The 72,089-nt window shown below is 40.6% G+C and overlaps 4 protein-coding genes across 5 annotated transcripts in view; 3 read left to right on the top strand and 1 right to left on the bottom strand.

The window, feature by feature from the left end:
• slc34a1b (solute carrier family 34 member 1b) overlaps nt 1-678 on the top strand; it is a 9,972-nt gene extending 9,294 nt beyond the window's left edge. The window contains exon 12 of the mRNA XM_070913024.1: nt 88-678. Coding sequence (XP_070769125.1) covers nt 88-678 — 591 coding nt within the window. The remainder of the gene's footprint in view (nt 1-87) is intronic.
• Nucleotides 679-33,827: 33,149 nt separating this feature from the next.
• adra2db (adrenergic, alpha-2D-, receptor b) lies at nt 33,828-35,292 on the bottom strand. The gene has a single exon (XM_070913289.1). The coding sequence runs from the start codon at nt 35,290-35,292 to the stop codon at nt 34,021-34,023; it is 1,272 nt and encodes a 423-aa protein (XP_070769390.1). The 3' UTR covers nt 33,828-34,020.
• Nucleotides 35,293-47,389: 12,097 nt separating this feature from the next.
• Nucleotides 47,390-55,248, top strand: simc1 (SUMO interacting motifs containing 1). Its single transcript, XM_070913800.1, has 12 exons — nt 47,390-47,677; nt 49,104-49,257; nt 49,870-50,043; nt 50,302-50,441; nt 50,560-50,807; nt 50,944-51,013; nt 51,393-51,553; nt 52,166-52,258; nt 52,430-52,561; nt 53,223-53,379; nt 53,530-53,614; nt 54,920-55,248. Exons 1-12 carry the CDS (start codon nt 47,522-47,524, stop codon nt 55,129-55,131), a joined length of 1,782 nt encoding a protein of 593 aa, XP_070769901.1. The 5' UTR covers nt 47,390-47,521; the 3' UTR covers nt 55,132-55,248.
• Nucleotides 55,249-55,662: 414 nt separating this feature from the next.
• cnot6a (CCR4-NOT transcription complex, subunit 6a) lies at nt 55,663-68,802 on the top strand. 2 transcript variants are annotated; one of them, XM_070913216.1, is made up of 12 exons: nt 55,663-55,719; nt 56,825-56,946; nt 57,659-57,845; nt 57,977-58,062; nt 58,160-58,264; nt 58,468-58,536; nt 59,035-59,192; nt 59,820-59,974; nt 62,049-62,203; nt 62,471-62,704; nt 63,533-63,735; nt 63,864-68,802. In XM_070913216.1, exons 2-12 carry the CDS (start codon nt 56,835-56,837, stop codon nt 64,077-64,079), a joined length of 1,680 nt encoding a protein of 559 aa, XP_070769317.1. In that variant the 5' UTR covers nt 55,663-55,719; nt 56,825-56,834; the 3' UTR covers nt 64,080-68,802. The 2 variants fall into 2 exon arrangements, with proteins under 2 accessions (XP_070769317.1, XP_070769318.1); XM_070913217.1 differs by lacking the exon at nt 55,663-55,719 and having other exon boundaries at nt 56,814-56,946.
• The last annotated feature ends 3,287 nt before the right edge of the window (nt 68,803-72,089 follow it).

The following is a 72,089-nucleotide window of genomic DNA, read 5'->3' as shown; positions in this document are numbered from 1 at the left end:
CACACACAGCTGTAAACTCGATGAAAACCGCAGCACACATTTGCATAAATCTGGCTCTGTATCTCTTTATCTTCTCTTTGCACGTAGATTGCTCTGTGTCACCTCTTCTTCAACGTCTTTGGCATTCTGCTGTGGTATCCTCTTCCCTTCATGCGTCTGCCGATAACGATGGCTCGTGTGCTGGGCGAGCGCACTGCCAAGTATCGCTGGTTTGCAGTCTTGTACCTTCTCCTGTGCTTCTTGCTCCTGCCCTTGCTGGTGCTTGGCCTCTCGCTGGCAGGCTGGCAGGTGATGGCTGGCGTTGGGGCTCCTTTCCTGGGTGTGACCATCTTCATTGCCTTGGTAAATGTGATGCAGGCCCGCAGCCCCAGTCAACTGCCCACTAAGCTCCAGACTTGGGACTTCTTGCCCCAGTGGATGCGCTCTCTCAAACCGCTCGACCGCTTGATCACCAAGGCAACCGTCTGCTGCAGCTTCACATGCGAGGAGGGGAAGCGAGAAGAAGAGGAGCGCATCTCCACACAGACGACTTCTGTTGACCTGAAGAAAGAGTCCACCCAGAGGAAGGCAGAGCTGGCTTATGACAACCCAGTCCTGGACTACCTGGATGAGAGCAGACCAGGTGTACGGGTTCTTAAATTAAAAGGGTTAGAGAGGTGCAACAGCACTCCACTGTAGTCAACCTGATAACTGAGAGTTATTTTGTACTCCATTTTGTCAATATTGTGGGAAGATTGATAAAAGCCATTTTATAATGCACCCATTTCTGATTATTGATTGACTGATAATTAGAGATAGCCTCCCGAAGCCAGCCTAAATATTAAGAGCTCAGTATGAGATTTTTAACCTGGAAAACGTCAACTGAGAGTCGACTGAACTCTGCAGCTGGAAGCCAGAACCAAACAGCCATCTATGGGCTGTGATTCCCATGTTGATGCAACATGCCATCTCTCAAAACTCATGATGAAGATGACAAAACAATCTCACCTCAAGGTCCATTAAATAGTTGGTCTGGAGCTTTTCATCATATTACATGATCTTGATTAGCAGAGAGTTTGTCCAGTTGTCTTGGAACTGTTGTCTTTCCATTTTTACTGAGGACTTCTAATCCATCAACTTAAACTGTCAACTAGACAAACTCCATCTGTTGATGAAGCCCATATGATATGATCAAAAGCCCCATGAACTAAACTGACCTTTTTTTCAACTGTTCTGGTCAAAAATGAACTTGATGAATATGTAACACAACTCATAAAATGAAGCATGATTCTGTAAGTGCATTAAAGGTACCCTGAGGAGTTTTTTACCACTTTACTATTGAGCATCTTTTTTTTTCTTTCTTTTTTTTTACAAGTGGGTCCCCATATTTGTTTCAATGCATAAGGATGCACATGCATGCATGAGCATGCGGGCAGCGCGATTCACATCTCGTCTTTGGTTTCACGCTATTCTACTGATTGACATTTGGTGGCGGTAACACGCCAACAAAGACAGTGAAGAAGAAGACGGCCAGCTAGCAAGCAAGATTTAAAATTGGCTTGATGTTTTGTGAAGAACAAGATGCACTTTTAGGCACATTTAGGGCACAAGGAAACACACAATGCATTTTGGTGAGAAACACTGAAAGTAAACATAACTTTTTCTTGTTTGTGTACAAGAGAACTCCATGGGGTAGCTTTAACTAGCCAACAATATTTCCTGCATATATATCCACACACAAGTTTGAATCGATCATTTAGAAGAAATTTGACAATATTTCCAGAACAGCCACCATGTTCTCTAGTGTGAACATCTTCTGCAAAGGCAATAATCACAGTTAATGCATGTCCAGTCAGGAATATAAAGGGTTAGAGTGAGTATAAAACTAATCATTATAAGCTCTTAAATGTCCCAGGATTCAGCAGTCCTGGGTGCAAAGTTCATCCACTTAATGTGGTCCGTTAGTGTCAAGAACAGATAGAAAGAAAATGAGACCAGCTCCGTTGTTATCCCAAAGTCTAATGATAAAACAATCTCATTACCAAGTTGATGAATGTTTGATCATTATGTTAAAATATATTAAAACACTTGTTATATAAGTGTAAGTGGGCGACTGAATATACGCAGACGCTACAAAGGATTCAAAGAATCATCACATGAGCCTCTTGATGTTTTCTACAAAGGAGTGTATGAATGTGTTGTAGCTTGTGTGTGTGCGTGCTGTATTGTTTGTGTGTGTATGCTTGTCTAAGTGGGAGACTATGCACACTCGGGAGGTGTTGCTGAACGTGTGAATATGTGCTGTGTTTTCTCTGCTGCACTGTAACAATTGATGCGTTTAAGAAATGTTGACTCTGTGAAGTCTGTTGATTTAGTGAGAGAAAGAAGTCAGACTCACTGTTCACTTTTATGGTGACAGACAAACGACAGACACTTTGAAGAGCGCTTTGTAAACAGGACGAAAGTACACGAAATAAATAAGTACTCTGTTTGTCTCTGCTGATAAAATTACAGCTTGGCGTTCATTCTTGTGTGTCTTACTTGAAAGAGCTTTTCCGTAGGAGGACGTGTCTGCTTTGTCCTCTCACCGTGCTCCTCTGATCCTACCATGCTCTTTAACATTTCATTGTTTTAAATGAGATGCATCTCCACCACCAGACATGGCAGTCTGGACAGAGTTTGCATCATCCTGCCGAGTCACCTCAGAGGCATTCGAGAGCAGCAGACTCTCACTCCTGCACACACTCACAAAAACTCACCCATTCTCTGAGTGAGAGCTGATGTGAGTGCTGATTATCTGCGGTGTGGGATTGAGCACAGGGAACTGCAGTTCAGCAGATCAGTGCTGGAGTCCAGCAGGGTCGGGTCGCGGTCCTGCCAAGCCCTCATGTCCGGGGATTCTCTGATGCTGTGATATTTCTTGTTGTTTTATTACCAGATAAAAAGTAACACATTTGATTAACACAACGACCTGTTTTCTTCACTTATCTAGAATCTGCAAACAATTTTATTTCTCAGACTGATTTATTTTTTTCTCCTGTGATTATTATTATTATTGTGATTCCCACTTCCTAGTCTACACTCATTTACAGTACATCCCTCTCCAGGTGGCATTAGGTTATACAGTATGTATGTGTTGGTGTTTATGTTTTTACAGAACGAGTAAGTATATCCTGTACTCCCTTCAGAGACTAAAAAGTCAGTTCTTTCTGCCATTGAAGCAAGACTTGCTTCATGTAGGTCTGAGGTCACAACACATTCTTCAATCGCTAATTTTCCTTTTCAACCCCCAAGCGCCTCAGATTTTGCTTCCAAAGCATTTTGCTTCGCTACCCAGGCGCTGATGCAGCAATAATCTACCAACAGCTACTGTATTTCTTGCTGTGTTAGATGTTGTCCGAGTATTTCTCAAAGGGATTATAATACACTTACTCAAAATGATGGTCGAGAGATATCATTTCTGAGAGTGGTAAAGTGTTAAAGCATGTCGGCGATCACTGAAATGAAAATGTACAATATTGTCCTGAAACCAAACACACATACAAAGGTGTGTGGAGGGTCCAGCAATAATTACAAATAACTTCAATTGGAAAGCTTTTCATAGCGTTAGTCATTATATTACTGAATGTCTAATAGCACTTACTGATTAAGAAGTTCACCTCAGCTATCAGTACAAAGCAAATGAGGCCAGCAACCACACCACATATAAGCTGAATTTAGGTTGTTAAAGAAGTGTTTCCTTCCATATCAGTTTCAGAATCAGAATCAGAAATACTTTATTGATCCCCCAATTTATATATTGTATTGTGTAAATTATATCCCCCCTTTTCTTAAAAAAGGTGGTCAAATGCAGTAACAATTTACTTTTAAACAGGTTTTCACTCGGCAGCCATGACCTATGTATCCCTAAAGAATAGTAACAAATTGCAGATTAATTTATTACACTAAGCAACATCATAACTGAATAAACAATAGGTGTTCGATATGTCCACAACACTCAGCCAGATGTGAAATGACTTCATACATTAGTACTCGCTACCTGATCCACTCAGTAAGAGGGACAGATTCATGCAGGTTCCACAAACACAGGCTGTGATGTCGAATTCAAAAACAAAATCACTCATGCATAGATTTACTAATGCTTTTAGGACAAGAAGAGTTACCTGTTTGTTGTTTCTAAAATGTTAAACACCATAACAGAACTGAAAAGGATCCATTATTATTGAGACTATGTCAAAACAAACGGTTCTTTCATGGCTGCTGGCTGTTGTTAAGTCAGCACTGTGTGGGCCTGTTGGGACTACATGTTTACCCAAACCTGCAGCAGGTGCTGCACTCATACGTAAGTTTACACATCTTATCCAAATGTACTGTTTTATTTTGCCATGAGTCCAGTTTGCTGCTAATGACATGTAACATCCACGTAATGCACGTTTTGTTTTATGTGTTTGATGTATTCTTCTAATGACTACGGTATGGCTGCTCTTGATGAAATCGTTTGGATGCATTTGAATGAGATCCTTTGCTCTCAGTGCAGTGACCTGCATGCCTGCAAATACGATCACAGGATCAGACCTCGATGGCAGAGCAAGGCAAAAAGTATTGAAGTATGGTGTAGTGCAGTATCTCAAACCCCTTTGTGCTTTAAGAGGGGGCATTAGAGAGCGTGTCAGCCACAGCTGCTTGTTGAACAATAATAGAGGTGAAGACTCAAGCATTTCTCAGTGCAGTCCAGCTCACCTCCCTCAGCAACAACAACTGCAAATAATGTTAAATGTTAGAAAAATTAAACTCACACACAGGGGCCAAATTATCACAGAAATTGTCCTTTGCCATTTGGTTTAAAGTGTTAAATAACTGCATTATTATAAAAGCTACTTTTTTGGCTGCACAACTGGCATGCAGACACAAAAGTGGGGAAAGTTAACCTGGGACAATATAGATGGTTCCGGTATTCAACACAAAAAGTGATTATTGAAAATGAAAAATATTCACCAAGTTTGAAAAGTTCTCATCACTTAAATCGTTTCACAAAGTATTTTTAAAATATTTTGAAACTTTCTTTCATATGGAAAAAAAAGATTGGTGTCAGAATGCATGCGACCGCTTTTCAGAAAATTTATCTAAATCAATCAGCCTTCAGTTCTCCTCTTTATCTGTGCTGCACTCACATAATTACCTCCTTAGCAGCACAAACACATTCTTATTAAATGCAGCTGAAATAGACAGAGAGAGAGAGAGAGAGAGAGAGAGAGACTAACAAAACAGATGGAGCTCTTCCTCTTCCTGCAGGGCAAGGTGGGTGGCTGATTTGAAATATGCACGTCAATGGTCTCTGTGTTGCTGCTGTTATTGTGTGCCGGCTGTTAGTGAAGGTTGTTTTCACAGTGTGTTAGGTATTACTGAATGCCGGCTAATGCAGTCGTACTTCGCTTCGGTTACTTAGCGTACACTGAATGTGTAATTTATTCTTGTTTAAACAGGAAGTTGAGCAACATTATTATCCTTATTTACAGCCATTTGTGACCATTATTTTAAACTATGCAGCATCATGTTAATGCCTACAATAAGTTTGTCACTATGATGAAACACGTGATTACATAAACACCAAGTGAAGAATACAATAACAACTGTGTGTGTGTGTGTGTGTGTGTGTGTGTGTATGCACAGTGGGAATTGTGCTAACCTCTGGGCCATATGCAATTTGTGCTGTGTTGGGAAATAATTCAAGCTTCGTGTTGACAATAAATCTTGCATAATGTGTTGATACATTGCATTAATTCCAATATCTGTGTGGTCAGGGCCTCTATGACCAGTGTTCATACATGCCAATACTGTGCAAACATGATGTAACAATGCAGCAAAAAAACAGGGAGCGACATTTTGTGTCAGTTTGTGAACAGCCACAATGAAACAGTGGACACATTTTCCTATTTGCATAATATGTGACAAAGAGAATTTGTAAAATTCAGAATGAGACGAGTGAAATATGCAATAAAACGTTTGTGAGAAAACAGCCTTTGATGTACCAGGAATCTGAAGTCTACATAACACATTAGCTTCTACTTTTAAAGGTACTGTAAAGCAGCATGTTGCTTGGTCATCGTGACATGCAGAACATAAACAGCAGGACTGGAGGGAAAAGCAGAAAACAACAAAAGACCAAACAAGTGCAAACACGTGACTTCGATCTTCTTTGATGGCCAGCAGTCAAACCTGATGCTTTTTATCTGTACATTTGACTTGATAAAGTGACAAAGACACACACATCTGCTCAACATTTATACTTACTTACTTTTTACATTTTTAATCAAGCTTCTCACTTCCCACTTACACAGAGTTTTATCCTGTAAACTTTTGACACATTTGGTCACCTAAAAATCAAATATGCCAGTGTAGATAATGTCAATGCCATTTTGTATATTCCCTGCATTTGCCCAAATCATTAATCTAAACTAATCTAATTTCATCTGATCTAGTATCATTTTGTAATCAAATGTTTGCTTGATTTTTAAATTAACGATGCGTTCAAAAGCAGACACATTTAATGAAGATACAGTAAGAAGTAAGAAAAGACATACATCAGACAAAACAACTTAAAATCCACATACTGTATATAGAATCTGAGATGAGGTGATGGTTTCAGTTTTGCAAATTCAAGATGTGCCGTGAACTCGACGACCCAGCGCTCACGAGATGGTGGAGTGGTGGCTCGCCAGCTGAAAGTGATTAACTCTCTAATTAAAAGTGAAGCGAACTCAAGCTTCTGCCAGATAATATTAAATCTGTCCCTCCAAATACTCCTCGTAATTTGCTCAGTGTTGAAGATGATCAAGGATGGCTGGATCGCGATGGAGCACATTTAAATTTCATAAAACCTCTCTGGGATTTTGATTTTGAACAGTACTACACGACTATCAGACAAAACATCTGAAACACCACTTGAAACATTTCAAGTGTCTAAATCAGAATAACAAAGGAAACTACTCGGGCGAGTCATTTTAAATGGAAATGTTTCCAATCTTAAACATTATCCATAGACACTATGAACCAAAACACACTTATGCCTCAAATGTTTAATTCCTCCATTCATTTATTAAATGTTATAGCTTCAGAAAGTAAGGGTTGGGTTGATTTATAACAAGACTTGATAATTAAGAAGATTTCATGACATTTAGCTATTGTTTACAGGGTTTACAACCGATTACCTTAACTTGTATTCAACCTCAATAAACCTTTTAACTGAGGAAGACAATGTTTGAGGTTATGGTAGTTTTATTGGTGAGAAATAGAGTAAGCAGTCAAAAATCAAAGTGCTGTCTTGAAAGTAAATGTCAAATTAAAGTGATCTCTAATGGGACATTAATGGGATTAATCAAGTAGTAATTGATGTGAACGTGAGTCTATTTTAGGGATTTGTGGTTTGTGGAGATGTTGTTGTTGCTGGGCTAAACAGTTTGTGTCTGTCAGGAACATCACTGTGGCATCTCAACTCTGCTGACACTGATGAGGTCTTCAGAAAAAATTCAGAAAGTCAGTGGTCAGCCTCCTGTGTTGTTTTAGCTATAAATCAGATATACAGAAGGTGGTTGTGTACTGTATCTGAGCCAGAACATTTTAGCATAAGAACCAGCAGTCATGTAGCCACAGCGGGTCGAGGGGACATAAACTTTATTGTTTTGTCTTTGGACCAACAGCAGTGGCTGGCTTAGCCAGTATGATACAGAGTTAGCTAACCAAACAGAACTGATCCAACAGACCAGTGCCACAGTGAGGTGGGGTGTTTATTTTTGTTGGATTTTATTTACCAAAGCTGGCTGGAAAGTATCTTTAAAGATAAACAGAGTTCAACCACTGCCAACAGTCTGAAAAGAAGTGCATGAATGTCAAAGCCTCAGAAATATCACACAATAACCATCGTTTATTTTCAAAAATCACAAAGATACTAAAATCACTGATGATTCAAAATCATGTTTATATCAGCCATTAAATGTGTGACGCAGTTAAATGTTTTCTCGAACCATTGGTCAACCAGATGTCTGCATTGTTTTATAAAACAGTGTTGACTTGCTGTTATCAGAACGTAAAGATAGCAGAGTTGTTTGTTGGAGTATTACTCCATAACAGGCTTTGTTATAGCCGTGACCTTTTCACTGAGACTCAGTTCAACAGTTGGTGCACGGCAGCCTGCTGGTGATAGCTCGGTAGCTCTTGTCTTCTCTTCTCTTCACTTTTTGTCTGAATGTTTGTTCAGTTCTCCAAAAGAAATGACTCTTGAAAATGCCTATGATATAAGAACGGGCGTTGTCTGCAACAGGAACATGAATCTTGGCAAAACTATGATCTTCACAGTAGATCTTGCCAGCATGTGATAACAAAAGCATCAGCAAGTGCCAGGTCTTTTTAAGCTTTTTAAGGGACCACTGTAAAATGACTAGCATAACTCTTTGTTATCTTGAAGTTGATGTAATGTAGTGTGTTTTTCAGCAGTGAGTCAGAATAAGTCCAGTCACCAGGTTCCTGTAACCTCATGAAGTCCTCAGCTGTGTTTGAACTGGACCTTCATTTGGTGTCGTGACCGGGAGTCATGGATGAGTTTGCCTCAGCTCATTTGTTTTTGTGGATAGCCCTCTAATCACATGCACATGCACACAATCAAGCATACCAAAACATGGAAACACCCACACACACACACACACACACACACACAACACAGGCCAAATGATCCATCACGTTACTGAAAGGGAAGCAGGACATTGTGTTTGTTTATCCTCAGGATCTGAAACAGAAATAAATGGCCGCTTCATCACAGTCGTCCCTTACGCACACAACCAATCCATTCATTTTACCGAACAACACCAAACACACACATTGATACAAAGGTTTGCCCAACAGTTATAGTCACATTTCAGGAACAGCAGTAAATCATTAGTGCTGCATGTTTAATTCCACCAGAACATTAAGAAAACATTTTTCAAAGTCGGTGGTTGATTTGAATGATGCTTTGCGTGTATCAGTGCTCTCGGTAACTGCAAAGTAATAACTACAAGCTAATGTTGAGAGTTAAACTGGGTGATGAAAAGTTTCAGCCGGTGGTATAATTTTCCAAAGATACATCATATTTATTCAGTTTAGATTTAGAATTTTAACAAAGTCAGGTTTAGGATTATTAGTTATTTGTTGATGGAATATGCTTCCCTTTAGACATAATATTTATAATTGTAACATCTAATTTCACTGTTGAGCTGATGATGTGCAGATATACATTCACGCAGTAAAGCTGTGGGCCAGACAGCTGAACAATGAGCTGAAACGCGCTTTAAAGCTCTATGAGGCCGTGGGGAGCTTCAGATTCAGGTGGTAATTCACTGCAATTGTCATTTGATAAATGATTATAAAACTATCCATTATAGCCTCTTTGAAGAAATAGTTTGATAATTTGGGAAATACACTAATTTGCTTTCTTGTTGAGAGTTAGATAAGAAAATCAATACCACTCTCTTGTTTGTGCTGTAAATATAAGGCTATAGCCAGCACTCGGTTAGCTTAGCTTAGCATAAAGGCTGAAAACTACCACTCAGTTTTTATGCGAATTAAACAAAGAGATGTAACGTGTTAAATAGTGAGCTTTAGAGGTGCCGGTTGATACCTTTGGCCACAGCCAAGCTAGTTTCCCTTTGTTTCCAGTCTTTATGCTAAGCTAAGCTAGCAGCTGCTGGCAGTAGCTTCATACAGTATTAAACAAACAAACAAGATGTTCTCACCTAACTCTCTGCAAGAAAGTGAATGAGCATATTTCCCAAAATATTAAACTTTTTCTTTAAAGTCATTAAGTCTGAACCTTTGTGAAATATTAGCCTGTGTAATAATAGCATACAAAAATTGTTTTTTTAAGCAAGTTTACAGATTTGTAACGCTGTGTTTACATGTCTCAGCTCAGCTTTCAATCAAGTACAATTCAGCAGCTACTGACCCGCAGCAAGTATTGTTTCCCACGTTTTGTACAGAGACTTTATATGGCCTGGAACCACTTTGTATTAGTGAACTCCCTGCTGTCCTCTTTGGCCTCTCAGGTCTTTTAGTTTCTGGCTGTTTACAGTTTAGGTTACAAAACAAAACTCTACTGTGAAACTATAGGGGTGCCTCTGCTCTGGAAAAGTTTCCCCTTTAATATTACATAGATCTGCTGGCATTGTGTCTGTTTTTAAATCTTGCTGATGGGATTTGCTTTCCTGACCAATTAATAGATTGTAAATTAGTGCTTCGTCATACCACTGGACTCTGAATACTTTTTTTGTATCACCTCAATGTCTATGATCTCTCCTCTGCCTTGCTGTGGTCTTGTATTCATAATCTTGCTGTTTGCATTAATTTGAATGTGTCCTTTTTATTTTATTGTTACACTGGGGTTTTTATGGGATGCTATACCTTGTCATTAAGATGTCTTCCCTATGAAAACTATACTGTTTGACAATACAATCCTTACCAATGCCCACCTTCCATTTACTGCATGGTCATAGCACTACTGCTGTGCTGTTGATATAGAAAGGCCTAAAAAAGTCTCTGGGTCTCTTTATTTTCCTGCTTTGCTCTGTAGTTGATATGTACAATTTTACAAAAATATTATGTGTTGCATCAAAAACTAGAAGAATCCTGCATGATATTGCACTATATTGCCCCATTTTACTACATTTGGAGAATTATAATCATACTCCATTTGAATGACCATGTGTTGAGAAGTAATGGAATTATTATTGACAATTTAAGGGCTCTTTGGTCTTTAACGCTCATGGCTTTCTGCTGGCTTAAGTGTTGTTTTTTTCCCGCGGTGTGTGAAGTGCTGTTATGTCATCCAGTGTCTGTCAGCGGCTCTGCAAGGAGACCTCTCTTCGTTCAAATGGATCAGAGGTTAGACCACATGTTTTTGATCTTTAAAAGTCAAGTGGCTGTGTCTGCTCGTCTCACTCACTTCATCAAGATGGAGAGAAAACTCTGGCGAGCTTTCCAAATGGCGCAGGAGTTCGCGTTAGTTTCCTCATCACATACAGCCATGAGACGAGGGTAACATAGAATATGTAAATGCAAAATAATGACACAGACAGATAATTAATTCATTTTAAGGCATAATTTAATTTGTGTATCTCAAAACAATGACACATTGAGAAAATCCATGTCAATCAAGCCCAGTTTGTGATGACGCCTCCATTGAAATACAAATGAAGCCTGCAGACAGGTCGCTCCACACACATATACAAACAGACAGATGGAGACAGAGATGTGACTTCTCTTCAGTCCAAGCATGTTGCTTTTTTTGGGTCCCTCTCTCCCGCTTGTTGACAGTTTGTTGGCGGCTCTGGCTAGACGAGGAATCTTATTAATTTTGCCAAAGAAGAAGAGCGACCCAGATGTCAGGGGGAAGTTGTCCACTGGGACCCCGTTGTGGTGTGAAATGCCTTAATTGCAATTATCATCTATTGATGGAAATTATTTAAAAATATATGTTATACAAGACAGTTTCAAATTAATTTTCTAAACATTTTAATTCATTCAGGCATATTGGGATTGCAAAGAGGCAACTGAGGACACTGAGGTGTATGTCCTCAGTAAATATTCTGGGAATTTGGGGATTTCAACGACCTGGGCGGAGTTTACATTCTTAAAAACTCAGTGGGTGTTTTATTGGCTGATTCCAGTATTTTTGATAAATAACGTTTTATTCCTGGCAGTGCACAGAAGGCAGCCTTGAGACCTTCATTTTAACAGACTTAACAGGTAACTGAATGATTAAATATGAAAAATCCAAAGGCTAAGAAAAAAGGGTGAGGGACGCATTTGGGAAAATTTGACCTTTTCTAAAATTTAGCTGAAGATCAGAAACCAGACAGTAACTAAAAATAGATACAAACAATGGTCATAAAAAGTAAATTAAACAAGAAAAAATAGTGTTCAGAACAGACTGAGCATCACAGATAAACCTATTGGTAAGAGCATGCCAAGGGTTTTTCAGTCATTTCAAGTACAAGCTCGACTACTGGGGATAGATAAAGGCACCATCATTAACATCCTCCAACCTCAATCACATCACACAACACTAAAAGTCTTATCAAGATGTTGCTTTTGCTTCATTCATGTGTGCAGCCAGTGAGCCAGAGAGAAGAAACTTGTGAGGTGAACGTGAGGACCAACGATGAAGAAGCCTGAAAATGTCAGCGTATGCCGTGGGTGGGAAACTTTCACTGGAATTAATGGGCTGCCCTCTTGGTGCTCATAATATATATATGGAGGAAAGGAGTGGTGGTGGTGGTGGTAGTGGATGGGGGCTTAGGGGTCAGAGGTTGCCATGACAATCCCAACAGGAGTCATTTCCAGTTTGCAGTCAGCACTGTGATTATGTGTGAAACTCCACAACAGACACTGACTAAGAGCAGCCTCGCTGGTACATGCATATACACTCAGTGAATAACTGTGATCGCTTTCACATGTACTCATGATGACATTCCATGAAAACTCTCTCCACTCCCCTCTTATGCTGTCCTCACTCTTCTCCCCCCCGCCCTTTCTGGGCTGAAGTAGGTGCACAATGAGCTGAATTAATCCATTTTAATTGACAGGTTCCTGTTGCACTGTGGCCTGACTATGTGCAATGAGTAATACATGAGGGACCTACCTGGTTTGGTTTCCAATGAGGAATGACACTGTCAGGCGCTAACAGCGTGTGTGTTTGAGTTTGTGCACACATGCAGATGACAGGTTGCATGTCCGAGTCTGTTTATGGACTCATTTGGCTTTGATTGTGCGCTTCAGTGGGCAGAAGTCATTAACAACATCACATGCGGAAACAAGTCGCTTTGTTTCTGGAAATGGTTTCCAAATCACGCTCATGATCACTGGGAAACAAAGCTCAGATAGCAGATAAGGTTTAAGTAAGGCATTCGTGTGATGTCAAACAGCAAGTGAATGACAGAGCAAAGTTTCCTGAAAAGGGGAATGAAAAAAAAGATATTAAGATAAGGAGGAGTAGAATGAGAACGAAGACACTATTTAAAGGATTTAAATTGATGTAGGCAACAGAAATTGGAACACTTGAGTGGCTTTTTCTCTTATAACGATGTAAGAAGAAACTGGTATTGTGGTGCAGATTCATGTAAAAATGAATTCTCTGTTGAGGGATTAGATCTCACATCGCACACCGCTGGGTTGGGCCTTAGAGTAAAGGCAGAGATAAAGAGGAGGATTTGCATAAACCACAAGCATAAAAGATTCATGCGATAAAGACAGGCTGATCGGCAGAAAGGAGTTGCAGAAGCAGCCTGGCTTTCTCTTTTCATGTGTCATTTTGTATTTTTTTTCCGTGATCGATTTTGTTTTTATTTGCAGGTTTGGAGATAAGCGGCCTCCAGGTTTCATGATTCACTGTTGAAACAGGCGATGACGGGGGCTCTGCTTCACGGCTCTTTACCTGCCTGTATACCCACTGATGACACTCAACACCCCACTTAAGCCGCCAGTTGCTCTGCATGCTGATATGACAACAACAGAGACTCTGTGGTTCTCAAACATCATAAACAGCGTCTTGGTTGGAAAATAAGCTGAGGTTTATTGGGCTGCGTGCTGTGAGCTCGCAGCGGGCTGCTGATCGAGACATGAGATATGTGGAATAGCAGAAAGTAGAGACCAGAGGTGCACTACAGGGAAAGAGAAAAGCTTTAAAGAAGAGAGGTAGAGTAGTAGATGGTTGGGAGATTTTAAGGATACACACAATACACTCATCTACTTCAACAAAAATGAGTTTTCCTTCAGAGGTAAGAACACCGATTGCGATGGGGACTTTTTTATTGTGTGTGTTTTCATTCAATACGTCAAAGGATTTGTGCAGCAATACATTCAAAAACAAACAGAAAATCAAGGGAACTGAGTAGAGAGCTTGTGTCAAGGTTTTTGAGGTGGATTTATTTAGCCACAGCTGTTATGGTTCATCACACATGGCCATTTTAGATCTATCTAATCAAACTATGAAATCAGCAGACACATATAATGGATCAAATCACAGTTCTTTGCATCAAGTTTGGATTTATTACATGACTGTCTCGAGCTGCAATCGTACGTGCACATACCTCGGCTGGGATCTTCAGAGTCAGAGGGCGTACACAGTGTTCTCTCTCAGAATGTGGCACAGTCATGTTTATGTAAACCTTTCGTGTGTTGGAGGCCACAGCTACACAAACACGGGAGACTGAGACACCTGAAGGCTACAGGCATGCATAGACTTTATGAGAAATTCCATTTTGTTGTTGTGACATTTTGTGCCTTGTAGTCGGTAAAGCTGCTTGTTTATGTTCTGGAGTAGCATGAAAGAATATAAGTGAAACAAATTGGGAAGAAGCAAAATTATAAATTCACTCTTTTGGTTTAAGTTTCTTGTTGTTGACTTTTAGAACAATGGGAAGCTGTTGAACCATTTTGACCTAAACTGGTGCAGTATTTTTAAGTGGAGTGGGTGAATTATTGGCGGGAGGTACGTCAGCCTTTTTTCATTCCTGGGATTGTGCTCTGAGAGGTTAAATAAGGAAACAAACAGAAGCACAGATGACAAAGATTAGCAGGGCTGAATGTCAAGGAGAAAGTTCTTACCCAGGGAATACTCTAATAATCTCTTTTTCAGATATTACTGACGATCAGGAAAGGTTGTTGTTTAAAACTACACTAATCGATATTTCTATATGAGCAATGCGTCAAATGAATGTGTAATGTGGCAGTAGTTGTTAGTAGTGACAAATTACTACACAATCCTGCAGTTGCCCTCAGCTCAACAGTGTTTTAGTGACTTTCGGATCGTTGTTTTTGTTTTGGCAAAGTCTCTCTCGCTCTCATGAGCGTCATCTACAGACACAACAGCCAGACGTTTTCAGCAAAATGCTGCAATACTAATACTACATATATACAATACTAATACTAATGTCATTCTGTGTCTGCTGGGTGTTTAAATATGCAACTGTTTGCCTGTTTGCCTTTTGCCATATCAACTTTATAAGGAGATAATATGTCAATGTTTGTTCACACATGTATGTAGTTATTTAATTTATTCAAAAAGTCTCATCAGTCTGATCTGATATCTGGGTCTTAACTGACTACACCCAGAATGTACTTATACACTCAACAGCAACCACTGGAGGTCGGTGAAAACAAGATTTTCAGCTTGCGTTGGGTTACTTGTAGCACTAGAACAACAGCAACAACTCATGAGTCTGTTGCAGAAAGCCTTCGTCTCGCTTCGTCCAAATGAGCGTCGAGGTCAAACTGACATCTTCCTCAGCAAAACCATTTTTTGAAAGATGAGAACTTCAATGAGGTGATACAACTTTTGCTGCCATGGCTTCATCTTAGTGATGAAGTGATTAGAGAGTCTTGTGACATTTGTCAAGAAAGACATACGATTTCAAGACAAAAAAGTAGGACCTCGTTCATCAAATACTAACATCTGACTGATAAATAAATGTCATCTCATCAGCCTCAGTAATTTAGCTAGTTACACTAGTAACTAGCTACTGTACACTAGTACACTACTAGTACACTACTGTGATAGTGGGCGACTCATGTTTGGGTTTCTGTTATAAGAATTAACACAGAGGAGTAGCGTGTTTACTGTACAGCAAAATGGCAATGTGTTATTCCCAGAAAACACATCCATTTTCAGAGGGACTCAGCACTGTCAACCTTATTGTTTGACAATGTTATGTTTATATAAGAACTGACTTCTGTGATGAGTTATTTATGCAGAGCTGCAGGATTGATTCAACCTTTGTTGCATACCAATTGCATAAGAAATTACACTTGTGAGTTAAAATGACACCAGAAATCCAAAACACAGTATATGGCTTTATGCTGCCAACTGAGAAAATGAGATTATTCTCCTTTATTGTCAGTGTCACATGGGACTTCAAGAAATGATATCTCATTAGGAAAAAGAACAGCAGTGGCTTAACACCTGACTCCCAATGTGTCACTGAATATGACACAGGTATACACACTCACACACTCACACACACACACGCACACACACACACACACACACACACACACACACACACACACACACACACACACACACACACACACACACACATCCTGCTTGTTTTGTTCTCCTCCTCCTCCTCCTCTCTGTCAACCAGCTCTCCCAGGAGCAGCAGTCAACAGCATTTCAGCATGTCTGCCCCTGTAGGAGGTGCACCGTGGCCTCCGCTTCATTGTGATGTGATCATTTAGACCTTTTATTTGCTTCATAGGAAAAGGGACCAAGCTTTGGTAGCCAGGCCTCCTCCACTGGGGGCTAAAGATTATATTACACCTTTCTCTCTTCCAGATACACACAATACACACCCAAGGGGAAGACACCTGTTTCAGTGAAAGATATAAGGTAAGATAAACAAAATGTCTAGTTCCATTGTACATGCACTGACAGCTACAGTGGAGGAATAATGAGCTCCAAGTTGAAATGTAAAAGTGAGGGTTTTTTCTTGCGCTTGAAATGGTGTTTGAAAAATGTTAACACCAGACTAACAAGTACAAAGTATTACATCCTCAACAGTGGAGGAGGTATTTGTCTCTGCTTTTGAAAGTGCTACTTGATCTCATACATCCGGTAATTTAAGTAGTAAGTCACATTCATATCTTCAAACACGCAGAGACATTTGCAGCACAGTGTCTCAGTGGTTTGGCACTTGTCACCTTACAGCAAAACTGTTCTGGGTTCAGTTTGCGTGTTCTCCCCATGTTTGCGACAACCTACTGTACGCTACCTGCCCAGCACCAAACAACAGGCATAAAAGTTAATACCTAGCTGGTGCATTTCCAAGCTATAGAGACAGAGTTGGTGGAGACCAAACAGAGCTAAAAGAAGAATGAATGTTGGACTTTTGTCAGGTGCCCAGAAACACGACTCCAAATGAGTACTAATGTTGCTCTGTTTCAACTGGATGTGGAAATACGTTTGCCAACACTTTCGCCATATTAACTTATCATATTTACTGTTGTGTCAAAGCTTGTTGATCTGTCCCCAAGTGGCCAAAAATACATTGAATGCAGATTTAAAGATTAACTTGGTGTTGGGTGTGGTCAGAGGTGCAACTGACTTGAAACTTTCAATCAGAGTGAAATCAGTGAATTGCTGCTTTTCAGCCTGGTGTTAACTTCAAACTGGCATGAGCCATGAGATTATCTCATTCTGGGTAATTTGGAAAAAAGAAGCAGAATTTCCCAGAAACTCAACTGTCCCTTTAATCATGGATTGACCTGCTACATGGCCCTGGGGCCCCTATTATGCTCCCATTTCTCCCACATTCTGTGCAATGTGTACAACTTTCTACACTGAAATACTACCTGGTCTGCTGACAGACAGTCATTTAGAGTTAACAATACATAAACACAAGAGTCTTAGAACTCGATTTTGACACAGGGACCCTCCTCGATAGAGGGCCTCAACAATCTGTAAAAGCTGGACTGTTATTATGTCAGTTGCTATTGTGTTTTAATGGTACATATTCCCAAACAAAATGTCAATTAAATTAGTACAAACTAGTTGACGAGCAGTAAGCCTGGAGCTTTCTGGGCACCCTGGAGCTCCGGTTAACCTCATCTTACATTTTTCCCGTAACACATTACACAGCAGACATAACCAGTCGTCCCATCTGAAGTGTATGAACTGCACGCACCAGACACTGGACGGCAGCCCAGAGGATGCTGCAGCATTAGCATGTCCATGTGGGAGTGCTGTCAGGATGAGGAGGAGGCCTGCGCCCTGATCTAAGCCCCTCTCTGCTCCGCCAGCTGCTTTGCCTCTCTGCTCACTTCCACTTCTGTCACCAAAAAGCAGAGTGAGAGCTGATGTACACGTCTCACTGTGAGAATGAGATGCAAAACGATGTAATTGTTTATGTACAGTAGCCTGCATGGTTGATTGTGTCTGTGTCTATACACCGTAGCTTCATCCTTGTCCATGCAGCTTGTTTGGTATCTGTTCCATCCAGTTGTATAATTTGAGAATGGCGCAACATTTCACAGTAAAAACACTTTCCTCTGAAGAACCCTTTTCTCCAATGACTAGTTAAATCCAAAGTCAAGATATGTTTTACAATCTGTACATTATATAGCCCAATACCCTCTATCCTTATCATCTTATCCCTTGAGTCAGATAAGGAAATGTCTGTATTTATCTATTACTGCATAATATGTGAAAATAGAGATTCTATATTGTGGTGTCTTGATTTTTTCTGGAGGGCAATAAGAGGGATAAATTGAATCTTTTCTAAATAAGGCCTTAATAGAAAAACTATTGCTGAGGCCACTTGTGGAGAGGCAGACTACACTGAGGAGTGCCCAGGAGCGCTACCACTAATTCACCTTGTGTGCAACACAGCAATCCTCACAGCAAAAATGGTGAAATATACATGTGTGTCCCAGGTGCTTTTACTCACATGCATAAATACCTCACCATGAGTGCCTATCACACAATATGGCATTCTGCTTCACTGAAAGAAAGAACTAAATACAAAAAAGAATCAAACAAACAACCCAGTTGGTTCTGACAGTAAATTCAGAAAGAAATCACTCAAAACAAAAAGGTAGAACAAAACAAACCAAAAGCATGACAAAATAGTGGTGAGACAAAAACAGCAGCAGGTAAACCTACAAGAAGGGAGAGCAGAAATGAACTGGATTCACCATGCTGCATACTAAAGTTAAAACATTTACGTCATGGCCCTACTCACCACCTCTGGCATGGAGCATTAACACAGGACAACAATGAGGTTCTAACACACAATAGCTAAGCCAACACGTCAGGTGGGGCTAAAAACAGAAGGCTGTCAAATAGATAGGCAGCAGAACAAGCGTTGTGCGTATCTCGGCACAAACAATGCGTTTCCCCGATAAAACAGCTCTAATTTTCACACTTCCAAGAGTCTCAACTGTACCATTTTTTTAAAGCGTCACGACAGTGCCGAAGTGTGTCAGACCCTCCTGTTTTGTCAGGATCTCACAAGTGAAGTCTATGATATTATGTTGAGTTTAAAAATGTGACCTTTAGTTAATGTGCTCTCACTCTATTCCACCATCAGCCTGCTAATAGGAACGTGCAGGCTTTCCCCTCCCCACACCTGTTCCCCCTCCGCAGAGCTTGGTTCCCAGAAGCAGCAGAGACGCAGCTTTCTCATTTAGCTAGCAGTCGGCACGGCACGGCAAACCACCAGCCACAACAGAGACAGGAACCGACAGGGCCAACAGGTACTTTAAATAATCTGGTCCGGATTAGGGGAGGAGTCGGGCCAAGGGCTGCGTTCAACACCACACATGATGCTCAGTCATTTGTAATAGGAAACCACATTGCCATTAAGTGGCTTCACTGCATTGAGTTGCTGACACTGACTTGCTTATACTATTGCACAGTAATTTTGTGAATATGGAGAAAATGGTGGGCGTTTAGATTTAGATTATTGTGGAGAAACTGAGGAGGAATGTTTATAAGGGAGCCTCTCTTTACAAGAAAATCGACATAATTTGTCATTTGTTCATATTCCTCAGACAACCTTTGTTTAAGTGTACAAGGACGTCTAGTGTGACTTCTGCCTGTCAGGAACAAAGGCACAGGTAGGCTAAACGTTAGTTTAGAGGCACAAATCCTTGCAGGGACGAGGCCGGGATGGATAGGTAGGTCAACAAAGTTTCCAAACGACAACATTAGTTTGCTTTACCGACCAAAAATAATGTTGTGTCTGCAACTTCAGCAGACACTGTGGTGTGAAAGTAACTCAGACTGTCCCAATAGGAAGAAAAGTTAGAACATGTAGTGGCTGAAGTTTGAATCAGGGAGCAGGTGCACGCTTATGTTGAGTGCTGAGGAAAAACAGGCAGCCTGGCCAACATCACCAATAACTAAATGCCAAAAGGCTTGAAAAGTGTGACACTTGGGCCCGTATATAGCATTGGACAGGATAATTAATCAGAAGGAACATCTGGAGGTGCTTTAGGCCTGATGAAGTTTCCTGTTTGAGGGCCAGTTAAGCACCCCATCAATGACCACAGGAGAGGCCAAAGGCGAGACTTCCCATGTTCAGAGAGCTAAATGATGTTCACACTGAAGAAGTCCAACATATCGTATTATGTTTCATTCAATTCCCCTTAACTGTGACACGACTGCACGTAGACTTCATTAACTGTGACAGAGACACAGCAGGTTGTGTCTTTTAGATTAAAGCTCTCGCTCTCAGCAGAGACATGCTTGGAGCGAGATGTGCCGCAGACGTTCAGCTGTTGTTGAACTTTGGAGCCTTTGATAGTTGAAACCGAAAGCTTCCTGCTAACTGAACGCAGATGTCTCAGCACAGAGATGTTGTGTGTGTGTGTGTGTGTGGAAGAGGTGTATAGTCTCACTTGAGGTCTGGAAAACAAAACACATTTCAGTCATTACTACAAGACCACACAGTGCATTTACTTTTTGAAAAACAAATATTCAAACCTTATTTTTATTGGCCACCTGGGGGCAGTGCAGCAAGCTGTAAACACAGCATTGAGATATTATCCCCTAAAAAAACGTATACAGTGAACCTGTCAGCAAAGAGTTGCCTATATACTCATCCAGCAGACAGCCAAAACAATGAGCTGAAAATGGTCAGTAAAACTGAGGGAACCTGCTGAGTCAGTTGAAACGTGGTGCTTTAGTGTTCGGTTGGAATGAAAGCTACAGGATACCTTGACTTGTTGACAGATGAGAAGACATTTCACAGTTATTTTATTTATTTTCTTCAGTTTTCTCACCCAGTATGTTTTTTTCTTACAGTGAGGCAGTGACATTTCTGATGGTCCTCCTCTCTATGTGTGTGTCTGACTAACCCCCCCCCCCCCTAGTTTTCACCACCTACATCTGGAGGAAAACCACATGAGTACTGCATAATTCATAGGTAGAGCACAGGGACCCATCACTGTAATAAGCCAGTGTGACACGAATCTTCACCTCCGCCAGCAAAGAACAGGATGATATGTTAAAGAAAATCAAGTCACTGAACAGTGCAGTGTGCTGTAGATAGTCTTGGTGGATATAAACACAGAAGCATATCCTTATAGACTCAGGATACCTACTTTTTTGCTCAGAAAAAACCTTCTACAGTTTTTTAACATATGGGGACTGTGAACTTCTTTAGCGTGGCTCTAGGAATGGTCTGTCGGTCCACCAATTTGGTCCAGACTGAAATATCTTAACTGTTGGATGGACTGCCATGACATTTTGTGCAGGCATTCATGCTCTCCAGAGGATGTCGCCTTCTGACTTTAGCGATCCTGACTTTTTCTCTAGCACCACCATGAGGTTGATATTTTGTTTTTTTTGCTGAAATGTCTTGACAACTATTGGATGGATTGACATCAACAACATGGGTCCAGATAAGTTAGGAGGACACAAATTTAAAAAGAGAAGAAGAAGAAGAAAAACAAGTTTCTGGCACAGTGGTGACATTATAATCAAAGGTCAGAATTCCCAACTGATGTTTGACAAACATCACACTACCAACACAAACCTTGATGCACACATTCAGCTTCCTTCACAGATTAAAATGGATCGGCCTAATGAGAGCACATTAACTAAAGGTCACATTTTTAAACTCAACATGATATTATAGCCTTCACTAGTGAGATTTTGACAAAACAGGAGGGTATGACACACTTTGGCACTGTTGTTGTGATGCTGGTACAGTTGAGCCTTAGAGCTGTTTTATTGGGGAAACACATTGTGCCGAGATACCAACAATTCAAAAACACTCACATGATAAAAGTTATACCATAATACTTGCCCTATTTTTTTTTACATTTTCTAGGTAAGGAGGAGCTACAACTGCATTTCATTATGTAATCCTGTATTTTTTAATGACAATACAGCTAAACCTTGAACCTTGATTAATTCATAATCCTATTTTACCTTCAGTCACTAGCAGTGTCAGGTGTCTACAGCCATGCTAGCGACTCTGATATAAACCAAATTATTAGACAAATTAAGATTTTGACCTGATGGTGGCGCTAAGGGAAAAGTCAGGGGATCACCAAAGTCATTGGGGTTCAAACTCTGGGAACCATGAATGCCTGTACAAAATTTCATGGAAATCCATATAAATGTTGCTGAGATATCTCAGTCCAGACAAAAGTGTGCGATTGCCAAACTGCTAGTGTGGCATACATTCAGCAGTGAGCTGGTTCCCACAAGTTTAAATACATTTGATAATCTGTGTCTGTCATATGATGCAGGTCACCACTCATATTAATCTGCAAAAATAATAATAGGCTTAAATTAAACGCATCATATGGCTGAATAATCTTCAATAACTCAAAAAGTGAGATCACTGAAGTGTATGTCTTTTCTGTGTTGCATCCATCCATCACCTGATTGTTGGGCGTCGATTCATCCTCCCAACACATCCTCCCTCCTCTGTTACTCTTCCATCTTTACCTGTCTGAGCGACCCTCTCTATATTTCTGTCACTCCTTTTCACCATCCTCTCTCTGCTCCGGTGTGTACTCTATTCCACCCTCTGCCTCCTAATCGGAGCATGCAGGCTTTCCCTTGCCGCACCTGTTCCCCCTTCATGGAGCCTGGTTCCCAGAAGCGGCAGAGATGCAGTTTACTCATTTAGCTAGCAGTCAGCACAGCACCTACATTCACTTCGCAACAACATAACAAGGTTATTGTCACCCACGTCTGTACCCCGTGCAGGAAGGGTTCTTTAAGATGATTTGTGCCTCATGTGACTGGATATATGACACAATTAAGTCATTGTTGCTCATTTATTAACACTGCCGACAGTTTTAACTTAATGTGGAGCTGTAAAGAGTTGCAGGCACATTCAAAGCTGCACCGTTCATCTTTTAGTGTCTTACTCATCAGAGCAGATCTCCTTGGGTTTTACACACTGTAAACTGTACACAAAAGGAGATCAGAGAGATTCCTTTGTAGTAACTGAACCATATTCCCTCTGTGCATGTGTTTCTGTTATCTATAAGTTCACAATAATGATATATGGCTTTGTCAAAGTCCTGAGGATATGTTTACAGTTAGTTTGTCATAATCAATTGAGGAGGACCGCCTATGTTCCTTTGAGAGGCAACACGAACACCAACCCACATGGTAGAAACTGAAGTTAGATCCATAAGATTCATTAAAACTTGCATGAACACCCACGCACACAAAGCCAGTGCACATATGGATACAAGCACACACGGTTCATGGCTCCTACACATGTGAGTCATGGGGCTGTCACTTAGAGTTTGTCCTGTCTAACTTTTACACGGAGAAATCATGTGTCACTCTTCATATTAACTTCCTGTCTCCTCACACACATGAACGGGGGGACTAAAACTTGTGCAGGGACCAATCAGGGACATTGGGGAGCTGAATTGGCTCGCTGTCTTATGCAAACACACGTGACACACACATGACATACATAACCAAGTGGTCAGGTCATAACCAAGCATGCTGACAGATGTGCCACATCTTCCTCTAAGTTTTCCCCTGTTTTTAAGGGTAATGTAGGCGTTATCATGGTTTAATTGTGTGTGTGTAATATTTGAATAGGGACAGGGGGGCATGAGGGGTTAAGAGACTCCCACTCACTCTTTTAACAATAATCTTTAACAGCACATGAGCCTAATTGGCCCTAAGGGTGTCTCCATCACTCGTGCCCTCTGACACAAGCCTCAACCATTATTGCTCATCATTAGCAATGCACCAGTATATCCAATATGATTAATCTAGAATAGCAGTCTTCGGCCCAATAGCAAGCCAGTGTTCAGCAGCTCAAGGCCCTGTGGGTCTTTGCTGTGTGCTGGACATCCTTCACAACACACAAACTTTGCCAAAAAAGATGGGATTTATTTCAGATAGTGTACTGTGAGGAAACTGTGGCCTCGGAGTTGAAATGTTCTGTGTAGAGTGCAGTCTTATGGTGTTATATTGAGCATTAAAGTTTTGATGTCCAAGCAGATGAAATGCTGTGAGGTGAAATAAAATCTTCACAATTTAACAAAACCTGGACATTGAAATTGTACCGGGTTAGGTCAGGACCCGAACGCAGACTCCTCAGACCACTTTACTCAAAGGTTAGACTGGCTCACAGTCTGTGACATGCAGTCTGTCACTGCAGGAAAAACATGCAGGCAAAACATCAGTAACAAAAAGTAGATTAAGAACACGTTCAGGCAATATGAATAAAAGCCTGTGTTAATAATAAAATGAATAATGGCCGAATGGCTTGCTCACATGAACAACAGTGACAATGCCAAGGAAAATAACTCTGGAATTGGCCATTAGTGCATTATACTACTTTTAGGACATAATGATTTAAATAAGGGATACTTAAATGTTCACACTAGGATGTTGCCTCAAAAGAAATTCACTGATTTATAGACATCTATGGGGAAAAGTCTTTTTGGGCCAGTGTGCATCATGTGACGGACCTGGAAGTTGTAATTACACGGTTTGGCCACTATGTCAAATTGGCTTCAAAGCCTGGCACACTGCCTAGGGGCTTGGTCCTGGTTTTGTGCAAACTGGCTCACTGTCATGACTCACTGGAACATCTTTAATGTTATTTGCATCACCTGTACTTTCACTACTCTGACAAGTCAAAAAGTCCTCTGTGTAAAGGGCTGACTAACAACAGAGATGAACTGTCCACCATATAAACTAAGAGGCTAGACAAGACAATGAGGTGCAGGTGCGCAGACAGGTGAGCAGCGGGAGCAGGAAAACTTGATGACGACATCTAGTGGGCAGGTAAAGTCTGAAAATGTCAACAGATGGTGAGTACACACAAATCACACGCTGTGTCCCAATTTAGAGGTTTGACCACAAGGCCTGACCCATTTCAACACTGAGAAATGCAGCCTTCTTTTTTTACTCAAAATAGGATGCAGTGGTCAGTATCTTATAACCCACTGGTTCAACAAATACACACATGACCATCATATTTACCTGGTATTTGCATCAAACAGGTTTATATTTAGGTTTATTTGATTTCCTCTTATTTCCTGTCAAATGACAACTAGCAGTAAAATGGTAATATTGTGTGCAGTTGTGGGCCTTTCACTTGCCTTCACACCAGATCTTTTTGTTCATGCTTTCATTGTAACGTCCATGCTGAAATGATACAATAATCAATCTCTCCTCATATCATTATTATTGTGACAGACCAGACACGGCTGTCATTGCTGAAAGGCTGAGGTCTGTGTTTAGATGGGATAAGCTAAAATGTTTTGAGATACTGAAAGCAGCTTTTTTCAGTATTTAACCTTCACAGGTCCTTTAAGAAAATCAACTCAACATCACTCAGCATTTTTCAAAGATTATGTGGATGAGTCAATTTCAATTAAAAGAAAAAAGTCAAGCAGAACATTATAATACAGAGGTCACCATATAATGAGAGGAGGTGAGGCGTAACTTTGTGGTTTATTTTAGTTTTTTTCCTTTTGCATTCATGAAGCACAGGAGCAGGGGCACAGTAAATGACTGATATAAAGTACCCAGCCTTCAACAGTTTCCTCCTCCACGAGCTGCCTGCATCTCTTCTGAATCGGAAAAGACTGATGAGCTGTCAAACCAACCTCCAGAGAGAGATAACCATAAAACTATATGATACTTGGTCACCCAGAGTCTTTCTCAAGCAACACCTGAAAATACCCCCTCTTAAAAACCTCCATATTTTTCCTGAAGTCAATTAATGAGCTGCTGTTCATCTGGGAGTTCCCTGCACAACCCCCAAATACCAGATATCTATCACCTAAAAATATACTACTTCAATCGAAGCGGTGGTTACTTAATCTTAAGATGAATTTTCACTCAGTGAGCTTGCCAAGCGCAAGGTGATAAATCTTCTATACAGCCTGACGAATGTGTAGTCAGGGTCAGAGTTTAAATTCTATTAAAGGCTGGTTATTCAGTATGAAAGTATTACTTGTATTACTTCTATAATGTATTAACTTGGTATGGACTGGGCCTTTTGACAGAAATATTAAGATTAATAATAGAGTTTCTCTTTTGATGATGAAAGTTGAGCTCATTCTTTGAATGTCTGTATTGTTAATGTGAAATTGTTTCCTTTAAGAGATATTAATAATGAGCTGCTTTTGAGAGGATACTTATGACCCTGAAAACAGCAAAGTGCTTCTGGAATGTAACTTTGGCAAAAAACAAACAAACTCAAACTTTAGTTTGTAAAGAGGACAGTTGAACAGAGGGAATAGATGCAGTAGAAAGGGGTCAAAGGTCATGAAAATAAACATTTCCCTTGTTTGGACTAGTTTGTGTTGTTCTCTCTGCGGGACGTTCGTCCATTTCCTTAGGGTGTCATCAGCTAATGTTTCATTACTCCTTTATTTTTCCACTTCATTTTGATGCCACGGTGGGATTTTTACAATCTCCATTACATATGTGGGGCCACTGTCTTGCACAGCTGTTCTCTCCTCAGCAATCGCCTTCAATCAGCCCCTCTCTTTGATTTATCACTTCCTGTTGTCCTTGGGATTGCTGAATTTCACTACACTGTCTGTGTAGCTACAATCTCCTCTGGTGCTTGGGAGCGCTGACCGCAAGGCCTAGCTGTGGGGTCTAAAATAGTTTGGAGTCAGGGGATGAGATAAAAGGGACGTCGGGATGGAAAACAAAACGACTCTCCCTCCTGAGCTTGGGTGGCTGTGGGCAGGTTGGAGGCCTGTGAGAACCTGCCATCTCAGGATGATGGTTGTGTGTGGGTGACCCGAGTGACGTCTGGTCCCTCAGGGATTGGTGGGTGGGGGCAACACTTAATTGTTCCACAATCTTGCATCTGGATTACCATGGTTTAAATAGCACATAACCCTCGTATCAGACTCGTATGTCCACGCACATGATGATAAATGAGAAGGAGATACATGACAGCCAAATCTCTGCTGGGTGATTGTCTTGTGGAGAGAGTGTCAGGCCTCATTAGGCTGCGTTCAGCTCAGGGTCACTGAGACTGAGGTCAGGGCTGGGGAAACCCTCCCCACATCTTCCTCCACTTTCTCTCCCAACAGCTGGCTCTTCCCTGTCCTCTAGAAAAGTGATAATTTATCATTTCACACTCTTCAATTTTGATGGAGAATTTCTAGAAAGAAAATATTCTATTGGGAGCAGATGGTGGCGGACACAGACCATCAGTCAACATCACTGAACTTGACTGTTTATCTTAAAAATCTAGATACTTGTTTATGTTGCTATTAATCAACATGATTTTTTTAATTATTAGGGATTATTTTCATCTGTTTGTGGGCTTATTTGACTATATATATATATGTTCTCTTTAACTATATGAGTATCTTGGATGTATATTATTACATTTACTGATTCTGATTTATTGATTATACTATTGATTGTCACTGTTGCTGCACCAACTGGAAAATTCTGAATGTTTAACCCCTCATTCATTGATTTTTTTTGGCACCTTGGGATGTAGCACAAGGAGCTGTAAACACAACACTGACATATTATCACCTTATACGGTGAATATGGTGACTGTGTTAGCAAACAGCAGTTTTGCAGCAACATTAGCATTAATTTGGAGTCGTGTGTTTGGCCACATGGTGAATGTGAGTCCAATATTCACTCTCCTTTTAGCTGTGTTTTGGTCTCCACCAACTTCAGAGAAGAATATTCTCTTTAGCTGCTAAATGCTCCACTATGTTCACCAGCTAGTCCCTCACTGTGTACGTTTAGTGCTGGGCAGGTAGTGTACAGTGGGTTTATCAGAGCCTTTTTACTAAGAATTGTAAAACAGTTTTTACCAAAATCCCTTCTGGATTCTCACACATAAGCCCCTAAATATCTGAGTACAAAATTGGTCACAACTTCCCACAAATTTTCAGAGTAATGCGAATGTGATCCTACTTTTAGGGACAGGAGTAAAAGCATGTTATCCTCCTCTTACTGCAGCTTAAAAAAAGAAAAAAAACATCCTATCTCTTCTAGGATTAGGAGAGTCCGAGAGCTGTACCAGTGTACCAACAGTTCCCAGCTGATGGCAACAAGGTAGTGACACACACACACTTCTCTGGAAAGGATTTAAATATTGGAAAGAAAGCTCACACATTAACACACTTGTGACAGATCTTATCGAGGCAAATTGCTCCATCCACAACAACAACAAGCATCTGTACATTTAAAAAGGAATAGCTTCAAGCTTCAGATGGTCTATTATTCCTTAAAATAGTCCTAGTTTCTATATGTTATTCTTTGTTCAACATCATGTTTAATATTGTGTTGTAAAACCATGATGATGTCTATTCTCTGCATTAAGTGCAGGTTGAAAGCTGTGCCACCTCTCGTATGCAGCTCATCGCAGGTTCTATTCAGTGTGAATCCATGAGCTGAATTCACGATTCATGATGAATACAACTCCTGTCTGCATGATTAAAACACCTCCTGCTGTGAAATGATGCAGTCTCTGCCTGTGTCCCACCAATGGGTGCACTCAGATACTTGGAGGCTCAAGGCATAGACAAGCATGGGGACCCTTTAATTACACCCTCACGTAGACCCACCCCAGCAAAGTGTGTATTGAAGGGTTGCTGTTGGTTGTTAAAGAAGACAGGAGCTGATCCCTCCACACTAAGAAGAATACACACTCGCTGGTGAAACTTCTTATAGTTGCCCTCATTATCATTATTTCTAATATTCATTCTCCCCTGGCTCCTATCATTAGTTAACATGGCTGCACACTCACAATTATTGCTGCTCTTTTCAGCTCGATAATATTTCAAGCAGTAAACACTACAAGCAGTTTATTCTTTGACAACGTCTTCAACAAAGCTTTCATTTCTGCTTTTCTGTGCCAAGTAGGTAGCTTTGCTTTTGTGATTATTTGTGAAAAACACTGTAACATTGACAGATAGAAACATTTGTGAGAAGTTAAGACCAATCACCATCTTTGACCATCTTTTAAAGGCCTGACTGACGGTGACTGTGACTTTAGACTGAATTATTTTTATCATACTAATTCTTTCGAAGGTGATTGTAAATAAGCTTACATTAATAGTATTGAATTTTCTGTGCCCCTTGTGTACAGCGGTGACCCACCTTTGCATGATGGTATAACCAGTCCATTTCCTGTTTTCAGAGTTTCCATAATAACACATGTCAGAGGTGTCCTTTTAATGGTGTGGCTACAGTGCCACAATGTCTAAAATGGACAAACATGTGGCAGAGTGCAGGAGGTGTTTACAGATGATCAAGGAAGAGAGATGCACTATGGTCCAGCAGGGCATCCCAGTAATCTGCCTCAATACAGGAACACAGGGAAGCACTAGAGCGTCAGAGATTGTGAGGAAGAAACAAAATTTCCTTAGAAAATGAATCGGCTGCACAGACGTTTTGTTTGGATTTAAATATTGCCTGTGAATGCTCGCTAGAAGCAAAAGAAGATTTAATCTTTCACAGACTGCTAATGAAGCATGTTCACTTCATGAAACAGAGTGTGTGGGGATGGATACAATATACTATATATATATATATACACACACTGATGTGTAAAGACAAACAAAAGCAATACAATGTTCAGAAATAACCTCGTGTACTGTACTGTACTGTATTATACCATCTGTTTCCTGTGGTCTTGCATAGAGAGAGCTGCGAAAATCCCTTGAATGTTCAGTTCAGTTGTAGTGGATGAATGGTGAATAATTTGAAACTGCAAAGATTTGAATATAAAGTGGAAATATATTGGAGGGAAACATCTTTGCATACAAATATGTTTTCGAACAAATGTACAGTACGAGACAGACAGGCACACTATTCATTTATCTCTCCCTTTGCTTTCATAACTATGTTTGTATTTAATGCAGGACAACAAGCAACAAGGCAGGCAACAGAACATGAGAGGAGATAAATGCATAGATTAAGTATCCTAGTTGCATCTTTAGAGACTGAAAGTTTTCCAACACACTATAAATCATTAATCAATCTCCAGGTGTTTCTTCAGTTACAAGAACAGAAGAGGGGACAGCATACTTAAGTCTGAAAGTGTTTTAGCCACAAAGCATCTAAATATTCAGCCCAAACAAGAGATTTCAGTTCGATCACATTGTTGCACTAATTTCATACACAATTCTTATTAATTAAATAGTTTTAAAGGATTAGAATTCTATATCTTAATTTTAAAAGACCAACAGTGCATTGCCTGTGGCTCTCAATCCCCAAAATATTGATGCAACAGAGACTACAGTTCCCATGTTCATCACAATGAAGGAACATGTCACCCAGTGTAACAGTGTGGCTCACTGATGTGTTTTTAACAGTGGAGGTCTATGTCACAGAGGAATAAGCTCTGTCAGGCTTTGAACACATAGACAACCTTTGTTAATGGGATCAATTCATTGCTAGTTTTCGATCTTTTCATTTGTTGACATCAAGAAAACTATAGAAGATTTCCTTACTTTTCCTCTAAAGCTGCATTTTGTTTTCGCATTGTAGCTCGCCCATCTTCTGCTGCACAGCATCCTCATCTTGATTGATATTGAATATTGTTTTCAAAACTAATCTTGAAATTTCTAATGTCATAGTGAGTCTGTTAGTGAGTAGAATCTCCACTTGCTTGGTCTATCAAGAGGCATGGAGGATCCGCATCTTCATATGTTTGCCTGCAGAGACACAAACACAGTAGCCTTTAAGTTAGCACCGCAGTGTTCTGATCTCCTCTTGACTCCTCGAATCACACATTGGTTGTTTGCGTTAAACAGGCCGATATATTAGAATGGCCTGGAGACAGTGAGTGCAGTCTCCGCCCTCGCTTCAGCGTGACACTTGCTGATTTACACTAATGACAAGCTGGCTCTTCTTCTCCAGATACGCAGCTTCCTGGGATTGACGTGAGTTTTGGCCTTGCTCGCCTCCAACCCTTATCTTGTTAGAGACAATTGAAAAAAGCAATTACCTGCAGATGCCGCATTGTGTCTGACAAACAAGGTAATGTGGCAGAGGACAACAAGCAACTGCTCTCTTCATCGTTCTCGATGAGGCTCCTTTTTTTTCAGCGCTGCACCCATCTTGAAACATTTATAACCACATCTCCTGCGATCATTGTGACTGCAAATACATTGCTGACCATAAACAACCCTGGCAGCCGGCACTGACCCTCCACTCTTCCTTCCCTTTAAATAGGCCTGAATAAAGCTTTCCCTTCAGCATCCCACACCAGGAAATGTTTTGACTCCGTCCAGTCTGTTGCTCTCATTAAGCCTTTAGAAAAGGATTTGGTTGCTTGAGGGTCGCCACAGCTCTGCTTCTCTTCCTGAACTAGTCTCCAACTTTGTGTGTGGGATGAATGAAAGGCTCGGTAGATGGAGAGGCCTGTGAATCAATACTAATTTTGTCTTGAATAAAAATGCAATTAGCAGAGCGTTTATTTCATGAATAGTGAGGGATTGTGAGGGATCTGTGTTCAGTCTTGTGTGAAAGTTGTCTTGTCTTTTTTTTTTAAGTGAAAATGAAGATAATGTAACATGCCTTGCTGTTCCAGGTCTCTCCATTTGGACTCCAAAACAAAAGATGTAAAAGAGCTGAAGTGTGTAAGGAGACATGCCTGTAGAGATTACACATTACTGAAAGTAACAGAAAACACTACAGCTAATTAAAAGCATTGTGCTCCATTCTCGCTGCAATGGAGCGGCTGATTAGAAAGATAATTGAATTGGGAAGTGAGATTTAATAAGTGAGTTGCATGTCTTGTCGGATACCAATCAGTAAACTATCAGGAAGAAAATTACATATGAGTGCTCATGTAAATATTTCCTCTTCGGATAATGCAACAGACTCTCTAGAGAAATTAAGTTACATGTAACGTGTATAACAGCATCCCATTAAGTTACATGTGTCCCAATTAACATCACTTTCATCCTAGCAGTTCTTCAAGATGAAGATGAAGATACAAAGCTAATTTTACCGCCGCTTGTGAGTGTGACTCTGGCCCAGCCACATCATTTGTTTCAAGAGTTTGTGAATCCCTTGGAGATGAACTTTCCTTCCTCACTTCTCTCTGACTGTCTAATTCTGTTAATGAATAAAATGGTGCCGCACGTCAAGAGGAAAGGAAATATGCAACCACCTCCACTCTTGTTTGCCTTGATGATATTTTAACAACACCCTCATGAATATGGGCCTACTTCACAAAAAACACTTTATTAAACTTTTTTTTAAAAGTTCTTTAAGCCTGACACCCCTCAGACAGGGTGATTATCTTTGGCAAGGCGCCAGTGAGCTGTAGGAGAGCTTTGAAGACATTCCTGAGAGGATATAAATAGTGTATTTATCCTCAGCACCCCCATGCAGACAATAGGCTGATGTGGAGCTGGTCAGCCTTCTTCTCACTAACCAGAGTTTTTCCCAGAGAAGCACAGGCCTTCTCCTGAAAGCTTCATCGTATATTCAACATTTCCTGTACACTTTCTACTCCAGATGCATCATGAACTGACCGCAGTTTGAGGCTATATGGAAAACAGATCTATGCAGTTCAAATATATCTTTGAATCTAACCATATTTCTTTTTCATGTAACTTGTAGTAATATCTTCATTTTAAATTACCTTATATGTTTGTTTCCCATAAAGGTTGAAGATTTCTATTTATTTTCAAGAGATGGGAAGTTAGATAGTAGATACTGATAGCTGACGTCATAATTCGTAGGAGTTTTCCTGTGATAACACAGCTTTATAAAGCAGAGGATTACAGCTTGAGGCTTGGCTTGTAGATATTAAGCTCTCTTATCGAACCAAGGAGATTTGATGCTGCATGGAAGTCCAGCTCTACCTGCAATAACTGTGTCCAGAGATGCTATTTATAAGATAGAGGAGAGCAGGACTGTTTGTATTTTGGTTATGTCACATGTGAGCATCCTTCCTCTGGCATGTTCAGGAACGTCACAGTCAGTCAAATCCACTGGACTTTCTTTATCTCACCTTGCCACTAACATTTTGTTTGTAAGAGAATGAAAGAATTTTACAACACAATGACAGCAATATTTTCTTGACAATGTCCTGTGACACTGAAATCAGGTTGTGTAGCAGAATTGTGATCTCACAAAGTTTAAATATTTACTGACAAAATACTGAGGCATTGTGAGGTATTGAAAGGAAATACATAGATTTATCCATCAGTCTTTGTACATACAGGCCTCAGCTTGGCCATTGTTCTGGTGTGATGGTGTGGTGTGTGTGTGATTAGACTCTTACGTAAGTTTGGGGGTTCACTGATAAGAAAAGGCTGAGTGTCTTGCTGTAGCTTTAACTGCAGCAAGCAAAGATAAATGGATCTGAATTAGCTGTAACAATGCTTCAGTTCAACCATGCAACATTTTTCACTGATGATAAAACTTGTTTAAATCATTTAATCTATATGATTTCATTTCTTTTTTTCTATGACACTCACAGGCAATACTTGCTTTCCTGCTTATCCCTCATGCTCATATCTTATAGATGCTGGAGATTAATCTTCTATTTATCTCAACACAAAACACCCACTGCAAGCAGCCGCCAGCGCTGGAATCCAGCTGCATTCAATCTTCCTCTGAAGTAGCTCTTTCCTTCTGCTTGCTGCAGCGTGAAAGATTGATCCAAAACAGGGATTTCTTGTTCACAGGTGCAGGTTTGCAGGACTTATTATACAGCGACCTATATAATACAACATTGCATACCTCAAGTATCCAATGATGATTATAAAAGTGTCCAATGATTAAATAACTGACCATGTGCGATGCTTGCATCGAGTTTGCAACACTGGCACACTAAAAATCTTTCTCTTTTGTTTTGCTCAACTTTACATTTTATTCATAGACTTTCAATTGTGTACACAACACTGGATCATTTTTTCCCAATATGATAGTATTTACATTGAAATGACTTTGGGGAGGGAAAACAGCCAGCCAAGACGAATGAGTAATATAATTCCTTCCCAGCACTGTTGAGTGAGAGAGGTGGCACTGATTTGTCCCAGGAACCCCCTCTGTATTTATGTACGTTTAGAAGTTCTGCATACGATTTTCTTGAAAGCTTTCCTGAAATCCCTGTTGAAAATAGTGTATATTATGGGGTTCACAGAACTGTTGCAGTAGCCAATCCAAAAGAAGAGGTTGAAAAGTGCGCCTGGGATGTAGCAGCTGTCTCTGCAGATAGCATGCAGGCTGTAAGTGAAGAAGAAAGGGAACCAGCAAAGCACAAACACCCCCATCACCACCGCCAGCACGAAGGTGAAACGTTTCTCCCGCATCTGGGCCACTTTGGTCTTGTTGGCCGCTGCCAGCTGTTGTCGCCCAGCTGGGTTCTTCTGCTCGGGGTAGAGCTGTAGCGCCCGGGCCGAAGCCCAGGAGAGGCGGCAGTTCTGAGGCGGGCAGCAGTCTGACCCCTCCACCTTCCTCCGCTTGGTGAAGCGATGATTGCGGGGTTTAGTATCCGACGGACAGCAGCTCTCCTCCAGGTCGATGTCATCCAGCTCCCCCTGCCTCTGCTGGTGGCTGCCGGAGCTCTGGCTACTGGGGCTCTCCATCTCGAACCGGTCCTTCCTGACAAAGCAGGTCTCGGACTGAGAGGGCTGCCTCTCCAGGCCGTTCTTGGCCACGAACACGGTGGAGGAGCGCTGCTTGGCCACCTTATAGATCTTACAGTAAACCAGAATCATGATGAGACCCGGAGCGAAGAAGGACACCAGGCAGGAGGAGAGGATGTACCAGGTCTCGTCGTTCAGCAGACACTCGCGTTCATCGTGTTTGGTCATGAGAAGAGGAGGGAAGGAGATGACAGCAGATATTATCCACACTACAGCGATCATGGACTTGATGCGCTTCGGTGTCCGCTTCAGGTTGTAGCTGACCGCCTTTGTCACTGACCAGTAGCGGTCCAGGCTGATGGCGCACAGGTGCACGATGGATGAGGTGCAGAATAGCACGTCCAGAGCCAGATAGAAGGCGCACCAAGTGCTTCCAAAGTACCAGTGGCCCATGACCTCATTGGCGAGGGAGAAGGGGATGACCAGCGTGGCCACCAGGATGTCCGCTGATGCCAGAGAGACCAGGAAAAGGTTCTGGGGCGCACGGAGAGCCCGGCTGGTCAGCACCGCCACAATCACCAACACGTTACCGACAATCGTCACCAGAATGATCACAGTAACCACTACGATGATGAGCGCAGTGGCTGCCTCCGTGTGTGGCAAGGCAAGCGGTGCGTCCGTGGTGTTCTCATCGTTGGAAACGTTTTCCACCACCAGATTTAACTCGGTTAAATCCATTCTGGCTCCAGTTTGTCCTTTTGTATCATGTTTGTTGTTTTTCACCTGTTTTCTTTCCAAAACAGCTAAGACTGGGTCCTCTAACGCACGGAGATACGTTGCGCGTAACGCTCCAGGTCAGTCACAGAGTGTAGTCCGCATAAGACACAGTACCTGCTCACATGTATCTCCTCAAATAGCAAACCCTTCATCACAAGTCCTCCAAATAGTCCCGAAAACATCACAACTGTGAGAAGAACAGAGTTCACAATCCAAGGCTCCGGGAGTCCAGGCGCTCCTCTGCTGTCATAGCACCGTGCGTAATGCCGCGTTTGCGCTCTGGTGAACAGCACGGTGCACACTGCTGGTGGAATGAATGCCCATAGTGGAGTGAGGTGACATCACTCCGAGGACCAGCCCTTCTCTAAACTTAAAGGACAGAGAGAGAGAGAGAGAGAGAGAGAGAGAGAGAGAGAGAGAGAGCGCGAGCATAGTTTACACGGCTGGATTAGAGATTTCTTTAAAAATGGAAGTGTTTCTCTTCAGGCGAGCCCTTGGGCTTGTTGTCTTTGATTTCACACACTCACACTTTGTTTTTTTCTTTCTGTTCATATTTAACTTTTCTCAGCATTAAAGGTGGGAAAACACCAACATCCTTTATGGCAGAATAAAATGGACCACTGTAGCTTTTCATTGTAATCATTTAAAATGATCATTGTAAAATGTTTTCATGGCCAACCAATACTCACTGGTGGATATGGAGGTAAAACAGCACAGTGGGAGGTTTGTCTGAACTTTAACAGCCCTGCAGGGCGACCAATTAGGAGGCCATATGTGTTCAAAGTAAAAGGCTTTCATACCACAGTGATTGACTGATCTGCACTTGAATTTTGTTGGTGAAACATAGTGGCACATTTTCCATGGTCCACCTCTCTGATGGAGGCCTAGACTTGTTTGTATGCACCCTCACTCTTTTCCAGTATTCATACATTGTAATCATTGTAATAATGGCATTGTTCTGTGCTGGAACATGGAGGTGACCGTAATACCTGTTGCTGAGAAGCTCGCGTCTCGTATTGCTCTGGAGGTCTAGTTATATAATATGTATGCAGCGGTGTTAGGCAGCCAGTCGTATAGCCAGGGGATATTTACCAGTCAGGAGTGATGCAAAAAGACACACACACACACACACACAAGGCCAGTCAGGGGTCATTGTGAAATATATAATGATAAAATTGCTGCTGAGCTGACGAGCAGACTGTAGCTCTGCTCATCAGATGCACTTCACTAATTTTGGATTTAAAAATCTATTTGTAAAGTAAATAGCATCTGCTGGAAGCCTGTCCATATGGGATTTGCAGTCCAGCTCAAGCTGCTCTATGGAAGCCAACCTTAATGTTGGCGTGTGTGTGTGTGTGTGTGTGTGTGTGTGTGTGTGTGCAATGCATCTGTGTTCATTCTTGAAAGTGAGTTATCTGGGGGCTCAGCAAGAACATCCTATAGTGGCTGCAGTGAGTTGAAACACAGCAGTAGGTTTGGAGGAGGACGTGGAGGAGGATTCGGACAGCCTATCTTGCTTCCCTCTCTGCTCCCTCGCTCTCTCGCTTGCTATGATCTCACTCCCCAGGATGAACACAAAAAAACACTGAAGATCATCTAAAGGGTGACTGTCACCATATATCAGTGGTCTGTAGACATCCCCTAAAGGGTCTACCTGTTGCATAAAAACAGAAGAAAGCCCTGACCTCAGTAACCAGTGTCCTCCAACACAAACATGCTCTTTACAAGCAGAAAAACAGTTTTTTGTTGTGTCTGACTGTATAGCCTGAGGGGGATCCAGGCAACTACATGCAATTCTAATTATTACAAATGAGTTAATCTTGTTGTGCAATCCTTTGACGGAAGATGCTCTTACACACATTCTTTCTGTTTTATTGCTTTTCCTTTTGACATTAACGGGATATTAACACATTTTTGGATTTGGATGACAGACCAAAAAGCCAAAAAGTAATGTACAGTATATATACTGTATGTACCACTTACTTAAAATTGAGAAAATGATTACTCTCTGCACCTGTAACCTTTACAGTCAAAAACAGAAATTATGCAACAGTTCTGAGTTGTTTTGCTTGCAGGTGTTGACAAAATCCGGTCAAAGCAACAACAAAATGTTTTGTCTTGTTAGTGCGCTGGCTTTACTTTCTAGACAGAACATAGCCGACTACTGTTCAAGAGAGAAAGAACAAAACTGTCTCCAAAATACTCTTGTCTTCTCAAAGTGCAGAATTTACATACATTTCATACATATCACAAAACTGTATATTTAAGTGCTGCATATATACTATATATCCCATAAAAGAAAGGAAAAAACATGCATGTAAAGGTATACACACAAGCACATATCCATACCTAGTGTATTTATACACACATACATTTACTATTTACTATATACTGTATATCTTGACATAACAAGCTGTTGAACCATTTTGACGTTATCACAGAAATATGATTTTGTGATCTCAGGAAAACTAAATATGAAAATTAATTAGGCATGTTCCTTCCAGCCTTCCGTACTTTCTATTCCGAGTAATACAACAATACCCAGCATCCTGTCACTTTGGATCCAGCTTCCTGTTATGATGCAGCCATCACACCTAATGAGGGGTGGATATACATACAGAAGTTCTCCGCCTCTGTGAGGGTAAAGGTTTTCCCACAAATAAAGAAAGTGCACAAATCAAATCTCAAATCAAATCAAACAATTAGAGTTTCCAGATGAGAGTAAAAACCAAGCAAAACTAATCAGCTATTCAGCATGTTTTATATTTGACATCTTTTTCACACACATGACCCCTCTGTGACGCAGATGCCAGATTCACTTACTGTCACACTTTAAAATATTAGAAGCTCTCTGAAGCCACAGAACGGCACAAACATTTACCGAGTCACCCAAATTGCTTTAATCTCTTCAGCTCATCAATCATTAGATATGAACCGTGATTTCACAACTTGTCCCGCTGCCAGCAGGTAATGTTGAGTGATGTGGTTTTAGTGATAATTACTGCCCCCAGAAATTATTCATTAGCTTAGCAGTGATTATTAATATGCTCGCTGAACTCCATCTCACTGGCAAATCAGTGCGCTTATCATGAGCTCCACACACACTTTTTCTCACTCACTTGTTGATGCTTTTTGGCTCACCTAAAAAGAAAAAGTGTGTCATATATGTCCAGGCTTGCAGGAGACTAAGAAGAGAGGTTGCCACTTCTGATCAGCCTTTATGGGTAGAAAAAAAGTGGTAAGCTGACATATGATGATGCTGACAATTAAGTTAAATAAGATGCTGTTTATTGGTCATACAAGACTGTGGAGATAAAAGAGAAAAGATCCCTGAGTGGGCAGCCACATACAGAAGCGACTGATGGCTGTTTGTCTCCCTGCCTCAATCCTCTTACCTTCCTGTCTTCTTCGAAGGAGGCTGGTTGTGAGCAGAACCCACTGCTGTGTTATGTAACGCTCCAGGAATAAATGGCCCGAGGTGCTGTGTGAAATCATCATCTCAGGTTGCAGGTGATTTGTTATAGTAAACATTTTCTTCAGGGAATTCAGCTTGCACAAATTAAGCCAGGACCCCGTATGATTACTTAAATTCTGTATATTCTGCACAGTTATTTGCGTGTTACAGGATCCTTGGCTCCTGTTGATGTGTATACTTGTAGGAGATAGCGTACAAGGGAGTGGGAGAGTGTGTGTGTGTGTGTGTGTCACAGCCACGCTGTGATTCACATGTTCTTTTTTCAGAGATCACACATCTTTCCACATCTCCCACCTTCTCCTAGTGTTGCTTTTGCTGTCAGTAGGCTTGGCGGGTCTGGATAAATACATCACTGGTGACCTTTGTTGTGTCCCAAACAAACAAGATTTCTCTCCGATTTTTCCAAAGCTTTGGACAAAACCGCAATGGAATTGAAAAGCTGGGTTAATGAAGTCCTTGAAGGTCAGACGTGTCAGCAGATCGCCTAATAGAAGTTTCCCCTTGAATTATAAAAGATTGGGTTTGGGAAGTTGTTGAGGCTCAAAGGGCAATAAACGTATCAGCAATTACTTAAATTGGACGTTTCTAAACAACTTTTTAAAATCATTTTAAATATTTAAGAAGGCATGGCATCATTTCTGTAGATCATTAAAATGGCCTGTTTAAACTGGAGCTGATCAACTTGCTTCATCAGCTGCTCCCCGAATTGGAAGGAGGTATAAAGGGGTCCATCTTTGATAAAGAGCTGTAATGCTTGTGTACACATTCAGCAGAGGAAGGCACTTTTAAAATTCGCTTCCAAGACCCCTCGAGAATAGGCTTCCTGCAAAAACACTTACAAAAGAACACATTTGTAGGTGGTTAAAAGTGGCTGATGTTCTGGTGTGATTTGGTTAACTGCCTTGTCGACTCGTGGCCGTGGCTTAAAATGAAGAAAAATGGAGGAGGAATACAAGGCAACAAGTGAGAATGAGGGCCTTATTTCTTCTTCAGTAGAGGGATCAATTCACTATGCTGTAAGATATGGCAAAGTCCTTCCGCCTGATATTTTTTGCCCACAAAACTCACTTATTGGCTTCATTTACACTGACTCAGAAGTCACTGATGACTCACAAGACATTATGGTTTGGTCATTGTTAAAAAACTATTAAACGTCAATTACCAGATGACGTAGATTAGATTAGAGATTCGATGGGTCATGAATGCTCTACTAATGTGATTTCAATCATTTCATTCTAGATGGGGTATATTTACTTTGAGAATGAAGGCAGTGTAATGCTAATTACACATGAGAAAGCACAATTGTTTGATGGATGAAAAATAGATGAAAAACATTTTTATTCTTCGAGCCACACATTGTGAAAATAAACAGATGGGCCTGAGGACAGGGCACATAAAAGGCCACGTTGTTGCCAAAATCAATTTGGTCACGAATTAAGTGTTGGACAAGTCTACATTTTGACCTGCTGGTGGCGCTAGAAGACAAATCAGGGGATCACCAATGTCAGTAAGATAAATGGCTGACCGACCACCAGAACCGCCAGCACTCGAACCACTACCTTTACAAGAAAACTACTGATTCAATTTGACTTATAGCCACGGCAAGTCAAACACCCTGGCACACCACTTTGATGTTGTGCATTTCAGCAGCTACATTTTATCAGACGAATCTCAGAATCAAAAGTTGTGTTTTTGTTCTCAACAGAGAACAGAGGGACGACTAAAACATGTTCTTTTACGTTTTCTAAACTAAGACAGTGAAGTTCTCCAACACCACATTAGGTCACTTTGAATTATGCCATGGTCCTCACAGTCCTTGTCCTCCAGTGCCAGCTGTGAAAATGTAATTTACCTCGAAACAATTCTTGTTAACTCTTAATCCCCACAATTTGCCACTTTTCTAACTCTCCTATCACAGCTCTCGAAAGTGAACTGTTAGTATTCAAGGTATCCCTCCTGCATCCTGCCACCAGGCCAAGTGCTCATTAGAGCATTCATTTTGAATTTGACTTTGGCCTCATTCCTTGTTGTCTTTGCGTCAGCCTGCAGAGTGCAATTGTGCCTCTTTATTATCACAGAAAACATCTCTGATTATTAACCGAGAGCATTTTATTTGGCACACGATGCTGCTCTCAGATACCGCACATTATTTACAGGAATAAAAAACTGGAGACAGAAAAAGAGGACCGTGTTATTTTCATCTTTAATTTTTATCATGATTGATTCACTAGTATTTTTTTCCTATTAGTTGAAAACCAATTTCTATATACAATCCCCTAAAGATCACAGATTACAGCCACAAGACAAACTGTTATTGAATACAGAACACATCCTAGTACATAATGGGCATGGCTTTTTATTTCATACAATAAGATAAAGGGTTTTATGTCAGCTTTATTTTAATAGAATCTTTGGTCAATATTCATCTGAAGCTTCTGATAAATACCAGATTTGTAGTATAACCAAGGTGTCCACTTAATCCTGTGCTATAAAAACAATCCATGCTTTGAGGTTTTTCTTACTTGGCATTGCTAGACGGCGCTTTATTGGAGCAACTGCAAGAGAACAAGTCTTGATGTCTTCTGACAAAGTGTTTGTTAGTTCATAGCTGCAACATATAGCTGCCCAGTGAAGGATCCTGTTGTGACACTCATCAGCCTCTCGGGTCACAGATTGCAGAGTGAGTCATCGGACTGTGGTCCACCATCAGCCTCCTCTGTCTCTGGACCTGGCACGCTCTGCCAGTCAAATGAACCTTGTTAGGGGTACTGTGCCAGAGAAACAAAAAAAACAGGTGACTGACACAGTCCTGAATTTGATGGCGATGTGCAGCAGGATGTGTGGCAGGCATGGTCTAAACAGCTTAACGGCATGACATGGATGTGGACAGCAAAACAGGAAAGCGAGGAGGTGGTTGTTGGATACTTCTCAGACAGCGTCCTTGTGTTACCCGTCCCTGTCTAACTTTGTCAGACCTCTTTCTCTTGCTGTCTCTTTCATGTTCTTGTGGTGACAGCTGACACCTGTTGGTTCTGTAAGCCGCTGTTCCACTTCATTCCTCACTCTACCTCTACCTGTCTCGCTCTCTCCTATCGTCACATCGCATTTCCATGAGAGGGAGCTTTGCCCTGACCATCTGGTGGGTGTTTTTTTTAGGATGCTCAGCCCTTTCCCTTGCCATGCTGCTCTGTGGCAACGACCCTGTGGCTCTAGTGCTCATGGACCTTTCTCCGTAATTACACAGGGCCACAGATATGCACAACCCACCAGCATCCGTGTCCAAAAACAACTGTGACCCTGGCAACCCATGTGTGCTAAAAGGATAAAGCCTGACTATTATCATCCAGTGTAAATACGGATTTTGCATCTTGAATAGAACCTCAAGTGGTTAGGTCGTGAATATATCCTTTTACAAGTGTATATCCATTTTATGCTACTTGATACTTACTCCCCACTACAATTCAGAGGGAAATATTGACATTTAACTCTACTACATTTATTTGACAGACGGTGATTTCCCCTCTAAACTTCTCAGAGGGTTTCATTTAAATAATAATAAAGGCACGACCACTCGATTTATCTTGTGACTCTCTGGAAGGAACCCGACCCCTAAAAAGGGAATCACAGGTGAAATGCTGCTTACACTTTGATGCATCAGTATTGACAATCTACTAATGCATTATATAATAATATACCAGTCACACATTTTTCTGTAAGTAGAGATGTCATAGGCATGATAATAAACTCAGAGTCCTGATATAAACACTACTCGGTTTTGCGTTGTGGTGTTTTTCTTTCTTTTTGAATGTCAGTACACCCCTTGTGTATTATGATGTATCATCACTCAGACAACATTATTCCTCCCTTGAAAACTACTGTCACTCTGTTCCAAGAGTGCGCAGTTCCTACAAAATGTGGTATTTATTTATAGCTCTTTGAGGAGTTATGAAAACACTAGATTTTTCAAGCGGTCTGTCTCGAGGTATTAATGACGTTGATTGCACACTCCAAAACAATTAAGACAGTGTTTTTGGAGACTGGATTTTCTTCCTAGAAGATATTTGCTCTGCACTTCTTTATTTAAATGTTATTCATTTTCTGTTAAATGTGATAAGACAGCAGATGTGACCTCTGATCTACTGCAGCAGAGAGTGTTGGCTAACTCCTCTGTCAGTGTCACAGGCCGCCTAGACTGTCTGGCTGGGACAGGAAGGGATAAACACAGTTGTCTCTAACTCAGTGGCAGCTCCACAGTACACACAGATAGCTGTCTTACTTGGTCCTCCTCTCTGCTCGTTTTATCTCCTATCTGAGACGGAGACTACTTGTCCTCACACTGACTGATGGTTCTGTTGCTGTTATCTACCTTTTCTGCTCAGGCATGTAGTTGAACAAAGATATGTTTTGTCCCAGGGAAACCTTTACACTCCAATTGTTTAAGACTTTTTTTCACATTCTTCTGGGAAATAAAGTATACATGCTCCTCTGTGTTCAAATTAAGTGTTATGCCTTTAGGCATGAACTCAAGTCAATCACTGATTCTGTTCTTTTAAAATGCCTGGAACTAGAAGATAAGACTTCTTTTCAAAACTCTTGAAAATAAACTTTGTGGGGTTGTGATGTTTTCACTGGATAATAACTGCTCCCAGCATGCTTTGCAGCCTGTCTCAGGTCCTTGTGGGACTCCATATCCTGTGAGAATCTCTGCTCAAACAGTCCAAAGCAAAGGAAAATAGGAAAAGTATTAGTGTTATTAGTGCGCTGTAAGGAATGCTATTATTTTCAGACCCAGTGGATTGAAAGTGAGGAGCGTGTGTTGTGCTGGTCAACTGATGACGACTGAAACTGAAACAGAGGATTTTGTTGATTGGCAAAATATATGCAGTGCACTCAGCAAACAGACAGCAAGCTGCAATAAGTGGACTTAATCATACTCAGACTGAGCCTCATAGGTCTGTCTTTCACTGCTGCCTCAGCAAAAGAAAGTAAAGGATATTAAAAATTGTTGGACAGAAAACTCAAGAGACAACCTGAGAATTTCTCTCTTGAAAACACTTTATAATACAGCCCGCGGTTTACTGTGCAATTTTGTTGTATGGATCAGGCACCAATAAAGTACTCACTTAAAAACAAGACTATGGTGAACAAGGAATTTCTCCCAATTGGGCATTTTGGAGGAAAACAGAAATAAAGTTGTGTTTTCTTCCTCTGTACCTACATTTAAGTAGCAGTAGGAAAGTATAAAGTGTTACCAAAAATGTTATATGAGAAAGTACAATACACTTGAAAAGATTGATATCACTCTCATATATGTCCGTCAAATACAAAGATACAGTCAGGAGACGTTTAGCTTAGCTAAGCATAAAGACTGGAAATGGGGAAACAGCTTGCCTGGCTCTGTCCAAAGCTCACTAATTAGCATAATATATCGCGTTTGTTTAATCCATATGAAAACCGAAGTGTAAAAATTATGTGCAGGACTACTTCTGGACCGGGCACAGTAACTTCCTATGGTCTTATCATCACCATGACGTTACCAGCAATCATGGGAGACACCATAAAACCACAAATTGTTATTTTTACATTTTGGGTTTTATTTGCCATCAGGTTTGTAGTGAAGAGAAGGTAGCTGTACATTTATTATACATATTCAAGTTATGCATAGTCAAACATAAGGCAGCTATTACAAAAATTAATTGGTCAACTGAATCCCAGATTTTGAATTTTTATTTCACAGCCTGCTTTGAAGATAAATACTTGCACAGTTTTCTATTTTCAGGCCAATGCTATTCACAGATCTCCCAAACTAATCTAAAGCCAGCTGGCCTCATATCAGTGATATCTGGTTCCCAATGCAAGTAACTACTAATGAGTACAGACCTGCTTTTGTTCACCTTTTAAAACAGGAAACCCCATGCTCTGTTGCTGATAAAGTATTTCATCCTTAATCTGTGTCCATGTATGGGCAACAGAGTGTTTGGAGGTTCATCTAGAATTTTAAACATCTCCTTCTCTGTCTAACTGAACTGGGATCAGCTGAATTAGGTTTGATGTTGAGGCAATATTTGTGTTCTCAGAACTAATGAACTGAACACAAAATTATGGACTGACTGACAATAATGATTTGGCATTAACCACTGTAGTGTGTCGGACATTATTACCCATCTAATAACTTTTTTCTTTTATCAGAAATGTACTGCATAGTCTGTTATGAAACTAAAGAAAATCGCGTGCTCCTGAATTGATTGCATTATGAGTACAAAAGGTAAGGATGATTTCCAAGGCACAAAAGACACTGGAGGGCACGGCCTTTACCACTTACATACACATGCATTATTTCTTACTCTCTCCATAACCATCCTAATAAAGTCTTCACGTTGCTGAATAGGTGTCAGGAGGTTGTGTATGTCTGGTTATGATGACTCATCCTGCCTGATATTCCTCACAGGGTCTAACGGTTCGAGGCATCTGAGGCTAATAGCTCCTTTCATCCAATTACATGAGAGCGCAGTATAAAATGTACATTCCTTTGAAAAACAAGCACAAGTCACAGAATGAAATTTTCTTTTTTCCTGGAATATCCCCTGAACACAACACATGCATTTAAAAAAACAAACAGAATATTTTTAATTTTTTTTGCAGAGGTCTTGTGCTTTACAAAATTATACAAGCCTTATAAACAAGGCTGTAAGCAACAGTTAAGTGTGCACGTTTTCGACAGCTTAAGCAATGGACTTATCACAGTTACAGTGTTCTTATCAACTCAACACACCAGTATGTGTATATGTGTAGCAGCTCCTCATCAAAAGGAAGCAGCTTTTAGTGATGGCATGCACCACACAAACACTCAGGGCTCTCGTCTATGCTTATAACAGGACAGTAATCTGTAAAATATCATGTAGCATGGGGTTTAATGTGTCATCTGTGGATGGCTTACAAAAGCAAAAATGCATTACATCTGTTTCCTGCAGCCTACTCAACCCTGACACTGTGTTTATATCTTTATAACACAAGAGTTTGTGTGACACTTCATGTCCAGTGGGTCCACAGAGTATCAGAAATGCCTCCCCAGGGATCAGAGAAGTAATAGCAGAACAGAGTAAGCATGAAGGCTGCAGTGTATGTTTGGATGATGTGTTTCACTTCATAGAGGCATATTGTCCATACTGTCCCTTTGCAAACAAGAAAAACGAAGGAAAATACATGTGGCTGCATGTGCACAGCTAAGGTAAAATACAAAAGCTAAAAAGGTGAATGAGACCAAATAAAAACGAATCTGATCTTAACTCTCACTCTGAGCTGTAAGTTGTTCTGTTCACTTTTCGATTAGGAGTACAAAGATGTTTGATTGCTGCAAACCATCTGCTATGAACACGTGACACATTTCAAAATCTTTTGCACAACATGAGTGCACTCCAGTGGTGATGTGTGAGACTACACAATGTCACGAAATCCACTGTAGATAGGGAGATGTGATGTTTGGTTATTTGTGCATTTATTATAGCAAATTAGGGATATGGCATAAATGGAATGCATCTGGCACAATATGCTCCAGCAAAACAAAGCTGTTTTTGTTCTATACAAATCACTAACATGTTTAATTGTTACTGAAACTAAGGAAAAACAACAACACCAAAGTGTTGTTTTGAAGAGAAAGATGTTTTAAGGAGATCCTTTTAGTTTTTCATGCTCACTCATCATGACTGCTTTTGGTTTGACTGATATTTTTCAATAATATCTACCCTTAATCAACAACTTAGACCATTTCTAAACGCTGCACATTTGTCAGTAAAAGGCTTTCAATAGGCCTTTTTCACAGCAGACATTTTGACTTGACACAGGTGTTGCTAATAAGACTTAATTGTGCTTATTGTGTTTTATTTTGATACATTTATGGAAGATTATCTAATTCCATTTCAGGTATTTTGTATTGTGTACAAAATGACATGTTGATGTATTTCTCTTTACCCCCTGAAGCCTAACGATTGTAAAATTAAATCATTATTCCATTGAAACACAATGAAAGAGGCAAAATATTGGGGTGCAATATTATTGTATCACTGTGTTTTATAATTAAAAGGAAGGTAAATGTGACAGGGTTGACAAATCTGCAAAGGAGTGGATTTCAACTGGTTTAGACTTTGATTGAAAGTCACTGACAGACAGGACTATGTGATGAGTGGTTTGGAGAAATCAAATGAGTAAAAGGTGTCAGGAAAGTGTGGTTAGGGCTCTTACTTCAGTGAGAGGATTTTATTAGTGGGAATGGTGGCAGGTCACACTCCAGAACAGAAGGTGGAGACATACAACTGTATAGCTGGTTGTGGTCCGCCATACTACAGAAGATGAATGACAACAAAGTCCAGGAAGTGTCAGATGAAGTTGAACCAAACATATGGAAGTCATGTCATTGTGCTTTATTTTTTCAGACGTATCTTTGCTTAGTTTCAAGCTAGCTACTTAACTTAACGGCGTCAAAACTACCGGCGGCATCAGGCGAAAGTAGCTGATGGTCTTAACAGGGAAATGACACACGTCCCAAGGTTACACGCCACACTAGAGCAGTTACCTTGTGTTTTCTACAAAACATGAAGGAGAGTTACACATTAACGCTAGCTCTTCCTTCTGTAGGACTATGGCGACTATCATGGGTCTGCCTGAGGTGATGCTTTAGTTTACTTTCTGTCTCGTATGAGGTTGAAGGAGTGAGGAGAGATGGATGGCGTGATCACTCTCAGCTCCGACAGTGATGTGGACGACTCTGATGTGGAAATCGTCGGCTCCTACAGTAACATAATGACCAAAGCTGACCCGCTGCCCCTCACAGCAGTGCGAGTTGACGTTGACGCTGTGAACGTCAACGTCCCAGCGGTAAGCAAGCAAACTTCTCAACCGCTACTAACTGTCGCTGCAGCTAACCTACAGTTAGCTAACTTACACCGAGTAAAACGAACAAAAGCGAGTTTGTTTAACAGGTACAGTCCGTTCACTAGCGCCATCCTCAGTTAAGAAACGTAAACTTCTAATATAGAGACTTGTATGCTAATGTCCTCAATGTTTACTGGCACGTCAAGGTGAGGTAATGTGGACAGAGGTGTTTGGCTATGCGAGACTAAATTGAGGGTATCTGATTAAAGCTAACAGGAGTCCTTTTTTCCGGATATATAGCAATGCCCAAGATGATAGTGGGCCGTTCATGTTATTATGATACGAAAACACAACTTAAATTGAACAAAATTCAACTTTGTATAGGCACTGTCTGTTCCCACAAGCATGTTGTGGTGAAATAACGTTACTGTAAATTATGATCTATGCTAGCGGTGTAACTGCTAGTAGTTATCATAAACCCTACTGTGGCTACTGTGTCCATTATATATCCATATGCTATATAGTTTGTACTGTTAAATGTAATAATTTTTTATATTTTTTCATACTTTATGCATTGTTAACTTTAGCCAACATTGTCTCCAATTACCTAGTAGTGGATAGTTAAGTTAACTTAAATAAGGAGAAATGTCTTTATCTCCATATATCGCATATTGTGTATATTGTGATACATGTATTGGCATAGAAATGTTTTCTGGAAAATCTATTTAGAAACTGTTCATGGATAAAATAGCCAAATAGAAATGTCTGTTTTAGGCTGTTAAATTAATCCAGCTAATCAGATTCCTTACTAATCAAGGTACCAAGGTATAGCATTGATGCAATAATCATATAAAAATTCCAGTTTTGCTGTAAAGCAGTCCTGTTCATTGATTTGCAACATTATCCACAATGGCCTAACACAAGGTAGAGCTACCTCCATATAGAGGGTGTCGCAAAATCTTGTGCAGTGTTGAACTGTATACCTTCTCTTTTTATTATATATTGTCATATTGTCGTACCTTAACACCAGAATTGTGGGTTTTCAACGTAAAATATATCAGGGCTATTAACAATACAGACACTGGGCACAAGCTTGACAACTTCATATACTTTTACGTTATTGGCCAAGCCAAAAAAGATAAATAGGCTTTCATTTATTTTATGGCTATCATGAGGGAGCTATGAAAGTCACTCAGGTAACGTATATCAGAAACATGGCTTTCATGTGTGCCATGGGCCATGAAAACAGATGTGATTACAGTGACTTATGATGTTAAAAAAAGACAAAATAATGATATTCCTTTTAATAGGCAAGGAGAAATGTGTTTATACTGACTTGTGTTTCGGACTGAGTTTCCCACTTCCTTGCTTTTGAGAGAATCAAAAGCCATATTATTCTTATTTTTCCATTTATTTTTCCCTTCTCTAGCGTTTTATAGACCTCACAGATCCAAGATGGACTCTTCCAGAGCTGAAGATGCGCAAAAGACGAAACTCCACTGCATTGCCAGTGGTAGACTTGGCTGCAAGCAACGTAGCAAATGGGACAGAACAGGAGACAGATAATTTGCCACCAAATTACTGTCAAATAAAAATAGAAACTACAAATATAAATCAAACTTCAAACAAACAAAATTTGAACTTGATTAAAAGCTCTTCAAGAGACCCAACTGTTTTTGCACTACAGCGGGACTGTGGTGACCTAAAGCCAAAGCAGAGACGTTTGGATTCTCAAACACAACATGAAATGCAGCCAGATAAAGCACATCATCAGGCACCAACTGTAAAATTAAGACGATTGCCTTTTCTTGAAACACATGCTGCAGAACTGCAAATATCAAGTTGTTCTGTCTATTTAACCAAAGATTCTACGCAAATGTCACTGCAACTCAGGCAACTAGAGAATAATGGTAAAGCACCAGAATGCATTAGTAATTTGAGGACAACTACTGCATCAAATGGTCCTCACATGGAGCCTTCACTGGACGAGTCTCCTCCTAAGGTGGTGGAGAGCAGTTATGAATTCACAAGCACACAGTTAAATGCTAAAATATCTCAGCGTCTACAGAGCCCAGCTGATTCTCCCTGCTCTAATAAAGGAAGCTCTGTTGCAACCTCAAAGGAGCTCAGCACTCGTGAAGACCAGAGGGATGACCTTTGCTCATCCATGCTCATCCCCTCTCCAACTTCTCAAGATAAAGCACAGGGTTCGTTAAAAAGAGAAGTTCTCTGCTCCAACCTGGAACAACTGGAATTAGACAAAGCAGACTCTAGACAAAGCTATTACTCCGGTCACTCATCCCCCCACTCTCCTACCATTGGACTAAACCCTTCTGAGCCTTTTGAGCTAGACTCTCTGTCCCACACAAGTACTGTATCTCATAACCGCATGAGCCAAGTCGACCCAACACCCACCTCTGAACATACACTAGCTGAGAATACATCAGAATGGCAGTCAGAGGAGGTTAGGCCTGATGAGGCCTCAAACAGCTCTGACCTGTTGCGCTGTAGCATCCCTAGTGAACCTGCTTTGTCAATTTCTAAAACTGAGGACACGGACGGATCTGGGACCGGGACATATGGAGGGGATCTGGGAATTGACAGTCCCGTATCTTTTCTTTGGCAAGAGGGGAGTGATGGAGAACAAGTGAATGAGAGCAGATTTGATGTGGACTTCAGGGCGGCCAGTAGAGAGGACAGGCATTTTGTGTGCCCAGCTACACTCAGGAAAATAATGTCTGGACCAGCTCAATCCCTGGTGAGAGACGTTTCTCCAGATGTTTATATTTGTATTTATTTTGTTGTTCTCATTAACTCATTACATGTGATATGCTAGGCTGAATTTAAATAATTGTTTTTCGTTTTTATATGTATATATATTTTAGATTGATGTGGAAGATGAAGGTTTTGGAACTCCTGAGGTGCTATGCCGTCAGAGTCTGAGCCTGGTTTACAGTACCATAGATGAGAACTACCCTGAGGGCACTTTGCAGCTGTTGTCTGACCTGCTACAGCCTGGTTACTATCCCCCCAGAGATATCACCTTCCACCTGCTGCATAACATTCTGCTGGACCCACAGTGTCCTTATCATCTGTGTGTGCAGGCCTTTAATCTGCTCATGAGGACACAGAGGTTAGGGAAACATAGGAATAAGAATATTTACCTTTCCTATTTCAATTCTTTTTCTGTCCTTTACATCTTCTCTTCTAATTTGTCGCACCCCTTTCCATCTTTGGATTCAGAGATTAAAGCTGCTTTCTGATTGCAGACACCACAATGCTGATAAAACCACAGTTCCATGGGACTGGGAGTTGTTGACCTCAGTCATTGCCAATCAGGTACTACGTCAGGCAGCAAAATGCATCACTACACAGTAAAGTTTGGTGATATATCAATAAACTGTACCATCAGTGTTGAAAAGTTTGGTTTGGTTGTAATATTGTGAAATAGCTTGTTAAATGTTGTTAAATATTCTGGTAATTAATAACAAATGTGCCTACTTGGTTTTTGTATTCACATTGTGCTTTTTAAAAACAAAAAAAAAGACTAAAAGTAATCCGAAAAATACTGTTGCATTGTTGATATCCTCATTGATGAAAAATATTTAGATATTTGTTTTTGTCGCTATCACTCTTCCTTATACACAGACATTTATATATTTTTTTGTGATTTCAGTAAACTGATATGTCCCTATCTGTGCCCCTTTCGCTTCCATAGGACCATACAAAGAGACAACGATGTGAGGTTGTGCGCATGTTCCTGGAGTACGTTGTGCAGACTTTGGAGGATGATTTCCAGGCCAAACATTCCACCTCTGCTCTACACCACTCCATCGCCAAGGCAACGTTGTCATGTGATCAGCAGTTCCCTTGCGTCAGGTGACTTCGGTAAACAGGGGCCTGTATCGTAAAGAAAGATGAGAGGGTTAGTCGGCTAGCTTTGGACTTAACCCAGGTGTTTTAGCATTGCACATCACCATAATAATACACACTTTTTGTTTAAACTGTTTGGAATTTGTAGATTGGTGGTGCTGTTAAATTGTATTATACTGGTAGTTTCTGGTTTCTAATTTTTAGTCTACCCTCATTTATATAACTGGGATGGACAAAATATTAGAAACATCTCAGTATGCTGTATACTGCACAACTAACTTACTTCAGAGCATGTTCAGTTCAGGGGATCTGATCATAACATGTAAACTGCATGCACCAGCTGCATTAAGAAATCAAGGGTTGGTCGACAACTAGATCTGTGAGACCTGTTATTTCAGTATTAGACGTGCTGAAACTAGACAATTTAAACAGACCCCCCAAAATTGACAAAATTTAACTTTCTTCGTGATACAGGCCACATTATGACATGTACAATAAAATATTACAAATCACTCCAGGGTGCAGGGTGATCACATTATAGTACATGGATAACAATTAGTACAAGTTTATATTTATATTTTTCATTTGTTAAAGTAGTACTGTTTTTTTGTTTTCCAGGGATGTCATCAAGTGGCTCTTTTCTGCCATTATAAAATCAACAGAGCATGGAGAGAGTATAGAAGCAGCCAGAGAGAAAGATGAACAAATCAGGTGAATTATAAAGAAAACATTTAGAAATTAGTTTTTTGTTTATAATGAGTTGTCAACTTGAGCAGAAGGGAACAACAGAAATGTAACTTTACTTAGATTTATATGTGTGTTGTATCATTATGGCTGTTTCTGTGCTGTCTTTTCAAGCTGTTGTCCCTTTGTCCCCTGCAGAATGGTGTCCATCTTCCAGAGGATGCTGTCCCTGGCTCTGGAGGTGGACCGTTCTCCAGCTCTAAACTCTGCCAAGCTGTCACAGGAGCTCTTCCACATGCTCATCGGCAATATACCTCTAAGAGCACACAGGTGAGGAGGAGAGATGAGGCGAGTGAAGGAGGCTAGATCAGCATTGAATTCATGTTATAGTGTGAGAGGGAGAAATGATTTTCTTTTAATACAACCTTTCCCTGTGGATTGTGCCACTGGAATAATCAGCGACTTTTGAAGTTGTTAATTATGATTTATTATTTAATTGGTACATTCAGTAAACAATGTACTAATTTGCCATTAAATGATATAATATAAAACAGTTTGTAAAACATGTCATTATTATTTCTTTAAATGATTAATATATTTTAAATTGAGTCACAAAATGATCATGAACCTTTTTTTAAATTCCATTCACTAATGAGTCTCCCATCATATTGCATCGCAAATTACTTTTTTGTTTTAAAATGGACCTCCTTGAATTTTATATCTTTGACTGTCTTAGTGTCTTTAAATTAAGGAGAGGCTTTTTAAAATGTAAGTGTGCATGAAACAGAAACTGAACTTCATCTTTTGAACAAAGATTTTCAATCATGTAATAGTAATTTCTATTGCATTGTTTAAATTTCTTTTTTAAATACATCAATCAAGTAATTCATAATAAACAACCGGGGAAAAAATAAAATCTTCCAAAGGCACAATTTGCCTCTTTCTCCCGCTTTACCAAGCTATCGTAGACTAATCTGTCTCTGACACCCAGGATGTTGTTGCTGGAGAGCCTGCAGAGCAAGCTGCTGAGATGTAAGCTGTTGGAACATCTGTTGGACTATGCATGCCCACTGAAAATCTCTCTGCCCATGTCGCTCAGTCTTCTGCTTCACTTTCTGAAGAACTGCACTCTGGCACCAGACCCTACGGTGAATATCACTCTTGTATCTTGTTTTCATCTTTACTTTATGGGCCCATCTTTGCTCTCCATAGATGTAGTGGTACTAACATCTTATTTATAATGTATTGATACATTTATCAGAAAAAGATTGTGGAATTAAGTATTAAGTATTCTCCAGGATGGTACTGAAAGATGGCCGAGATGGGAAGAATTGGTGCATCTCCTCTGGATGTTGCTGCTCAGCTACAACAAAGCGATGAAAGGTGAGATGTCGTTAAATACCAGTTCACTGTGCAACAGCATTTGCAGATATAATCATGACATGACTCCCTATGAATTCTGTAAAATTGAATGAGAATATCATTTTTGGTAGTGACGATGGGAGTTTGCCTCACAATGATGAAACAAATGGTCATTATACACGTTGTCAGCTTTCTTTTTATTCAACACATTTAAAAAAATATGTTTAGTCAGGTGATCTGATCAGAATCAAAACCAACATCTTCACTGACTTGGCCAACCTTCCAGTGTCCTGCTGCCAGGAAGCACAGTGCTTGGAGCCTGTGGGAAACTCAGACTCCAGTGAATGTGCAATATGTGGTGCGATACCATCTGGGATTGTACCGAACTGTTTTATTGGAATCTTTTTTATACAGCAGAGAAGAAACAATGGCAGCTGAAGCTGAAGTTCTTACAGTTCTTAAAAAGACGAAACAAGAGCTGGACAGTCCTGATCATCAAGTCAAATGTCTTTCCTCTCTAATGACATTATTCTTGGTCTTCTTTCACTAATTTTCCCACTTGTGTATTTCTGTCTTTGTCTCTTCTCTAGTAACTTGTGGATGTTTTCTACTAAATAATTTTCTTCATGTTAAACTATATGCCAGATTTGAGTTGTATAAAATATAATGGTGAACTTCATACATATTTTTTTTAACATCCCTGTGCTTATTTTTATGTGTTGATTTTTTTTAACTCAAAGTCACCAGTATTTTAAGCCAATCTGTAAGATTTTTGTATTGCCATTAAATTGAAAGCATATTTGTGAGTCTTTGGCATTTAAACACTGATTTCAATAGATATTATATCTCCTGGAGAATGCCTCTAAGACATAAGTTACATCAAGTTACATTGACCCCCCCCCCCACCCCCCGAACACAAACACAAGTTATACGTTATATTAACGTACATCACCCCTGTCCCCCCTGCGTTACATTAACACATCCACCCCCTACTGGACACTTTATCTAGACACTTTACCTTATTTTGGTCACTGCACTGTTTGTTATTTATCTTATCTTATTTTTATTTTATTCTTATTTTACCTTTTATATTCTACTTATTTGTTGTCAAAACAATAGCACCATCAGACCACGGCAAATTCCTTGTAATGTATGTTACTTGGCAATAAACAGTTTCTGGTTCTGATTCTGATTCTGAACTCATTGACACCCAATGTACCATATCCCAAAATATTAAAACATTTCAACAATGTGCAAAATTACTTGACTCTCCTGACTCAAAACGACTTTGGTGTACTGCTAACGTCTTTCATCTGTTATATACAGGCTATCTGTGCAGCACAGTCAACGAACAAAGAGGCAGAGTTGGCACCTTGGTCTACAAGCCAGACGATATGTTATCCAAGCCTGCCGTTCGTGAAGCTGTGGAGGCCTTCCTGTCCAGATCCCAGGCTGACCTCGGCCAAGCCTTACCTCTCCATGTGGAAGAGTCCCTCACTTATCTACAGGATCACCTGCTAGATGTCTGTCAGTGTTGAATCAAAAAACTCTTGAGTTGTGTGCTCATTTTCTTGGATGAACTATAAAGCATTGTATTCATTTAATATTTATATTTTTGTATGAGTTGACTTGTACAATGTTTGTATTTTAAATAAAGGCTGTGCCTCTTGGGTCTGTTGAAGTCAAAATATATTAACATCTGGATTCTCTTGCTTAATTATATTATCTATTAGCCAGCTAAGGCATATCAGCTTGTCATTAAGCGTAATCTTCCTTGGATCTTAGCACAGGTGCAACCATTACATCATTACTTTGATAGACTACACAGCTAACATTGGTAATTCTGCTAACTATGTATAATTTGTAAATAAGCCACAGTAAATTGAACTGTGGTATTCAATCCGTCCATCTCATGGTCCATCACTCATCACTTGAGGATTTTATTTACTCTGGCTCAACAGCTGGTTGGACCGTCTAACGCTGACCAATAGGATCAAGCGCTGTTATCGGCAGAGGGAAAAAAAATCCTTACAGTCGCCATGATACAGCAGCGGAAACGGGTGAGAAGTAGCTAGAAAACAAAAGAGAACACGCAGTCGTCCTCGCGATTTGGTATGCTCTTGCAGGTAAAAATTGAATCCTTTCTTTTATACCTGAACTATTTTCACTCATTTCACCGCAATCTTAGTCAGGTGTTAAACGCTCTGTGGTCATTTTCCGACGGAGGACTTATTTGAATAGGAAGTCGGTCAGCTTCGAGTAATTGGGATCTGTTAGCTTTCAGCTAGCAAGCTAACTCAAGCTAAGCTAAATAGCTCGCAAATGCTTGCAAACCGAGCATTGTGTAGCCTTGTGAGCTCGTTTGCTCACTGTTTATCTCAATGATAGTGATTCTTGCTTCTGGGGGCTAGCTGGCGGCAGCTAACTAATGCGCTGTTTCGTGGCCTAGTGTTAATGCGCAAGTCAGTGCTTTGCTATTATGTAAACAACAATTGTACAGTATGTTTTAATGTCATTTTTCGGTTTTTTTGCTAAACATATTGGGTAGGGCGTTAAAGTCAGCCAATTGCTCAATTTCATTAACTTCACTTGTCCGCTTTCCATCTTGATAGTTAACCAGCGAGCTAGCGTTAGCTATTTAGCGTTTGTTATGTATAGTTTGATACCTATTTAGGTTAAGCTAGGCTAATCAGTTAGCGACAACGAGAAGAAAAATCGGCTAATCTTAGCTAGCATTAGCTATTTTTACTCGTTTTAGATATTCAACTTAATTTTCAGCTCTTTGACTAATTCAAGCTTTACATAGTAGTAAACAGCCTAGTTGAGCGTGAAATGTATTGCACTACGTTGCTGATTACAATGTTGATAATTATGTAACTCTAATGAAATCAAAGCCTTTATAGGTAACAGTTTAAATGTTACTTATATTACACGATAAATGATCGATGGCAACGTATTATTTTAACCATATCTTGATCAAAATCTTGCTCTTTATGTTTGGTAAAGAGTACATTTAGTACCTTTTGCCAACATGTGGTAGCTTTCTAAAATTCTCAATGCAGATGTAGCAATATGTTAGGCTAGATACATCACCTGTAACCTAATTTAGAGTAGTCCAGCTTTAGTTTCAAGCCAAAAATGACCTATTTGATGTACAATTTTCGACTGATTGGGAGATCAGATCAGATTACTTTGTTCATGAATGACATTTAATTTCAGTGTTCTCTATAGTGTTATAGGAATGCCCAAGGAAAAATATGACCCGCCGGATCCCAGGCGGATGTACACAATTATGTCCAGCGAGGAGGCAGCCAACGGGAAGAAGTCATACTGGGCTGAGCTGGAAATCAGCGGTGAGTATTGTCATGGAGTTCCTAGTTTAGTAGGTAAAGTAGTTGTACTGAATTTGTACTGTTCACATACATCTTTTGCTGTTGGCATAGAGCTTTATCATATTGAACTACTTATCCTCTGTTAAGATGAAATTTCTCTAGTTTATCTGCCTTTCATGTCACACTATTTGGCACAGGTGATTACTGGATCACCACTGTAGCTCTGCAGGATTACTTTCATTATCAATTAATCTTTCAAATTATTTTCTTGATTAACTGCTTGGCCTATAAAAATCAGGGTTAGGGTTAGGCATATATCAGCATATATCCACATATTAACCAGAAGAGGAGCTGGGACCAGTTATTCTTAAGCATTTTTCCTTCAGAAATGAATTTAATTATATATTCATTATCAAATGTGTTGCCAGTTAATTTTCTGTGGCTTGACTAATTGATTAATTGACTAATAATTTCATCTCTAGTCCCAAATTGGGTTTTTCAGGGTTTAAAATCGGTCCCCATAAAATTGTGTTTAACTGGAGATGCAACATGGTGGGTGTAATCGACAGTCTTAACATAATTTTTTGTCTATTTGGTCTTTGGTATTTTGGGAAATGAATGCAGCCCTACAATTATGCTGGGGAAAAAAGTTATTTCAAGGTGAGATGGGAGTAATAGTGGGATACTGGGACTTGATTCTTCTTTGTGTGTCCTTTCCCCACGGTCGCTGCAGGCCGAGTAAGGAGTCTCAGCACAGCCCTGTGGTCTCTCACCCACCTCACTGCCCTGCACCTCAGTGACAACTCATTGTCACGCATCCCGCCAGACATTGCCAAACTACACAACCTGGTGTACCTGGATCTCTCATCCAATAAGATCAGGAGCCTGCCGGCAGAGCTCGGCAACATGGTGTCTCTCAGGTGAGTGATTTCAGGCTTAACATTTACCCCTCAATTTGGGCACAATGGAAAGGAGTAGCTGTCACGGGGTTGGTCTTGAATTTGAATTTGGGCTGGTTTCTAATGATAAAATTCCCCTATGTCCTCCACAGGGAACTGCTTTTAAATAACAACCAGTTGCGGGTTCTGCCATTTGAATTGGGGAAACTGTTTCAGTTACAAACACTGGGGTTGAAAGGTGAGTGGCTTATCAGTGTTTTTTGTAGCCATTCTAGCCTTGAAATCCCATTGTTCTCTGAGCAATGATTGAGCCCACACTGCTTTTCCTTCACCAGGAAACCCACTTGCACAAGAAATTATGAGCCTCTACCAGGAACCTGATGGCACGCGGAGACTGCTCAACTACTTGTTAGACAATCTGGCAGGGGCTATCAAGCGCAGTGAGTCCCCCCTCTCTGGCAGTTTTTAGACTGGAACAGTAATGGCATATTACCAGCTGTTTTTATTTCTCCAAAAGATAGGTTCATCAGTGTATATATAGATGGGGACTTTGTGACGCCAACATCTTATCTGCCCTTAACTTTGTTGAAGTCATTGTGTTCATGTCGTCACCCATATTGAACCATTTTTCCCCTCTGCCCAGTACCAACAGAGCAGCCCCCAGCTCGGTCATGGATCTCTCTCCAGGAACTAGACCGAACACGGCCCTCAGGTAAGGACAACATACACAAATTCAGTTTTGTGTGAAAAGCACTGCTGGGCTTAACTCAAAAGCAATGCTCGTGACATTTGCAATGCAGTATATGCATCTTTGCAATAAAAGCAGTAAATCTAAATAAATACAGTATTCCAGTGTTGCCCATGGGTTGAGTATTTACTTATGTTGGTTGACCCAACATTTGTTGGGGGCAGCCGTAACTGTTGTTTTGACTGACTCTGCTGTTTACAACTGCAGATGATTTGATGATTTTAGGAAACACAGTTCGAAGTGGTGTAGAGTTTACCATGTTTACAGAATGCTGCATAAAATCAATGAAAAACAATATATCACAGCGCTAGATTTTGTTTTGGCCCTCTAGTTTTAAGGCCAGTTGTTAAACAAGTGTGGCATGTCCCTACCCCGCCTTTTTAAAAACATCAGAGGGAACCAAAAATCATCAGCTTCTGTAGCATTTCTAAGAGATGCCCCTTTGTCTGTTTCTGCCCTCAGCACTTTTCTCTGTGATGTGCTATAATGTCCTGTGTGATAAGTATGCCACACGACAGCTATATGGCTACTGCCCCTCTTGGGCTCTAAACTGGGAATACAGGAAGAAATCCATCATTCAGGAGATCCTGGGCTGCAACGCAGACATCATCAGTTTGCAGGTGAGAGATAGATGTCAAAGCATGCAATAAGGTTTTCACAGGAATTAACATTTATGCTGTATACCAATACAGACCCAACAAGATGATGATGATGATGATGATGATGATGATAATAAAAAAATCTTGGTTGGATGGTGGTAGCATGATGTCTTGGCTGCACAAAGTCAACACAATAAAAGCATCACATGTGAAATGTAATGCAATCCAATAAATGCTCCCTTTGTGAAGCACTATGTTCAGTGTTAACACTGACCACTGATGTGTGGCCATTTTCTCATTTTCCTGGAATAGGTCAGAATGTTTTGCAACTTGTATCAGGAAGTGATTATTGTACTAATTGCATAATTTTACTTTCTGATGTGTGGAGGTGTGTTGTGAGAGGGTGCTGTCATCTTGATCGGTCTGTGTTAGGTTCTTTCATGTATCTGTTTTTGTGTGCTTTTTATTTGAACAGTTTATTTCTCTTTTCAAGAAAAAGTTAACACATGTTTAATGAAATTAAGCTATTCTAAAGAAAAATCTTTCTTTTTGGAAGGGGGTGTTTTTTTATACATACTTGACTATATACATGACTGTCAGCCTTTTTCTGTTGTCCATCCTGACATGTTTTTTTTTTTTTGATTACAGGAAGTTGAAACAGAGCAGTACTACAATTTCTTCTTGCCAGAGCTGAAAGAGCAGGGATACGAGGGGTTCTTCAGTCCAAAGTCACGAGCCAGGACTATGTCAGAGTCGGACCGCAAACATGTCGACGGTTGTGCAATTTTCTACAAGACGGAAAAGTAAGACTGAAGACTGAATTTTCATTGTTAATTGAGATGGATTGATGGATGTAGGAGTTTTCATTCCTCTAGGTATCCAGTTAATAACTTAATGTCTAATGTAGTTATCTTATGAGGTAGCTTTTTCCTTCAAGGATAGCACCCAATATTGTTGCCTGAGCGATTAATACAGCTTTATTGGTGTGCAATTATAGTTGATCATCAAGCTTGCAAGATTTTCCCTCCATTAAACAGATGCAATAATTGTGACAAAGAAATGATGTGTTACATTGTAAGCCTCCATTCTGTTACACTGGGAAACTGTAACCTGTGCTATTTTTCTATATTGCACTATGTTGAGGGTGTCTTGTTTTTTGCTGAGTGGCATATGAGCTTGGTGGAGCTACTACTACAGACCTACCTAACCAGTTTGATAACTCTGCAAATGAGAAGCTCTATAAGGTTTTTATTGTAGCCTTCAGACCATGCTGACAATGATTGTGCTCCTCTTGGTTAAGCATTTGTGTCAAGCTCCCCATTATCTATATGTTTACTCTGCTTTCACGCTTTAATACAGTTTTAGAAACTGTTCATAGTTCATTCATATCTGAATACAAAAGCTAGACCAATGGTATGTTTTGAAGATTGCTGTCAAAGTCAATCATTAGTACACAGTCACATCACATCTTGTGAAAACATTATGCTTGTATATTGTGGAATATGAAAATGGTTGTGAGGTGTTGAGCTTTTATTAGTCTGCCATAGCTACTTTCAAAATGCTGCACACATCAGACAACATGTTGGTACGTTTTTTGAAGTTTCTTTTTTTTTTTTAAGTTGAAATTACAGTTTGGACTAGGAGATAAGAAGGTGACGTTTTTGGTTTGAAAGCGGCACTTTTTTTAGATTGGAAATCAGTTGTGGTCAGCCAGTCCTGAACTGTTCAGTTTTGATTTACATTAAAGGAGAAGCCTACCGATTTTACACTGTCTGTGTAAGTCTTGGGGAGTTCTACTGGATATGTGAAAAAGTTGTGTGGCTCCAGACGGAGCTGTGAGAGGTCTGCATGAAATTCCTCAAGTCATGTCACTTGAGTCAGGATTGGTTGGGGCTGAAGACTACGCGTTTGAAAATGACAAAACTCTGGAGGTACGGAGTTCGGAAGAAGTGAGCTTACCTTCCCACTCCTCATGTCTGCTTGAGGCTAGTGGCTAGAGAGGCTGCATTAGCCACTACAAGCATAACACAGCAGAATCTCTGACTGAATGGGACTCCCTAAAAACTTGGTATTTCACCTGGATGGGCGTAGCAGTGCATGCTGCGTCAAGCTCTGTGACAGTCCTGTGCTCTTAGTGCACGTTTGTGATGAAAATGAGAAATTTATTGAGTGGCAAAGCATGGGCTAGTTCTATTTCTAAAACTTTGTTTTCCTTTTAATTTGTATATATTTTCCTGACAAATACAGTTAAATCTTTACATCATTGTTACCTAAAAGACTAAACTTTTGTTTAACTTTCAGACTAATGTGTTCCTAATTGCAGTTTGAGTAGCACTTTTTTGATGCATAACATAGTATTTGTCTGAGGCTGAAGCTTTTAGTGAAATGAAAGCAACTACACTTGATAGTATTCATGTGACTATTATTGGCCTGCATTAAATGCAAGAGCATGTTTTTTAATTAAAAACCCATAGAAGGCCGGAGCTTCATCCATACAGCAGCTGGTAGTTCTGATATCTTATTTTGCTTAAGCAAAGAATTCACCATTAAGTTGACTATCAGCCAAATATCCACTCACCCATATAAACTATAAATGCAAGAAAATGTATAACTACATTTCTAAATCTATACACGTTTCTGTCATTATATTGCAAAATATCCCATTTGCTCTGCTATATAGAGGCATTACGTTTTACCAGAGTTTTAAGAGAATTATATTTGCTATCAGTCAGGTGGAATCTAATCTGGAGTGCAACAGTTATAATCTAGGACCCTATCTATTTCCAGCGCATCATAAATTATGTGTTTGGTTTTATTTATTTATTTCCACCACTGCTTAAAAAACTTGAGTTAAGCCCTCTTTTCTCTTGTCTCCAGGTTCAGTGCAGTGCAGAAGCACACAGTGGAGTTTAACCAGCTGGCCATGGCTAACTCCGAGGGCTCAGAGGCTATGCTGAACAGGGTGATGACCAAGGACAACATCGGGGTAGCTGTACTGCTGGAGGTCCGCAAAGAGATGATGGAGGTCTCCTGTGAGTAGACGCCCTATTCGGATCTCTGGGATTTCTTATTTGGGTGCCTGGCACGTGCATGTGTTTTTTAAGACCAGCTAATCCTGCTAATCCTGAATTGACTTATGTCTGAAACTCTCTGAGAAGCTGGAGTTACAGCACAAGGGGTTGTAGGTAGTGTTACAGTGCCCATGGTGCATAAATAACTGTTCTTATGGCAGTGTATTTCATTTGTCTTCATTCCTCTTTGTATCACTCTTCCCTGCTTACCCTTTTCCCTCCTTTCAGCTGGAAAGTCACTCCATGGCATGGAGAAGCAGCTGCTCCTGGTAGCCAATGCCCACATGCACTGGGACCCAGAGTACTCCGACGTCAAGCTGGTCCAGACCATGATGTTCCTGTCAGAGGTGAAGAACATAGTGGACAAAGCCACTCGCAGCCTCAAGTTGTCCTCTGTCTCTGGTGAGACCAATGCCATTCCGCTGGTGCTGTGTGCTGACCTCAACTCCTTGCCTGACTCTGGTAAGTAAGCAAAGCTGATAGAGCGGTGCTGTACCTGACCACAGAGAGTTTTGTATATAATAATAGTACCTGCATTGGAGATACTACAACAATGGTATCATTGCAGTGACTGGTAATTGTTGTTAGATTGTTGTCCTGTATCTCAATGTGTTGAGGTGTCCTTAAGCAAAACTGAACCACAAACCTCTCTGGATGAGCAGGTCTATGTCTCTCATGGCTGCTTCGTCAATTTAATGAAGAAAAGGAATAAGAACAACCCAAATAACTCACCATAGGATTTTTAAAAAACTGAGTGATTTGGGTATGTATGGCCCTATTTGTAATTTCTTTCTTTTTTTATGTAAAAAACACTGTTTCCAACTTCTCAAATGTGAACATTAGAGAGGTCTTCTATGATAGTAAATTAAATGTATTTGATGAAGTGGAGAAAATAATCTGCAAATTAATTGATAATGTAATCATAATATTTACATAATATTTGGTTGCTGTTGAATTTATATTTGAATGATTGACTACCACTTATTTAATTCAAAAATCTCTGTAGATGGATAGAGAGATGTGCCTAGCTCACCTGCACGTGTCTAATTTAGCAATCCTTTAGCTATCTTGAGCAAATTCTTATTGCTGTAAAGGTGATTGAATAACTTATTTTACAGCTAATACTACTAGTAACCTACAGTATCCAAAATGTCTGCCTTGAGAAATTCTGTTTAGCTGTACCTATGGTAACAGTAGGAACAGACTGGGCTCGGTCTGTTGGGGCCTTAAAGTGCCACTTGACTTCTTGATTCTGACGAAGACGACTTCTCATCTCTCTCCTCTGTTCAGGCGTAGTGGAGTACCTTAGTTCTGGTGGAGTGGACTGCACCCACAAGGACTTCAAGGAGCTTCGTTATAGCGACAGCCTGACCAAATTCAATTGCAATGGCAAGAACAGCACGTCCAATGGCAGGATCACCCACGGCTTCAAGCTGAAGAGCGCCTACGAGAATGGCCTGATGCCTTACACCAACTACACCTTCGACTTCAAGGTGATTACTGATAGCACATATGTTTTTAGTTGTAGTTAAGGATGTTGCTTGTACATGTACAGAGAGGTTTTTATCTTCTTCCTGCAATCATTTCTGTTGAGATGACTCCCCTCTTTTTCTCTCCTCAGGGTGTCATCGACTATATTTTCTACTCCAAGCCTCACCTGAACGTGCTGGGTATCTTGGGCCCCCTGGACCCCCACTGGCTAGTAGAGAACAATGTCAGCGGCTGCCCACATCCCCACATCCCCTCCGACCACTTCTCCCTCTTCGCCCAGCTGGAGCTGCTCCTGCCCAATCTGCCCCCCCAGGTCAATGGGCTCCATCTGCCTGCACGCAGGTAGTGAGTCCCTGCCACACCACCAGGGGGAGCTGCAACCCCAGCCTCTCCCTTTCCAACCCTCCTCCCTCCCACTACCAGCTCTTCCCTCCACCACAACGGAGGAGGAAGACAAAAAACACAACCTGTAAAATATTCGTACAGTGAGGTCTGGCCGACAGGGATTTCGTATAATGTTATAGATATTCTATATTTTTCTTTTTTCTTTCTCCGTTTTTCTTTTTCGTTCTTTTTTTAACTGCTCGATTCAGTCCTGTTCGTGTATCATATTTTGTGTTTTGGACTTCCTTTCCTCCTCAAATCCACCCCCACCCCCACCCACTTTGCTTATGTCTTTCAAATTAGAGGGGATGGTAGCTCATTCAGATTCGTCACATGGGGCACTGTTTGGTTTAGGAGCAAGGGGGGAAACGTAGAAGTGGCCGAGGGGACGACATTCACCTGAAAAGCTTCATAGCTGATGGTCTGCCTGTCTGTCTGTCCTGTATAAATCTGAAACCAGCAAAGACAGCAGACTTGTCAGTCTAAGACCTCCATCATTGGCTTGTGCTTGTGTTCCCCTGTACTCTGGGCAGCCAGCGTACTTTCTCAGTCTTTCTAGGATACACATGTTTGTTGAGTCAGATGTTGTTGGGTTAGAGCAGCTTTTAGGTGGTAGTTAAGCGTCTCTGGAGGTGGATGTAGCGTAGCTTGTATGAGGTGAGATTTCCTGCTGTCATTCTGTGGTGCTGAGGCCTTTTGTGTGGTCACGGCCTCCCGTGGTGCTACAAGATAGTCTACACCTCTGACCCCGGCCCTGGCGCATTAGCTACCAAACCCACAGACGCCTCAAGAACCAGACGTCCGCGAACTACATTTGCCTGATTTCACATGGGCAGTATGTAGTGTTAACTTGTGAAGGAAGGATATGGTGAGAAACTGAGAGCAGCTACCATCCTGTTTGCAGACTGTTTCACCCCAGCTTGTATAGTTGTTAGGCAAGTCTTGTGCTTAGGAGCTCATGTGGCCCATGTACCACCGTTTTTGGTCAAGGGGCAAGGGATTTAGGCTGATGGGCAAAGCGATGAGGGGCTTTCACAAATCTTTTCTTTGTCTTGATTGCTTTTAGGCAGAGAGAGTGAGTAATGGCTAATACACAGGAGTAAAACCAGCATTCCTCTCACTGTCTGGAGTTGCCATCCAACTCCACACATGCAAGCTTACACACACACACTTGCATACATACACACACACACACACACACACACACACACACACACACAACACAGGTAATTTGCAGGCAGATCTGTAGCACTGTCTCTGAGGCCAGTAGTGACTTTCCCCAGCCATAAATTCCATACACAAAAGCAGTGGTTTTTTCACAAGTGTTTGTACAGAATAGAAATCTAGACTCAGTCTTTACATGATTGTATATGAACCACAAAAGACCTGTTTTCTGGCGTTTTTTGTACTAAGAGTAAATTATGATCAGATTTGAAAAAAAGATTGTATTGTAAACTATGGCTAAATTTTTATCCAGTTAATGTTAAGATGAATTGATATTACCAGCTTGTACAAAAGACGTAAGAAGAGGTTGTTCAAGGCGTTCGCTGTCACTACTTTGCACTCCCCAGAGATTAACTGTAATTAATGTTTCAGTATTTGTTATACTGTTTTCTCCCCCTCCCCCACTGTTGATTTGATTTGCCGGCATATTGCTGCGATTGTAAATAGACACTGAGTAAACTCTGCCTGTTGCTTCTTGCCCATTAAGAAAGCCATTGATCCACACTGCTGCCATCAGTTCAGACAAAAGGACACACAAGGATGAGTCGCAGCCCACCTGTGACTCCACATCTGTTCACCTATAAATCTCACACACACTCCCACTAGTGACGTGTGACTGACACAACCGATCTAAATCCCACATGTACAACAAAACATCGTGCCTCACTGTAGCAGTTGTCGTTGTCTTGCACTATTTACATTTTACGAACGCCTGAACAACCTTTTCTCCTTTTATTTTTAAATACTGTTGAGACATTTGTGAAGATTTTATGTCCTTTTATTGGTTTTTGTTAATGTTGATTTCCTTTTTTTATGAGCTGTGACAATGTTATGATGATGTGTATATCCTTCCTATTCATTGAGCTCTCTAGTAATCAGGTATGCTTTCTCCACCAACCCGTTGTCCTCTCCTTAAGGAACATGAGTAGGATGTCTTATCTTTATTAAATCCACCCCCTCGGATATTTTTGCTCCCTCTTCGTACCTTAGCACAGTTACAAGCCCAGACCCCCAAAATATTTAGCCCATAGCTCCTTCCCTGGCCATGAATTTTAAATCTCCGAAGCCTGTCCATCTCCCTATACCCCCCCAACCCTCAACCGCCCAACCTCAGACTTCCCCTACTCACTATATTACTCAAGCTGTGTCTTTTAAACCCCTTTGCTCAACCACTTTGTATAGTTCTCTTACCCTCGTCACTGCAGCTATAGTGCCATCTGTGGACCCCCTACCTCTGTATTGGAAAAGGTGGAAGGCCCACTTTGCTCTGCGTATGGATGAACTAGGGATGAGGGGCCGTGAGCTCAGCTATTCCTCTCTGAAAGCCAGGCAAGCGCGTTGCTATGAATCAAATTTGTTACATCCCAAACAAACGAGTGAGATCGCAGCGGTGAGACGATTATTTCAACAGCCATGCTTTTACACGGATACAACGGATGATGAGCACTTAGTAGATTCAGATGCAGCCCCCCTTCACTCCCTGTTCCATCATATTAGCAAATAAAGATCTCATTACTTTAATGTATATGTTGAAATGACATTTTTAAAGCAAGAGGGAAGCAAGTAAACAGGAAGTATAAGTATAGTCCTCAGACCAAGGTCTCTTGTCCCATTTATTTCCCCCTACATGTTTTTTAACTTTTTTTGTTTCCCAATGGAAACCAATGTGTCCAGTTTGATTTTTTTTTTCCTGAATGGCATTAGTATTGTAGTAGATTTAAAGGCTAGCTTTTTTTGTAAAGTGTGAATAAAAGATGTATCTCATGTTTCCTTTCTAAAAAGATATTGAATTGTGTTGTTGTTGTGTAAATCATGAATTCTATGATGGTGTTATGTTCGCTACATTGTTTTGGCTTTTTTCTCAATATATTTTCCATATACTCTTTATTCCCATCACAAACCAAATCCTTTGTAGAAATCATGACGAGACGTAATTTTGATGGGTTGATTAGAGGAGTTGAATATTCCTGATGATCGCGTGTTATCAGAGGAAAAGTACCTGCATCGTTGGTATCGGTGAAAATGTTCAGCACAGGGATATTCAATTCTGTTTTTTACTGTTCAGCTTTATTTTGGATGTTGCATGGCACTAGCTGGAGAGTGCTAGAGCCTGTAGGTTAGGGCAGCAGCGCTGTCTTCCTAGTGGCTGCAGTTCAGTACCAGAGAACGCTGTTCTGACTGGTGTACAACGTGTTTGTAAGACGAAGCTAACTGACCTGCCGCTGGTCGCTAGACTGGTCCTGTGATGACTTGGAGTACTGCTAGTCCATCTCACTGTTCTTGTGCATCACAGTGGTTAAATCTGTTACACTAGCTAGCTTCTATTGACAGTCACTGATTTGACTCTTTAAATCTTTGGAGTTGTTGACTCCCCCCTCGCCCCTCCCCTCTTCATCACCCTCTTGTTAAACCACAGACTATGGCTTCTGACTGGAAACCTGTCAAATCAGAGCTGAGTTATGTCACCCTGTAAGCTTCGGCGAGTGATCACATTGTTGGCTTTGTACTTTCCACTGTTGCATTTGTGTTTCATAGTTGGCTTGTTAGGCTTAGAGTGATTTCCCAGGCTGCATCTCTTTGTAATGGTGCACACCAAAGCTGCTTGTAGTTCGATTTTCTGTCGTAAAGCAATTTCTTTCACCAACCAGTCACATTTTATTTTTCTCTCCGAATCATGGTCTTCATGAAATGTAGGGCTGTAAGGAAAGCAAGGTACTTTTGTCCTTTTCCTTGAATCACATGAACACGTTGCATCCAAATTCATAATCGTCTCTCTTGTCGGCCCATCAACTCCTTTTTTAAGCACATCCTTTTCCAAAAAAAACTTGGCAATAATACCCGGAAACATTCAAGACACATTCAGAATGGGTTTTTAAATATTTTATCTGGAAAATGTAGCTATTTCATCTTTCAAACTGATGTCGTTGTTTTGCTTTCGATCTCTCCACCTTCAACCTTATAGACCGTTTTGTCACCTGAACGTCCGTTTTATGCTTTTCATCATCCATCTTGTATATTTGCTCATCTCCTTCTCCCTGCCGATCTAGTGGTAGTTGTTCAATGATCAGGATTGTCTATCTGTAGTCAGCTGAGTACATATATTGATCTGTGTCACTGTGTTCATGCACTGGACCAACTATTGTTTACCATTCATGAAATACCAGCAAAAAAAAAAGAGAAGAATAATGACAAAACACTTGCACAATGTTGTAGAATGTCCATTAACCCAGATGAGAAATCAAGGCAGCTGTTTTCAAATCAACACATACTGTTTTAAAAAGAAACTGAATGGTAAACAATGCTTTCTGTTGTACCCCTTAGCCGTCCTCTCGATTCTCTTTGGACTAGTTTTGTTCTTTTATTTTTTTCCGTTGGACTACAGGTTCTGCTTGTTTCCTTTACACCTACCTATGTATTTTCCTACTTCTGGTTGAAAATAAATTCTATATTATCTGTTTCAAGCTGTGTCACCTTTTATTCTTTGCAATGGATATTGAAAATAAATTCTATATCTGTTCTCCTTGTATTGCCTCCTTTTGCTTCCTTGTTTTAAATTCTTTCCAGTCTTTCTCAGACCTGTTTTACCACAAAGTGGCAGTAGATGTTCGTTTTCTCCTCTTCCTCAGTCCAGTGACTTTTTTATCAGCAAAGAAAAAGTTGTGAAAGCAAGTGGGCTACTATCTCACACCGCTTACTGACCCCTGTCTCACATTGTCACATAATAGTGCAGCTCTCTAAACTCTAATTATGAGCACTGTGTGGTGGTTGATGTTGAAGATGCAAGTGTGTCAAACAGCTGGTGGAGGCTGGATCATGAGGCTCAGGAGTATGCAGGTTTGCAGGTTTGCAGGTTTCCATTCCAACTAAATTCTGCAGCAGTTTAATTAAATGATGGGAATATCAGTGGGTGTTTGGTAGAAATTAAAATCTGCACACATCTCTGTGACACAGACTAGTGGGTTAGAGAAGCCATCTTGGTTGAAGCCTCGATGTCAGCAAGTACACCCCCCCCACACACACCCCTGAAGTGCCCTTTAGTAAGACACCGAACCATCATCAGCATCGCGGGTGCTGTTTTGTAGCCGAGCCTGACCTTTGATTTTCCTCCAGGATGGCAAATGAGAAGAGAAATTTCCCATTGGGGATCAATAAAGTTTAACATTAACATTTAATACCTAAAATAGCCTGGGGTTGACAGTTTGTGTGTTATCATTTGTAGACACATGGTGGAGCCAGAGGATCACCTCCAAACAGGCACTGGAAACTGATCCGTCACTGATGGCTGGTAACATCAGCTGGAGGGAACTCAGAAGAAGTGAGAGGCAGGAAAGTTTAGTTCAAACACAGTGGGAGCACAATAACTAATCAAATGCCAATAGGGTATATAGGATATAATACTGTGTAACATTTGTTCTGAGTGGTGTAAATAAATGTTTCTATTGGTGATTGGTGATATACCAATTAGGTGCTAATGATTACAGGAGAATCAGTGTATTTATATACAGTATGTTGTTTGTGACAACTGCCAAATAAAATTCAGTTCATTCTTCTTAATTAATATTCAGTATGTGTTGACACTTTTATAGAGCTTCATCTGACTAGTGCTGTTATGATGAGTCCATTAGTCACTCAGCAGACCAACATAAAATCAATCGACAATAGTTGTACTAATCGATTTAGTCATTTAATACAACATTCACTGGTTCCTGCATCTCAGATGTGAGGAGATGCTACTTTTCTCTGTCTTATCTCATTGTAAACGAAATACCGTCAGTTTTGGGAGAAACGAGAAACCAGAATTTTGCATGAAGGAGCAACACCTGCCATTCAACAGGTTGGGGAATGACTGTTTTCATACTTTACAATGTAGAGAGTATTTATACAATGTACACCACTTGCTTTTGCTACAAAACAAAATGCAGTAAAACCTTTTTTTATGTGTAATCTTATTATTATTTCACAACTTTGACTAGGTGTGGAGTGGTGACAATGCTGCACATGCACGAGAAAGTTTCTCAAGCACATTCTCTTTTTTTCGCGCTGTGTGTGTGTGTTTTTGTGAGACAGCAACAGATAATGTTACAATGATGCAGTTATCAATAGATCAGCACACACACACCTCTATACATGGAGTCAATAATGTCTTAATAATGCGGCAGACGTCTGCAAAGAGCCACAAGGCTTCCTGTTATTACCCTGAAATGGACTGTGACAGTAAATATAATTCTCACCTGATTGTGCTCATATGGCAACCAGGGGCTTTTTAAACATGCTGCCATAATTCAGCAGAGTTAATCTGTTTAAAATGAGAGTTAGGAAGTTGGAAGAGAATATCAAAGGCTGTCCAAGAGGCAATTTTCCCTCTTAAGGTCATTCTTGTTTTTAAATGGAATTTTCTTGCAGGAACAGCTGTCCAAATGTGTGTTTGTGCGTGAGCGGACATTAGAGGGAACGGGGGGAGTTTGGTGTTCGCATAAAGAGAAAGAAAGTGTGTGTGTGGGGGGGGCAGATTCCTCTTTACTTCACCCCGATGTTTGTGGACTATCTTTCTTGTGTTGACGTGGCAGCATGATTGCAAAGCCTGTAAAGTCCTTTGCAGATGTAGACTCCCTCTATCTCTCCTCTCTTGTTTCTGCTTGTTTTCTTCCTTCTCTATATCCTCCTTTATTCCTCCTCCCCCACTCAATCATCCTTTTTTTATCCCTTTCCTCTGGAATTCCCACAAGTGAGTCTAAGTCTGTGTGTGTGTGTGTGTGTGTGTGTGTGTGCATGACTACTAGGCCAGTTGCCTGTGTGATGTTCAGCCAACTCCTCCTAACACGCTCTCAGAATATTTCTTTGGGTTCCATGGTCGTGGATTCAAGTTGTTAAGCTCCAGAAACGAGCGCATGAAATATAGTTGTGTGTGTCTAACTGAGGCTGGACCTGCCAGACACAGCGCCAGCACAGCAGGCAGGGCCTCTGCTCGAACCTGAAATGTCCTGAGAACTTTCCATGAACATCACCTCAGGACGAACCTGACCTTAACAGTGAACCTGAACAGTGACAGAAAACAAGGAAACAATTCGGAGCAACCAAATGCTGATTGCTTGGTGGTAGCTTTTACCGTGGAGGGAATGACACCTGAGCATTTGCTGGTCTGTAAAACAACACATGCTTGTGTCATTGCATGTGTGTGTGTGTTTTATTACCCTTGTTAAACTATGGGGTGTGGTTTTGTCCTGTTAAGAGAGGAAGGTGAGACCTGAGAGTTATGTGTACTGGCCAGCAGCAGCTTTGGATGGAGGATGCGCACTGTAAAACATTGTAAGCTAGTTTAACTTAAAAACACAAGTTTCCAAATGAGTTCAAAGTATGTTATTGTAATGTAAAGCCAACTGATGTAAGTTCACTGAGCTGAAGATATTAAGTTAAATCAACAGCTGCTTATTGACACTGACACGTTACTTTCGCATTTGCTTTACATTTACACTTTAATGTAGTTCTGGCCAAAACTAAACGAACGATTCTCCTACTGACACTTTTGCTCTCGTCTTCTCCCGTCTATGTTTTCACATGCTCCCTGCCAGCACAACATTAGCAGACAGCTAGTAGAGTGGCTAGCTTGGTAAGCAGTAAGCTGATCATAGAAAAACTACATTTTGTAACAAACAGCTTGTGGCAGAACAGTCTGAAAATAAAAACTGTACATTTTAAGTTGACTTAACTTGAAATTAATAAAACGTACATATTTACATTCAAGTTAATA

The sequence above is a fragment of the Enoplosus armatus genome, chromosome 10 (assembly GCF_043641665.1).
Source record: "Enoplosus armatus isolate fEnoArm2 chromosome 10, fEnoArm2.hap1, whole genome shotgun sequence".
Classification (NCBI taxonomy): Eukaryota; Metazoa; Chordata; class Actinopteri; order Centrarchiformes; family Enoplosidae; genus Enoplosus; species Enoplosus armatus.
The sequence above is the reverse complement of the archived record's forward strand: the minus strand, read 5'-3'. Positions and strand labels throughout refer to the sequence as shown.

Excerpts from the sequence above, each read along its gene's own strand:
- adra2db (XM_070913289.1), bottom strand. The coding sequence starts at position 35,292 with ATGGATTTAACCGAGTTAAATCTGGTGGTGGAAAACGTTTCCAACGAT.
- simc1 (XM_070913800.1), top strand. The coding sequence starts at position 47,522 with ATGGATGGCGTGATCACTCTCAGCTCCGACAGTGATGTGGACGACTCT. Across the intron at positions 50,442-50,559 it reads CTCAATCCCTGGTGAGAGAC|ATTGATGTGGAAGATGAAGG; the intron begins GTTTCTCCAGAT and ends TATATATTTTAG. Across the intron at positions 53,380-53,529 it reads CTCTGGCACCAGACCCTACG|GATGGTACTGAAAGATGGCC; the intron begins GTGAATATCACT and ends AGTATTCTCCAG.
- cnot6a (XM_070913216.1), top strand. The coding sequence starts at position 56,835 with ATGCCCAAGGAAAAATATGACCCGCCGGATCCCAGGCGGATGTACACA. Across the intron at positions 57,846-57,976 it reads GGCAACATGGTGTCTCTCAG|GGAACTGCTTTTAAATAACA; the intron begins GTGAGTGATTTC and ends TGTCCTCCACAG. Across the intron at positions 58,063-58,159 it reads ACAAACACTGGGGTTGAAAG|GAAACCCACTTGCACAAGAA; the intron begins GTGAGTGGCTTA and ends TTCCTTCACCAG.